This window comes from Neoarius graeffei, chromosome 18, assembly GCF_027579695.1.
Source record: "Neoarius graeffei isolate fNeoGra1 chromosome 18, fNeoGra1.pri, whole genome shotgun sequence".
Lineage (NCBI taxonomy): Eukaryota > Metazoa > Chordata > Actinopteri > Siluriformes > Ariidae > Neoarius > Neoarius graeffei.
Window position 1 is genome coordinate 14372820 of NC_083586.1, and position 72089 is coordinate 14444908.

At 43.4% G+C, this 72089-nt stretch overlaps 2 protein-coding genes across 2 annotated transcripts; both read right to left on the reverse strand.

Annotated features, from left to right (window-relative positions):
* Positions 1-19573: 19573 nt before the first annotated feature.
* LOC132865713 (macrophage mannose receptor 1-like) lies at positions 19574-20884 on the reverse strand. The gene is made up of 3 exons (XM_060898246.1): positions 20518-20884; positions 19793-20155; positions 19574-19700 (listed from the first exon to the last, which is right to left on the reverse strand). The coding sequence occupies exons 1-3, from the start codon at positions 20882-20884 to the stop codon at positions 19690-19692; spliced, it is 741 nt and encodes a 246-aa protein (XP_060754229.1). The 3' UTR covers positions 19574-19689.
* A 164-nt stretch (positions 20885-21048) lies between these two features.
* Positions 21049-45214, reverse strand: LOC132865714 (L-selectin-like). The gene is made up of 4 exons (XM_060898247.1): positions 45133-45214; positions 44744-44782; positions 21121-21433; positions 21049-21052 (listed from the first exon to the last, which is right to left on the reverse strand). Exons 1-4 carry the CDS (start codon positions 45191-45193, stop codon positions 21049-21051), a joined length of 417 nt encoding a protein of 138 aa, XP_060754230.1. The 5' UTR covers positions 45194-45214.
* Positions 45215-72089: the final 26875 nt, after the last annotated feature.

The following is a 72089-nucleotide window of genomic DNA, read 5'->3' on the forward strand; positions in this document are numbered from 1 at the left end:
CTGAGGACCCTCCAGATCTACTCCTTTACCTCATAAACACCATTAACAAAAGGCTTGACTAAACAGATATGTTTTCAGCCTAGACTTAAATGCTGAGACTGTGTCTGATTCCCGAACATTACTTGGAAGGCTGTTCCATAACAGTGGGGCTTTGTAAGAAAAGGCTCTGCCCCCTGATGTAGCCTTCACTATACGAGGTACCAGCAGATAGCCTGCACCTTTTGATCTAAGTAGGCGTGGCGGGTCATAGAGGAGCAGAAGTTCACTCAGGTACTGTGGTGCAAGACCATTTAGTGCTTTAAAGGTCAATAGTAGTATTTTATAATCAATACGAAATTTGATTGGGAGCCAATGCAGTGTGGATAAGACAGGCGTGATGTGGTCATATTTTCTAGTTCTAGTAAGGACTCTTGCTGCGGCATTTTGAACTAACTGGAGCTTGTTTATGCACTTATTGGAACATCCAGACAGTAAGGCATTACAATAATCCAACCTGGAGGTAACGAAAGCATGGACTAGTTTTTCTGCATCATGCAATGACATTAAATTTCTTATCTTTGCAATATTTCTGAGATGAAAGAAAGCTATCCGGGTGATGTTATCAATGTGAGTTTCGAATGAAAGACTGGGGTCAATAATCACTCCGAGGTCTTTTACTGCTGCACGTGAAGAAACAGAAAGGCCATCCAGAGTTACTGTGTAATCAGAAAACTTACTTCTAGCTGTATGTGGTCCTAGCACAAGTACTTCAGTCTTGTCAGAGTTAAGCAGAAGGAAATTTATAAGCATCCAGTGTCTAATGTCCTTAACACATTCCTCAATTTTATTAAGCTGGTGTCTCTCATCAGGTTTTGCAGAGACATACAACTGTGTGTCATCAGCATAACAGTGGAAACTAATACAATGTTTACGAATAATATCGCCCAGAGGTAACATATATAGAGAAAAAAGCAGTGGACCCAAGACAGAACCTTGTGGAACACCAAACTTTACCTCGGTACGTCTAGAAATATCACCATTTATATCAACATACTGATAACGATCAGTTAGATAAGACCTGAGCCAGGAGAGGACCATTCCCTTAACTCCCACAACATTTTCTAGTCTATCCAGAAGAATGGAATGATCAATGGTATCAAATTTTTATCCTGTTTTATCCTGTCTTTATCCTGTTCTACAGGGTCGCAGGCAAGCTGGAGCCTATCCCAGCTGACTACGGGCGAAATGGGCATGCATGTTTGAAAAAATAAATGGTGGATGCTAAGAGAATTCTCAGAGTAATGGAAAAAATATCTGATACACGACGTAATTTTCCTGTATGAAAATTAGTGTACGCCGTATTGGCCAAAAAATTGCATTTTCCCGTACAAAATACAGGGAAACTGTATAAATTGACATGTATGTTGTTAGATTTAAAGCCATGATTTAAGTTAGTTTTATAGCTACACATGATTTAGGATTGTTAAGACTTTATGATTTAATATTTCAGAGCTTTTTAAGATCCTTTATTATAACAGTGATTTTAAACTATCCCTGTGTAACCTGACCTTCCTCCAGTGGAGAAGACACACACTTCTTTGCTAAGACTAAACATAGTAGAATTGTCGTAAAAACATTTCGCGCTTTGACGTGCATAAATGCTGAAATTGCTGAATCGCTGATATGAATATTATTTTGCTTATGACTGAAGGTTTCATTCACACACACATATTGTAAGGTTTTATTCCTTTGTAAGGATAAATAATTGTAAATATTTATTCTTGACCAAGAAGACAGTAATTCTTAATACTTATTCTTAATATTGTAGTTAGAATGCCAGCTAGAAGGCATTGAATTCTGTGTAACTTGTAAGTTACTGTGTGACCTTCTGTCTAAGCTAGACACATTGCTCGAGACGTGTTTTGGAACATTCTATCAGAACATGAGGTAAATGTTGATATCTGTTAGAACATCTGAAATGTATACAGGATATATTTTCACTTACACACATACATATTAATGGAATTAAGGAATTGGAATTATGATGTGATTTGCTGACTTAGCACAAGATATCCACACACACACACACACACACACACACACATCTTACACCCACCCCTCTCTGAGGTCTCACACACACACACACACACACACACACACACATATTCGATAGACAATACATAAACACAGCTGCCGTTTAGAGAGATTATAATTTATTATAAAAGGTTGTCTGTAAAATTTCATCTTTGGCGAGAAAACGCCAAACGCTTGGTTGGTAGTATCAGAAAAACCCAGTTATCTATTCATAAGATTTTGTTTGGTTATCCTCGTAATTGGTTTACGGGAAGATTTTTGTTTGGTTATCCTCGTAATTGGTTTACGGGAAGATTTTCTGGTTATCCTTGTAATTTGTTTACGGGAAGGTTATCCTCGTGAAGTGAATGAGCTGTCACGGGAAGAGCGCGCTTTATGAGTTAAACCCATTCAGGGATGTGATTTTTCCGCGAATTCGCGGAATTCCGCTTTTTTCACCTTAAAATTTGAAAAAAAAAAATTTTTCCGATTTTTTGCTCAAAAATCCGCATTCATATCCTATTCGTTCCCACTTTCAGTAATTCCGTCATTGAGATGAAACGAGGTACGTGATTGGCCCATCGCTCTGTAACAACCAATGAACGCACTTGTTAGATAGCTGTACGTAAGCTCGCTTCAAACAAAGAGTTGAAAGATGGCAGCCTCCGTGATCGAGCATAAAGATGCACCTGATCATCAGTTTGGTGTGTGTGTGTTTTTAAAGTAAATAAACATGGGGAAGAAGAAAAAAACAACCCAGCTCATTTCTTTCCCCATAATAAGCCTGTGAGTGGGTGGCACAGTGGTGTAGTGGTTAGCGCTGTCGCCTCACAGCAAGAAGGTCCTGGGTTCGAGCCCCGGGGCCGGCGAGGGCCTTTCTGTGTGGAGTTTGCATGTTCTCCCCATGTCCGCGTGGGTTTCCTCCGGGTGCTCCGGTTTCCCCCACAGTCCAAAGACATGGAGGTTAGGTTAACTGGTGACTCTAAATTGACCGTAGGTGTGAATGTGAGTGTGAATGGTTGTCTGTGTCAGCCCTGTGATGACCTGGCGACTTGTCCAGGGTGTACCCCGCCTTTCGCCCGTAGTCAGCTGGGATAGGCTCCAGCTTGCCCGCGACCCTGTAGAAGGATAAAGCGGCTAGAGATGATGAGATGAGATGAAGCCTGTGAGTGGTGATGGTGTCACTGCACGTGCGACAGTTGGATATGTTTTTGCGGGGTGACGAAGGTTGCTATGGCAACGGGGCCTCGCTTCATCTGTTGCTTCCTGGATGCGCATGCGCACGCTATGAAAGCTGTGGTGAAAAAGTTAGCATCGGAGGCTAAACCTTCTGAGGAGAAAAGAAGGGGCAGTTTTTATTTCAGTTTGTTTTAGTTACGTCCGAAGAAACAGCAGTTTAAATCACGGCTCTAGTTTACAAATCAAAATGGTTACTCAGTGAAAACAAAACAAAAGCTAGAGAGAGGGGGAGTGGTGGGAGTTTAACCCGGGAAAGTGAGTCTGTGAGGCGGCAGTGATGCTTGACCCCTCCCGCCTCCTCTCACTTTACCTCAGAGTCTCTGCCAACTTCATCACAGATTATTTCACCTTTTTCACTCGAAGTTAGTTTTAATTTTCGCTCAAAACTTTTCCCACAGCGTGGATGTAAGGTAATTATACACAATTTTGATTTGTTTATTCAATATTAAAATGTTAGTGCAAATAATACATACTTGCCAACCAGTGGCGGTTCTAGACCAAAATTACTAGGGGGGCCGAGGTGGGGCCAGTGTTTTTTCAGGGGGGCACATAAGGAAAAAACATGGCAATATTTAAGCGTTCAAAATGTTTTGTTTAGTTTATTTAAAACCAAAACAAAATACATTGAGCATAAATACAATGAGATAAACATTCTGTCTCAATAGCCTAAACATAAATTGTGCTCAATAAATCTTAAAACCATGTTTCTCTTTTTTGTAAAATAAGATTTCTATTTTTGCATACAATGAACCTTTTATCTGTCCAATGACACTTTTTAAATTCACAGCATGAATGAATTTTCTTTTTCACAGCATGAGACTTGAATGTACAATCACTATCTTTATCTAAATCACACTGTCATCATCTCACTCTTTATGTACAGCAGGGGGGAAAATAGAAAGAAAAAATAAATTCACATACAGTGGTCTCAGAATCACCCTATAGCATTCACAGCAGGCTGAAACACTACAACAACAAGATTCTGCGATTGTGACTCCTTGAGAAACGATCTACAAATGCATCAAGGTTCAAAGCCTTGGACCTTCTGGATTCAATGCTGAGCACACCAAGATTGCTTAGACGCTCCTCACTAATGGTGGATCGGAGGGAGGTCTTCACCAGTTTCAAAGTGGAGAAACTCCGCTCACAAGAGGCAGATCTCACTGGGAGTGCCACAGCTATTTTGCATAGTCTAAAGAGCTCAAAAAATACTTCTTTATATGGCTCAGTGAAACGTGTCAACGCTACTGTATCTGATGGCTTTTCAATCAAAAAACTTCGGACGTGACAGCTGTTATCACTCACGTCCGAAGTTTACAATTCGCGCTGCTGCTGGTCTTTCTGCTGCAGGTAACAGTGTGCGTGTAGCGCTTTAAGGAGTCCGTGTAGAACACTCCGTCATGTCAGTTCCGATCTTCGAGCCAGCGCACGTCAAAATTAATAAATCTTATTATCTGTTCAGCACAGGGGCCACAACAGGGGCCAGGAGCAATTTTACAGGGGCACTGGCCCCCTCTGGCCCCCGTTTAAAACCGCCTATGTTGCCAACTTTTCAAAATTCTCATGAGGGAGAAAAGTGCATTAGACATTTTCAATTGGCCGAGGGTCTGATGCGCGGTTGAAATGATAAAAACAGTGGATCCCAATTAATTGCAAACACATTTTTTGTGAATGTTGTTTAGTGAAAAAGTGATTTCTATTCTTGCATATGAAAATCCTCAAGTGAGTGAACACTGTACAGTTCTGTATTTGAGTCAATTTCACAGAAAACTTATTTTTTTTTGTCCGGACGTGTTTTGTTTACATTTTGAGATTTCTAAAACCTTTTTATGGTCTCATATGATAAAGCATTATCAGTTCTACCTTGCATTTCAAAATTTGACTACTTTGGTTCATAAATGTGTATTTTGTAGCAAATTTTAGGGTCGAAAATGAGCAAAAATGGCTGTCCCTGTTAGGGTTTTGCTGGGATTCGAACCTGGTTCGTTGGTGTGATAATCCAGCAAACCCCCACTAGGCCACCAGGGGGATGACTCAAATGCAGAGGCGTGAGGCGGAAGTAGAAAAAGAATCAAAAGGTTTATTTAAACTATATACACTATATACAGGGCAAAACAAAAGACAAAAAAAAAAACCAAAGAGTATAATCCAAAAGAAAAGCAAAGTGCAAAAATACAAAAGCTAAGAAGATCAAAAAACACAGTACAAAGGAAACTGGAGATAAACATAACAGCACAAAGACTCCGTGACAAGAGGACTGAACTCAGGGGTATAAATAGACAAACTAATTAAGGACACAGGTGAAGATAATTAGGCAATTAACACAAACACAAGACACAGGAACAGTGGCGGCCTCTAGAGGCCAAAATAAACACGACATGAAAAGGAAATAACAGCGGCCTCTAGAGGCCAAAACAGTCCTAGTCCTAACAGGACCCCCCCCTCTAGGAGCGTCTCCTGACGTTCCCAGGGCGATCCGGATGGGCCGAATGGAAGTCCCGACATAGTTCTTTATCAAGGACATCCCGAGCAGGAACCCAGCAGCGCTCCTCAGGACCATAGCCCTCCCAGTCCACCAGATATTGCAACCCGCCGCGGACCCGGCGGGAGTCAAGCAGGCGATTCACAGTGAACACAGTCTGCCCCTGGAAGATGCGGGGGGGTGGGGGGTTCCTAGGGGCAGGGGCATACGTAGACGTCAGTACGGGCCGTAACAGGGAAACATGGAAAGTGGGGTTGATCCTCAGAGTCCGGGGCAACTGGAGCCGGTAGGAGACAGGGTTCACCCTGCGCACCACCTTGAAGGGGCCAATGTAGCGAGGAGCAAGCTTGCGGTTCTCCACCCGCAGTGGAAGGTCCTTAGTGGACAGCCAAACACGCTGCCCAGGGCGGAAAGCGTGTGCAGGTCTTCTATGGCGGTTGGCCTGAGTCTGGTTGGTTCTGGAGGTCTGTATGAGGGTCTTCCTGACCTTGCTCCAGGTCTTGCGACACCGTCTCACATATTGGTTGACCGAGGGCACCCCCGCGTCCTCCTCCTGGTCCGGGAACAGAGGTGGCTGGAACCCGAATTGGCACTGGAATGGCGACAGCTTGGTGGCCGATGACTGCAGGGTGTTGTGGGCGTACTCCGCCCATGGCAGCCAGGTGCTCCACGATGTCGGGTTATCCATAGCCAGGCCTCGCAGGGTGGTTTCCAGGTCCTGGTTGAGCCTCTCCGTCTGACCATTGGACTGTGGGTGAAACCCAGAGGAGAGGCTGGCAGTGGCTCCGATGACCTTGCAGAACCCGTGCCACACTCGGGAGGAGAACTGGGGCCCTCGGTCTGAGACGATGTCCTGTGGAAGACCAAAGACTCGGAAGACATGATTAAACAAAAGTTTCGCAGTTTCAAGAGCAGAGGGGAGTTTGCACAGTGGTATGAAGCGGCAGGCCTTGGAGAATCTGTCAACTAAGACCAAAATGACCGTGTTACCTTGTGACTCAGGGAGACCCGTGATAAAGTCGACTGCCACGTGGGACCAGGGACGCCGGGGAATGGTCAGAGGATGCAGGAGACCCTGGGGACGCTGTCGTGGGTTCTTGGTTCTGGTGCAAACCTCACAGGACAGGACAAATGACCTTACTTCCTTCTCCATGTTAGGCCACCAGAAGCGTCTTTTCAGGAAGTCCAGGGTCCTCCGAGCTCCCGGGTGGGCGGTGAGAGGGGAAGAGTGACCCCACTGGAGAACCTTGGCCCGGGCTTGATGTGGGACGTACAAGAGGCCTGGTGGCCCCGTCCCAGGACCGGGGTCCTGGCGTTGGGCTCGTCGGACAGCCTCCTCAATACCCCAGCGGACAGGGGCCACAATCCGGGACACAGGGATAATAGGCCCGACTTCATTCTCCCTGTTAGTGGCAGAGAACAGTCTGGACAGTGCGTCAGGTTTGGTGTTCTTGGAGCCGGGGCGGTATGAGAGGGTGAAGTCAAACCGACTGAAAAACAGGGCCCACCTAGCCTGTCGAGGGTTCAGTCTCTTGGCTTGCTGGAGGTACTCCAGGTTCTTGTGGTCAGTCCAAACCAGGAATGGATGTTGTGCTCCCTCCAGCCAGTGCCTCCACTCCTCAAGGGCCAGTTTGACCGCTAGCAGTTCTCGATCCCCCACATCGTACCGGGACTCAGCAGGACTCAGGCGGTGGGAGAAGTAAGCGCAGGGGTGCAGCTTTCCTTCCGAACGTTGAGAGAGCACTGCGCCGACACCACTGTCCGAGGCGTCCACCTCCACGATGAATGGTTGGGAGGTGTCCGGGAGAACCAGAATGGGTGCCGTGCAGAAGCGGTCCTTGAGGTCTTTGAACGCCTTTTCTGCCTGAGGAGACCAGCCATAAGATCCACCTGTCCCTTTGGTGAGGTCAGACATGGGTGCTGCCACAGAACTGAAGTTCCTGATGAACTTGCGGTAGAAGTTAGCGAATCCTAAGAACCGCTGAACCTCCTTAACGGACTTGGGAGTAGGCCAATCCCGGACGGCCAGGGTCTTGGCAGGGTCCATTTGGAGTTGGCCTGTCCGTACAATAAATCCCAGAAAGGAGACCTCGGGAACATGAAATTCGCATTTCTGGGCCTTGGCGAACAGATTGTTCTGTAGCAGCCTCTGGAGAACCTGGCGGACATGGTGGCGGTGCTCCTGCACGGTCTTGGAAAAGATAAGGATGTCGTCGAGGTAGACAAAAACGTATAGGTTAATCATGTCCCTTAAGACGTCGTTGATTAGGGCCTGAAAAACAGCTGGTGCGTTGGTGAGTCCGAAGGGCATCACCTGGTATTCGTAGTGCCCAGACGGGGTGTTAAAGGCAGTCTTCCACTCGTCTCCCTGTCGGATACGGATGAGGTGGTATGCGTTCCGTAGGTCCAACTTGGTGAAGACGGTGGCGCCTTGGAGCAGGTCGAAAGCTGTGGACATCAGCGGAAGGGGATATCGGTTGCGCACAGTGATCTTATTCAGGCCCCTGTAATCAATACATGGTCGGAGCCCCCCATCCTTCTTGCCGACAAAGAAGAAGCCGGCTCCGGCAGGTGAAGTGGAGGGTCGAATAAACCCAGAGACCAGGGCATCTTTGAGGTATTCCTCCATGGCCTTGCGTTCTGGCTGAGAGAGTGAAAACAGTCTGCCACGAGGAGGGGTAGTCCCAGGGAGCAAGTCGATGGCACAGTCGTAGGCCCGGTGCGGAGGAAGAACGGCGGCCCTGCTCTTGCTGAATACCTCCTTGAGATCCCAGTACTCTGTGGGAACTTGAGATAACTCGGTGAGATCAGGGGGCTCGGCAGGAGACACAGGATAGCTAGAGAGCAGACAAGAGGCATGGCATGCAGGGCCCCATTCCACAACCTGGCTTGTTACCCAGTCTATGCGAGGGTTGTGGCGAGTAAGCCAAGGAAGGCCTAGAATAACTGGGAACTCAGGTGAAGGAATCAGGTGCAGGGATATTTCTTCCTTGTGACCTTGAGACTGGAGGAAAACTGGAGAAGTAACTTGGGTGACTCTTCCATCACCTAACGCTTGGCCATCGAGGGCAGACACAGACAGTGGGACTTCAAGAGGTGCAGTCGGAATATTGATGCTTTGGGCGAAGTGAATATCCATAAAGTTCCCAGCCGCCCCTGAGTCTATCAAAGCTTGACAAGAGTGGACAGACTCACCCCAGGAGATGGAGACCGGGATGTAGATTCCTTGGCCAGGGAGTCCGGGAGAGAGGGTAGGCCCCGTCACAACCCTCCCTCGGCTGGACGGGGCGGTCCTTTTCCCAAGAGTTCGGGACATGATGCTCGGAAGTGACCAGGCTTGCCACAGTAGATGCAGCACTTGTCCCTCCTTCTGCGCTCCCTCTCAGATGCGGAGAGGCGAGTACGACCCACTTGCATGGGTTCTGGACAGTCACTGAAGGAGGTAGACGGTCTCCAGGTAGAGGTAGGGAGGCTGGGGGGGCTCAAGGCTTGGTGGCGTTCTCTCATCCTGTTGTCCAGATGAATAGCATGTGAGATGAGGGTTTCGAGGTCACTTGGGCATCCAATAGAGGCCAGACCGTCCTTGATGGGGTCAGACAGACCATGGTGGAAGGCTGACACCAGGGCAGTCTCGTTCCATCCACTTACTGCTGCGAGTGTTCGGAACGAGATGGCGTAATCTGCGACGCTTCCTCCTTGCCGGATGGACATGAGCTTTCGGGCTGCGTCGGTACTGATGTCTGCCTGATCGAAGACCCGAAGCATCTCTTCAGAAAACAGCTGGAAATCAAAGCACTCAGGTCCCTGTCTTTGCCAGATAGCAGTAGCCCAGGCTCGCGCCTTACCAGCTAATAAGGTGATCACAAAGGCAATCTTGCGGCGATCCGTAGTGTAGGTGGTAGGCTGAAGCTCAAAGGTGAGTTGACACTGGGTAAGGAACTCTCGGCACTCACTGTGCTTGCCGTCATACCTCTGTGGTTCAGGAAGGCTGGGTTCGCGAGGTGAAGAAGGCAGCATTGCAGGAGGCACTGGAGCAGGAGTGGGAGCTGGATCAGGAGCAGGAACTGGATCAGGAGATGCAGGCAGAGATGTCAGCTGTGCCAGGGTTTTCCCAATTTGCTGAAGCAGTGCCTCGTGGCGAGCAAGGGCCTCACGTTGGCTGGTGAGCGTACGTCCATGAGCGTCCATGGTCGCTCCGAAGCGTGTCAAAGCTGCCATAATTCCCTGAAGGTTGGCCGGGTAGACAGTTGAAGCAGCCTCTGCTGAGTCGGTCATGACGGAGTCTTTCTGTTAGGGTTTTGCTGGGATTCGAACCTGGTTCGTTGGTGTGATAATCCAGCAAACCCCCACTAGGCCACCAGGGGGATGACTCAAATGCAGAGGCGTGAGGCGGAAGTAGAAAAAGAATCAAAAGGTTTATTTAAACTATATACACTATATACAGGGCAAAACAAAAGACAAAAAAAAAACCAAAGAGTATAATCCAAAAGAAAAGCAAAGTGCAAAAATACAAAAGCTAAGAAGATCAAAAAACACAGTACAAAGGAAACTGGAGATAAACATAACAGCACAAAGACTCCGTGACAAGAGGACTGAACTCAGGGGTATAAATAGACAAACTAATTAAGGACACAGGTGAAGATAATTAGGCAATTAACACAAACACAAGACACAGGAACAGTGGCGGCCTCTAGAGGCCAAAATAAACACGACATGAAAAGGAAATAACAGCGGCCTCTAGAGGCCAAAACAGTCCTAGTCCTAACAGTCCCACTGAAAAGAGACTTTTTTTCAGACATTCTTAATGTTAGACAAAGGTGGAATTGAAACTTTTTCATGTTCAACGACAAGACTGTGGAAACCACAATGGACATATGATGTCACAAATTGAAAATGCCATTAAGAAAATATATTTTTTCGATGTTTTGTTAATTTTTGTACCTGTCCCAGAGGTTTGTGTCAGTTCTGTTACCATGATTAATCACATAAAAATAAATGCTCCCAAAAGCTATTATTGAAATTATTTGTTGCCAAGGATCTACATATTCTCACCTTTTATATGGATGGCAGAATGAACTGAATCTGAGAATATTTACTTAAAAATTTCAGTTTTGGTAAGTAGTCTATGCATGACTAATTTTTTGTGTCAATCCTGTTACCCTGTCTAAACGGGGTGTGCAGTAACTTAATCAAATATTAGAAGTTGCCATACATAAGAAGCAAACCGGGAGACTACCAGGAGCAATAGAGTTTAATAAATAATGGTGGATGAATTCTTATGTTGCATCATGTTTGTTTGAAAAGGCACATTTAGGTATGTTCAACTTCTACAGTAATTGAAAGTATAAATTTTGTTTTTCCTTATACAATTTTCTATTTATTCTAATGCAGATGATTTAATTTAGAATGACATTTTTAGGTTTCATGTTTTGGGTTTTTGTCAGTTAAGAATCATTGAATTTACTATAGGGGCTCAGAGTTGCATGTTGACCATTAAATTGGCTTGAATTTGTTAATCATGACAAGTTTTTTTCTTGTGTGTTTGCTTTCCATTTTAGTACAATTTTTAAGTCAGAAAACCCCAGAACCCAGGAGCTTCGGGGGGCTTTGCCCCCCCTTGTCCCCCCACCAGGGCGCTGCCCTGGACCAGCTGGGGGCCTGTGGCCCCCAGACCCCCGGCTAAAATTTTCAGATAATTTCACCAGCCCCAAATCACATCCCTGCATAATAATTACCCTAATTAATCTCGGGACTGATTTCGTCGTGCCACCATGGGGGGAAAATTGTATTAAGGTACCCGGACCCCGAGAAAACCCCACGAGATTGGATGAATTGCTGTGGTTTAGCATTCTAGACAATTTGGCAGTTAAAATCCTTATAAGATGCAAATTAAAATAATTTACCTAAAATTTGAATGATAATTAACAATGATATATCCCAGTTACTTTTTCAGAATGAATACAAAGCTCCAATGTTTGACAAAACACAAAGTGTAAATGTTATGCACTCTTTTATCATCGTGGGAATTGATTATAGCTCTAAATAAATATTGAAGGGTTTTTTTAGAATCCGTATAACTTTTTTATAACGCCCATATACTACGTTTATTTAATCAAATCCATATAAAATACAGACATTCTGTATATTCATTTTAATCTCAACGAAAGCTTCACTGAATCGATTCTTTAGAACAAACTCGCATGCGTGTGAATCAATTTACTTGATTCACTCTTCACTCTTGACTCAGAATCTACGGAAACCTTATTTGTATTCCTGTTTTCAAATTGTAAACAATAATCACACTTTCATGCTGTATGAAATTAAAGTATGAACTTTCCTCAAACCATTACGTGTGCATGAACTCAAACAAATGCAGTCCATGCGTCTGTATCGATTCGCTCGATCGAGTCATTTTTATGTTTCGTCTCGAAAAAGATTCGAATCGTTTGTGAATCTCATCACTGTTACGGAAGGAGAGAAGAGATCCTCTTCCCTCAACACAAAATGGCTGCTTCTTAATCAATTAGTTTCAGCGTTTTATTTTATTTTATATTCATTGTGTGTCGATAGTCCGAAACTTGTAACTGGAATCTCTGAACAGGACCCCTGAGTAGTCTATAAGACTATTAATGTGTTTTAATAATTAATAGTGCAGCTATTAATGCAGTTTCATGTCTAGATCCTATAAATGATGAATACGAAGTAGTTACCCTAAAACTAATACAGAAGTATGTGATGGCAAAATTGTGATGTTATGTGTTAATAACATTAGAACTCCAGTTCCCATGATGCTTGTGAGCTGGGCATGTGCACTGGATAAAAGAAAAAGCAGCTCTTTAGGACAAAACGCTCGTCTTATCAGATTTGGGCAGTAATTCTATACGTTCAGACCTTAAATAATGAAATAACTGTACAAGCAAATACAACACAAAAACCATTTTTAAAACATTCACTTAAATTAAACAGACATGGTAAAAACAGAAGAAATTTATTTAAGGCTTAGAGTTTGATTAATTCAGCCAAATCAAATATCACTTTCAGATTTGAAGATATTTATCAGGAATCATTTTTAAAATATTGAGTAGTATACCATTTCCTGTTTAAAGGCATAATAAAAGGCATCAAATATATTTACCCTACTTGTGAATGGAAATGCCGAAAAGTTTCTGATGCATTTTAGCGAGACGTGGACTTGTCTGGGAAATTAGATCAACAGCGAGCTAACCCGCTTTTTACTTCATTTTTGACATTTTTTGAATAATTGTCGTCCTATTATAAATATAATATTTTGAATAATTGTTCCGTAGCAATATGCTCTGTCTCTTTTCTCAGTCAACATTGAGATAAGACTGACCCAGATAGATAGCAATAATATAAACAAACAACCATCCATGCAAGCATGGCAGACAAGGACACACAGATATCTGCACTTGGCACTTTCTCACAATAATACATTTAATATAATTAAATCTCTTTATATTACTAGGTAAATTCCATATACATAAAGTCAAAATGTCCAAGACAACCAATTCTCATTCCCATTAATACTGCTAATTGAATTAAAAATGTATTTTAAGTCTCTGTCACATAGCGAATCCAACAAAAGGTGCTTATCAGCTATTCAATTTTATTCAAATTACATTCAGTGAAATTGTTTGTCATTTCAGTTTGCCCTGTTTTATATCTCCTTTTCTTTTTTTAAACTTATTGCTCCTTATGAGGCTAAGCTTAAACATGTTCCTCCTATCCACAGAGGATATGGAATAGATAGGCCTTTAATGTATTTAGTTAACCATAATTTTTTTTCAGCAAGAAACAGAGTTAACAAACGTTTACTTGAATAACTTTTTGTCTTTCCAGTGGTGTTTATAAATCGGAGACATTAAGAAAAAACGTCATAAATTATCATGATTATGATACATTGGCTTGTATAAGTATTCACTGTCCTTGAACCTTTCCGCATTTTGTTGCACTGCAACCTGGAACTTAAATGGAATTAAATGGACATGAAACTACACAAAATATGATTCAATATTCATGTGCTTCCTGTTTATGTTAAGCAGTACCTCCTTCTCTGGATCGATGTCATCCTACAGTGTCATCCTACCTAAACCTGATGGTACCTGGCATTTTACGCAGGATTTACATAAGATTAATGAATTGATCGTCCCTGTTCCACCCATTGTACCTGATATTTCTCATCATTGCTGTTTTTCCATTATTGATCTCTATATTAATCAATATGGATTAATATATTAATCTATTGATCTCTGTTCTGCCTTTTTCACGCACATGGGGAAACAGTATGCTTTGACACGTTTTCATTGTTTCAAGGTTTCATTGACTCTCCTGCTGTTTTTTCAGCCATAATTCAAATTCATAACGCACTCTGTGACCTCTCCCTCCCTCAGGACTCTGTGGTCCTGCAGTATGCAGATGCAGACACAGACTGGTATCTGCTGAGTCACCAGAAATCTGCCAAGACACTTCCTTGCGCCTGCTCCAACATCTGGCGCACAAGGGCTTTAAGGTTTCCAGGACCAAGTCGTAATATTGCATGGACACTTAAGTATTTGAACTTTTGAAGTTTTGAACTTTCTCAAGCTGTCATTCTAGACACAAAACGCCAAAACGCCCTGCAACTAAACATGCACTGATGTCTTTTCTGGGTCTTATCAATTACTGCAGACAATGGATACAAGCTTCTCCGTTTTGCAATCTCTCATCATGGTCCACTGCAACAGCCTTTGACCTGGACTGATACTATGATGGACGCTCATCACTCCCTCAAAAGCGCTCTTTGTTCCGCCTCTGGGGTTACCTGATTACTCCAAGCCCTTCCAGCTCTATGCCTGTGAACACCAAGGCACAGCCTCTGTGGAGCATGAGGGGGGATGCGTCCTTGTGCGGGTTTTTTTATCCAAAACATTAGACATTGTTTCTCAAGGCTTACCTGCGTGTCTAGGGGCTGTCTCTGCATGTGCTCTGATGGTTTTAGATGCGGAAAAATTGGTTTTGTCTCACTCATTGATCTTGCACTCATCACATCAAGTTAAACAGGTTTTGCAAAATTTACAGACCCATTAAATTAATTTATCAGTAATTTAATTGATAATTAAATTAACATATGACTGTTTATTCTCTGTTCTACTAACAATCTTGAAATTCGTGTCACATCCTCTTTTGATAATGTAGGTCACGCTCTCGCACGCCTCCTTAATTCTCGGGATGACACTTGGGATGACATTGATATTGGCTGTCTAAAAATCATACCTGTACATACTACTAGTATCAGGTCTGATCTCTCTCCTCCAGCCCTCTATGGATCTTTGTTGATGGTTCTTGTTCTAAACCCTCAGACGGTGTATAATATTTATAATTTATCATATTTATAATACCTCTGTGGTTACTCTGTGTGTTCACTGCCTGATATTGTGCATGAGGCATACGCTCTTCCTTTCTCATTTGATTTTTGTCATCATGATTGTGGACAAATTCTCTGAATGGGTAGAAGCTTTTCCCTGTTCTCGAGAGAACACGAAGGTAGTTACTCGTATTCTGGCAAAAGAAATAATACCTAGTTATAATATAATAATAATAATAATAATAATAATACATTTTATTTACAAGCGCCTTGCAAGGTACCCAAGGACACTGAACAGTAAAACAAACAAACAATAAAAGCAGAACAATAAAATAACAACAATAAAATAATAAGAAATCAATAATAATAATTACCTCAAAAGTCACACATATTGTAAGTATCTCTCACTAAACTGGTGTTTTCACATTCCATACCACCCTCAATCCTCCGGTATCGTAGAACGTACTAATCAAACATTGAAAGACAAACTAACTAAGGCCATGCAGGCCACAGGTTCGAAAAATTGGGTAGACTTATTGCCAGCCACTCTGGCTGAAATTCGTCTGACACTAAAAAATTATTTTGGAAGACTTTTCCCTCTCCCCTGGAAGAAGGGAACTCCGGCTCTGGGTACCTCTGATTTGAAAACACATATAGACGAGTATTCTGCAGCCCTTATAAGTTGCATAAAATTTGTGTCGGCGGCACGGTGGTGTAGTGGTTAGCGCTGTCGCCTCACAGCAAGAAGGTCCTGGGTTCGAGCCCCGGGGCCGGCGAGGGCCTTTCTGTGTGGAGTTTGCATGTTCTCCCCGTGTCCGCGTGGGTTTCCTCCGGGTGCTCCGGTTTCCCCCACAATCCAAAGACATGCAGGTTAGGTTAACTGGTGACTCTAAATTGACCGTAGGTGTGAATGTGAGTGTGAATGGTTGTCTGTGTCTATGTGTCAGCCCTGTGATGACCTGGCGACTTGTCCAGGGTGTACCCCGCCTTTCGCCCGTAGTCAGCTGGGATAGGCTCCAGCTTGCCTGCGACCCTGTAGAAGGATAAAGCGGCTTGAGATAATGAGATGAGATGAAAATTTGTGTCAATATTATCTCCACCATCAGCACCCACACACCCCTTTCACGTGGGAGACAAGGTGCTGGTGCGACTTTTTAAACGATTTGGACAATTGGGAGAACCTATATATAGTGGGCCTGCAGACATAGTCGCCATTACTTTTATTGCTGTTTTCACTAATCTTTTTCCACAGTGGATCCATGCCACGCGATTGAAGAAGGCTCCATAACAAAGCTGTGTTACAATGACGAGTTTGCTATTAACGTTTTTTCTATGTCCCTATCCAGTCTCTGTTTTCTCTTTCTCTCTCTCTCTGAGCTCTACACCGATTTGACGTGACCTTGTGTGCAGCCCTGGCCGACTGAGAATCCTCAGATTACCTGCAAGACATGGTGAACAAAGACACCCCGTTTGGGACCAATCATCCTCACTACAACCATGACAGTCCTCATCACGAGTTTCGTGACTACTCTACTGCTGCTCGGAGCAGGGTTACCCGCTCGAGCTGGACCTCAAGACAACATCTTCTGGCAATTCACTAACTGGACTGCATGAACACACACAAATGAAAGTTGTTATATCTGTCATCTGATGCCGTTTTCTACTATTATTACACGTCTCTATGCTCTGAAGCTCTGTATTCTTACAGGACTCTGTTCTCACTATAGGTCGATATGCCCTATAATTCCATTTTCCCCTCACTGTTTTAGAACAAATTACTCTGAAGGAAGTAGCGTGTATTTGGGACAAATTAAGAGGTTTCTCTAAGCTCCGGTGAGGTGGGACGAGGGCTGATAGGGCATGCCCGCCCTCTGAGTACCAATACCCATCAAGAAGAGCAAGGATTAACTCAAGCATATGAGTTGTATGTATGATCAGAATATTGGGGTGTGATACTAGATTACAATCTAGTATCGGGGGGGGGGGGGGGGGGGGGGGGGGGATTGTTAGATTTAAAGCCATGATTTAAGTTAGTTTTATAGCTACACATGATTTAGGATTGTTAAGACTTTATGATTTAATATTTTAGAGCTTTTTAAGATCCTTTATTATAACAGTGATTTTAAACTATCCCTGTGTAACCTGACCTTCCTCCAGTGGAGAAGACACACACTTCTTTGCTAAGACTAAACATAGTAGAATTGTCGTAAAAACATTTCGCGCTTTGACGTGCATAAATGCTGAAATTGCTGAATCGCTGATATGAATATTATTTTGCTTATGATTGAAGGTTTCATTCACACACACATATTGTAAGGTTTCATTCCTTTGTAAGGATAAATAATTGTAAATATTTATTCTTGACCAAGAAGGCAGTAATTCTTAATACTTATTCTTAATATTGTAGTTAGAATGCCAGCTAGAAGGCATTGAATTCTGTGTAACTTGTAAGTTACTGTGTGACCTTCTGTCTAAGCTAGACACATTGCTCGAGACGTGTTTTGGAACATTCTATCAGAACATGAGGTAAATGTTGATATCTGTTAGAACATCTGAAATGTATACAGGATATATTTTCACTTACACACATATTAATGGAATTAAGGAATTGGAATTAAGATGTGATTTGCTGACTTAGCACAAGATATCCACACACACACACATCTTACACCCACCCCTCTCTGAGGTCTCACACACACACACACATTTTACACACACACACATATTCGATAGACAATACATAAACACAGCTGCCATTTAGAGAGATTATAATTTGTTATAAAAGGTTGTCTGTAAAATTTCATCTTTGGTGAGAAAACTGTGAATAAACAGCAGTGAAACCGATCTCTGGTTCTCTGTTTTTTTGCAGTGTTTTTTCGCCCCAGAATTCTGCAGGTGGCACGAGGGCATTGGTCTCGAGAAGTTGACCGTTCCAGCTCATTTGTCCAGATACACAAAAAATGCACAAAAAAAACAATAAAATGTATCACATGACACCTGTTGGGTTCACCCAGAAAGAGACCCCGATTCCTTCATGAGCCCCCTCAGATCTGAGGACGAGAATGATCAGGTCGAGAGAAACAGACAAGGGAACACCAGAGAGTTCACATGCCAGTTTATTCGCACAGTCACTTCGTCAAAATGAAAACATTTTTGAAAACGTCTTATAGTGTCTCTGTGTTTATGTTTTGTCTTCGTGTGTGTGTGTGTGTGTGTGTGTGTGATGGATGTGCATCTATGTGGAAGTGTGTAATGATCTTGAATCAATCATAATATAATAACATATTTTTGCTGACAGTAAGGTACAGATAGATATCAGAGTCTTGGCTAATAAGTATGGAATGTTAAACATAGATAATGTCTAGTCTACGGAGAAGGTCAAAGACACTAGTTTGCACAGAAAGGATCTTAAAAATTAACATGAATAATTCTTAACACATGAATGTGTGTTCAGTCAGTAAATTACATCTTGATTCCATCAACATAAGTAAAATAACAAATAACAATATGTCTTTAATAATGCTAAAACAAGGAATGTTATAAGAAAATAAACATAAAAAATAAGAACAACTTAACCACAAGAACAATGAGAATATGTCTGAAAGAAAGAGAACAATTAAACAACTAACAGGTTAATTAACTAAATTAGGTTAATGCTTTTAAACTAAAAACCCTTAGAATCATAAGATCTTAATTATAATTATAATGTCATTATGAAACTAATCTAGAACTATAAAACTAACATTAATCACGGAATGCATTCATTAATTACGGGATCACTACCATAGTATATTTCAATATATTTCAGTATATTTCATAGCTTTTATGAAGCTATGACCCAAGTTTCAACTGAAACATGAACTTTAATTCTACCATTTCAGAGTGTGTGTGAGTCGATTTAACACTAAAACAGACCTTGGTGGGTCCTTCAGACACTTCTCTGTTCAAAATACACTCTCATATCAAAGAATAAACAAAATGTTCCCAAACAATGTCCAGCCGAGACATAAGGTCAACTAATATAATTTTGACACAGAATAATTCGCTGAATTCTTAACTAAACTTACATATGTCTACATATATCTTGATTTAACCTACATATAATAAAATTTAACCTAACACCTGTATACCCATCACCAATAATGAACATTTTAACATCACTGTATGCAGGGCGAGGTGTTCCAAACTTCCTGCATGGGTGTAAATGATCTGAATGTGGGATGTTTCCCAGATGAAAAAAATTAAAATGTCCAGAACAAACACACTGAAGAATAAAAATCCAAAGAGATTTCACCTTACTTGCCCATAAACCCTCTATTCGTAAGAAAAGCAAGCATATTATAGATAACGTTCTCTGATAATATGAAAAGATCATGCAGTATGGAGAGAGTGGAACTGACTGAGCATATTAAAAAGAAATTGGTGAAACATCTGGATAAAGAGGATACATTTATATCAATAATGTATATAAGAGTATAAAATGAGACAGTACTGTAGATCTGATGTTGATACAGATGGTGGACCACAGCTTGTCTTCAGTCTTCATGTTCACTCAAAACATTTCTTCATCAATCATACAAAGAAAAGACAAATATTTTAATTATAATATAGAAAAAGCTTATGAGATCACATTCCTAAAAAACATTGTGACTGACCATCATAGGTAGAGCAGATGAAGTTGAGTTTGTAGTTCTGAGGCAGGTCGATCCACTGCTGCTGTCCTCCAGACTGAACTGCTCCACTTCTCTTCTCATGGCTGCAGTCTTCATTCCATGTCCCAGTCCCCGGGGCCCAGTCCTGATAGCAGACCATGGTTCCAAAAACCCAGAACCAGATCCGCTGGGCGCAGTCGTGACGCAGGCCGAGCCACACGTGTTCAGTGGAGGCATCTTGAACCACCTCCTTCACCCAGAGCTGCATCTCCTCAGTGCGCACTGAGACCAGGTCATAATGATGATTCCTGCAGTAATTCAGAGCTTCCCGCCAGGTCAGATTCTGTTTGATCAAGATCAGTCTGTCTGAAAAAAGCAAACATTCAAGAAAAGATAAAGTGAATTTTTACAGCGCAAGATAAAGTTTCACTGTTTTTTTTTCCTCTCTGTTTTTAGCAGAGGAAAATTAAACCAACAAATATATCTGGATATAAGAGCTTAAACGAAGGTTAATGGTATTTTTTTTCATATCTCTGTTTTTATACAAACATTTTCATTGTTTTGTTTCTTGTAAGTTTTATCCACAGATTAATTTGCTATTGTATTTATAAAACATAGAGTATTGAATACAGTTTATAACAATCCAATACAGCATTAACCATCATTAAAAAAACCCAAATAAAACGAAACAAAAAAGCTCTTTGTTGAAACACCATCGTGTAACTCACTCTCATGACAGATGAATGGGAGTTTTTCTGTGCAGTTCACATCACTCCAATAGTGTAGCTCAGACACAGACACTGCAGCACAGTTCAAACCTCCACTGGGTTTGTTCGAGCTCCAGTATCTGAATGAGGAATTACTCTGATCTGACCACTTCCAGGAGTCATAAAACAGACCAATCCAAGCAGGCTCATTTCTTGAACTTTGAATCTTTCCCCAGATCTCCTCATTCTCAATTTGGTTCCTCACACTGACCAGGTCGGTGTGATTCTCTCGGCAGTAGGTCTGAGCATCACACCAGGTCTTTGTCTCATTAATCAATATGTATCTATCAGTGTTTGTGTTCCTTTCTGAAAGACATGTAATTGACATCATGAATAATTCGTTCATGACTCAATCAGATTTCTGTCTTTTCTGCCATCAGATGAAAAATATCAAGGACAGTAAATAATACACACAGATCCTGTTTTTTTTTTAATGTAAAGCCATAGATTGGCAATAAATAAATAAATGTATTAACATCTATTTGCAAGTTCTTACCTTCATAACAAAAAAAAGGGTATGAGAAGTTACAGGGGTAATCATGCCACTTGCCATTAGATTTGTACATTAGAACACAGAACTCAGTTCCCCCAGGTTGTCCACTATCCCAGTTTCTATACGTGTCTCTGTCTCTGTAGAAAGTTTGGTCTGCCAGAGACCACTGCCATTTCCCAGTGCCCCCTCTCTGTAGACCGATCCAAGCTTGCTTTGCAGTTTCCTTCTTCAGTGTGTGATCCAGCTTTATCATCTCTTCCATGTTGTTGATGGAGGCCAAATCAGTATATTTCTCTCTGCAGTAAGTCTGAGCTTCACTCCAGGTTTTATTCTCATTCACAAAGTGATAGCGGTGAGGAACATCTGCCCTGATACCACACACTACTGTGAGACACAAGAGAGAGAGACATATTATGTGGCGCTGTGCTTTTGAGGAAATTAAATATTTACGTCTGAACAATGTAATATATAATGCAAAATAAATGAGTAAATAAATAAAAATGGTATTTGCTTTTTGATAAAATTTTATGGTATCTCTTTACTCATGATGAAAATATTTGCAAATAAAACATTTTTGTTTCTTTCAAAATGTGTGAAATTGTCAGTTTCAATTTGCAACATGATTTTCACTTTCTCAAATTTTATTTATTTATTTTTTTCTCCTAGAAGAAGGGACCAACCTTCACTTTCTCTCTCGGCTCATACTTTCGACATTGGTAAATTTGCTCGGTAAAAATTCCACCACGAAACACTGTAAACTTGGCTATTGACATTTTTTTCCCCTTTGCTATTGAAACAAACTAGTTTTTAAAACCAAGATAATTCATTTGCACCTGCTCATTTTTATATTTTGAGGAACCAGAAACAGCATGTGTCATTAAAAACTATTTACTGTAATACAACATGAACTAACCAGTGAGCAACCTTTAAACGTCTTGAAGAACGACTGTTGTTCAACTCCATGCCACCATGCTAATTTAACCCATAAAACTGAATAAACACATATGTGATTCTTTATGTTGTTGTGTAATTGAATAATTAAATGACCCTTTCCACCTGGTGCATTGTGCTGCCATATTAAAGAACACAACATAGCACTTGACCTGCTTATATTTCATGCAGCTTGGAATAAATCCTAAATGAGTTCATGAGAAATATTGCAGTGTGTGTCATGTAAAGGTGGACGGCAGACGGATGTAATCGTTGGAAATGTGTTCATTATAAAAACAACAAGCAGGCATGTAAGTTGAAAATGTAAAGCAGAATCAAAAACCAGAAGACAGGCAAAGGTCATGCGAGGCACAAACAGACTAGACGAGGCAGAGACAAAAGGCAGAATCCAAAATACAAATGCGAGCCGGAAACCAGAATAACAATGGAAAAGAAAGGCTTGGTAAGGTCAGACAAAAGAGTACATTACTTCACAAAGTCTGTGAGAGTTTAGTGTCATTAGGCCTATTTATAAAAAAAAAAAAAGAGTTTCCTGCATTGCAAATGATGGAAAACATTTACCACTGCTCAGAAATGATCGCGGCTACGTGGCAGCCATATTTGATGTACCACGTGACTACAGCGATAACATGCAGGACTTCAACATGATTCTCGCAGAAAACCAACTTGGTAAAATGGCAGCAAACGTAACAAAAACACATGCAATATTTAACCTCTACTACTTCACCTGCATGAAAAGTTGTCAGTCAAAGCCAATATAAAAATCCCTCAAAAAAAAAATCAGAATTGTCCCACACTCATCTCTCCATACAAAACCCCTCTCAAAAATCACACATCAGCAGACATCCCAATCTGTAAAACATCATTTCAGGGAGGGAGCCCCAAGCCCTCCATACAAAAGGATGAACAGGACACGTCACAATAGAAAATTATTTAAATTAGATACTGAAATAAACATGAATAGAACAAAATGCTTTTTTTTCAAGAGACTATTTGTATGAACAATAATACATCAAAAAGCTTTTCTGAAACTAGTATTACAAACACAATTACTAGCTTTTCTATTTCTTTTGCAAACATTCCTTGTATTGTGATGTGGCTTGCTTTACAGATTTGAGCAATCTGCCAGAAACCTGAACCCTGTGACAGTCTGTCTCAATGAACTCGTTCATGTTGCAAGACATCAGATTTACAAGGTGTTTGGTGAGACAGTGGACTCCTAAATTCATGTGATGCACCATGCTGAATGCTCTTTCTACATCACAGTTAGAAATGGGCAGCACCAAGTTAGACAGGCCTATGTGTAGAAAATGTGACAAAATATGTAGACTACCTCTATTATTTATGTAAACTACTTATTATTGTTATTATTAATATATTTTTTTAATATTCTATTGAAACTTTAAGCAAATCTTCAAGGAGTTTGTGTTTATCATGTAGCCTGGGCACCTTGCCAGCTAGTATAATCAATCTACACATTCGCCCCTTTACCATATCCCACAATCCACTGTGCAGTTGGGAACGTCTGGGGGCCAGGCCCAGGCTGCTGATAACGGTACAAAAACCAATATTGAGCTATATAATCAGTTTCAATGTTCAAATATTATGATGTTAAAATATGTTCAAATATCAGATGCTCAAATATTATTACAGGTTTACATGGTCTCACAGATTTTTTTTAAGATTAATACTGCTCAAAATGATTGTCCATTTGCAATTTGTCATCAGTGTAAATGTACACTGTTAATGTTGTTGGCCAGAGTTATATTCCTGAGTAGTTGGAACATGTATTTTGTGTAAACAATGCATAGAGGGAAAGTGAAAGGGCTGTATGGGCGATAATATAAGGATGACCACTTAAAAGCTTCTATGCTGACAAAAAAATACCATGGAACCAGTAACCAGACATGTAAAAGCAATCTAATAACATCACAGTTCAGCTTACATCCAATATTTGAACATCCAAACTGATGACAAATTTACATTGATGACAAATTGTAAATATGCACTCATTTTGAGCAGTATTAATCTTGAAAGACCACATAAATCTGTAATAATGCTCCTGGATACACTGAACCGATGGACTGTCGGTCTGGGAGAGAGAGACGTAAAGTCCCGTCCACACAGAACACTGATTGGTCTCCTGAACATGACAGAACATTCAGAATGCAATCGGAAGAGTTGGGATGTCTACATCAGCACCACTGATCTCTACATAAAATATTTGGAGAGCTCATTGTCCAATCCACGCTGTAGAGACAAGTGAAGCCATCTGGCCACCATATTACTACACCCATCATGTGTATTTGGTTTGTGTGTTAAACCATAATATCAGATCAAATTTGCCCCAAGAAAAGTATCTCCTGACTTTTTTTCTTTCATTAGACTTAGACAACCTTTGTCATTCAGTATACAACAAGTGTACACAGAACGAAATTTTGTTGCAATTTGGCTCAGCACAGAATTAAATATGAAGTGTATTAAATTTAATTATGCAGCAACAAAAATATTATAAAGTGCAATAGTATAAAGTGACCTGTGGAATTAGGAAATGTTCAAGTTATAAATAGAAGTTTAGAGTTTGGATTTGAGCAGTCTGGTGACCTGGGGGAAAAAGCTGTTACAGAACCTGGTGGTCCTGCACCGAATGCTGCAAAACCTCTTTCCAGAGGCCAGAGGGGAGAACAGTCCATCGTGAGGGTGTGAGGGGTCACTGACGATGTTTCTGGCTCGAGACATGCAGTGCCTTGGTGCAATGTCCTGAATGTGGGGGGGGGAGAAGTCCCAATGATTTTCTCTGCTGTCCTCACCATTCTCCTCACATTCTTCCAGTCAGAGGCACTGCAGCCTCCACACCACACAGAGATGCAGCTGGTTAGAATGCTCTCTATGGTGCTTCTGTAGAATGTAGTGAGGATGGGCAGGAGAAGGTGGGCTCTCCTCATCCTATGCAGGAAGTGCAGACGCTGCTGTGCCTTCTTGACCAGTATTGTGGTGTTCACAGACCAGGTGAAGTTGTCTGTGATGTGTACCCCCAGGAACTTGGTGCTATTGACCACCTCCACAGCCATGTTGTTGATGAGAAGTGGAACATGGCTGGGCTGGTTTTTCCTGAAGTTAACGATGATCTCTTTAGTTTTGTCCACATTCAGGATCAGATTGTTTTCCCTGCACCAGCCCACTAGCTGCTCCACCTCCTCTCTATAGGCCAGGTCATTGTCATCCCTGATGAGGCCCACCACTGTTGTGTCATTTACAAACTTCACAATGTGGTTGCTGGCAGCCCTGGGGACGCAGTCGTGTGTCAGAGTGAACAGCAGCGGGCTCAGGACACAGCCCTGAGGGGAGCCTGTGCTAAGGGTGATGACACTGGAGGTGTTCTATCCGACCCGCACTGACTGTGATCTTTCAGTGAGGAAGTCTAGCAGCCAGTTGCACGGAGGGGTGCTGAAGCCCAGGGGACCCAGTTTGTTCACCAGATGCTGTGGAATGATAGTATTAAATGCTGAACTGAAGTCCAGGAACAGCATCCGCACATGAGTGTTCTTCTCCTCCACGTGTGTAAGGCTCAGGTGAAGAGCGGAGGAGATGGCGTCTTCAGTGGAGCGGTCTGGCCGGTAGGCAAACTGGAAGGGGTCGAATGTGGGAGGGAGCCTGGAGGTGATGCACTCCTTTACCAGCCTCTCAAAGCACTTCATCATAATAGGAGTGAGTGCAACGGGCGGTAGTCATTGAGTGATGTGATTTGAGGTTTTTTTGGCACTGGGATAATGGTGGCAGTCTTGAAACATGATGGGACTTTGGCTTGATCCAGTGAGGTGTTGAAAATGTCCGTTAGAACATGAGCCAGTTGGTCTGCACATTCCTTGAGCACCTGACCAGGAATATTATCGGGGCCTGGGGCCTTCTGTGTGTTGACTCTCCTCAGAGTCTTCCACACCTTAGCTCTATCAAGACAGAGTGCCTTTTCATCCTGATGGGGAACAGCTTTCACTGCAGGAGTGTTATTTAGTGCCTCAAACCTCCCAAAGAAGTTATGGAGTTCATTGAGGAAGTCCGTGTCATCATCACACTTGGGAGGGGCTATCCTGTAGTTTGTGATAGCCCATATGCCTTTCCACATATCCCTGGTGTTGGTGGTGTCATGGAAAAAGTCCTGGATTTTTTGACCGTGAGCACGCTTTGCATGGGCGGCATGGTGGTGTAGTGGTTAGCGCTGTCGCCTCACAGCAAGAAGGTCCTGGGTTCGAGCCCTGGGGGCGGCGAGGGCCTTTCTGTGTGGAGTTTGCATGTTCTCCCCATGTCCGCGTGGGTTTCCTCCGGGTGCTCCGGTTTCCCCCACAGTCCAAAGACATGCAGGTTAGGTTGACTGGTGACTCTAAATTGACCGTAGGTGTGAATGTGAGTGTGAATGGTTGTCTGTGTCTATGTGTCAGCCCTGTGATGACCTGGCGACTTGTCCAGGGTGTACCCCGCCTTTCGCCCATAGTCAGCTGGGATAGGCTCCAGCTTGCCTGCGACCCTGTAGAAGGATAAAGTGGCTAGAGATAATGAGATGAGATAATGAGCACGCTTTGCTAATCTGATGGCACGGTTCTTATTTTCTCAACTTTACCCCACATTCCTTATATGTTTTTAAAGTGCTCCCATTCATTACCTTGCCCAGGATGGAGTTCATCAAGGGGCGAGGTATTGTTTGTGTTGTTTTTTTTTTTGTAAACCATGTTACGAGAAAATGGCTGGATAAATCTTCATGAAACTTTCAGGATAGATGGGCATTGGTCTCAAATAGAACCTCCAACATTTTGGGGGTCATCTGGTTAAGGTCAAGGTTTTTGTAGCTACCGCTTCATATAGAGGCGGCAGCCACTATGTCATCATGCTGTAAGAATGTAAGAGTGTAACAATCCCGCAGTATGGTTTGAGAGCAGTATGGTGTGTTCTGATTGGCTGAGAGCAGCAGAGAATCAGAACCATGTTTATTGGCCAAGTATGTTCACACACAAGGTCAAAGTCACCAAAAAGGTCAAAATTGTTTTTTCGCGATATCTTCTTTCATATTCATCATAAGTGCTATGAGGTGCATTTTGCCTGGCAACACTTGTTATTGTTTTTCCCTTTTCCAGTTCAGTCTCTGATAATTTTTAATGGCTCTTTTACTACTATAATTATTTTTATGGAGATTATTTGAGTTTCTCTCTTATACAGTGTATATCTTTCTCTTTTGTATATTTCTTCTTCCTTTCTACTTAGGACAGTTGTTGAAACAGGATTATTTTCTCATGTTATTTGCACTTCATTAATCAGTCATGTCTGAACAGTATTTATTGGTCACATAATTCACATCACACATGAATCAATCCTGATAGGAGTTCAATAACTTACAGATTATTCCTCAGTGCTCACACTAATCTCTCACATCTCATTTTCTTTAACACACATTGGCTTTTTGATACAACTGAATTGATATATTGATCTTATTTTTGTTTGATATAGTTATAAATAGATATTACCTGATGGTATTTTGGTTTTCTTGAAGTTTATGTTAAAACTTTTTTAATGTTTGGGAAATATTAATTTGTATGGAAGTATTTTCCAATAAATGGAGGATTAGAATAATTAATTATTTTCTTATAATTATGCAGTAAATTGTAATTTAGGGCTTGGTTAATTTTATTATTCTTAGATGGTTGATTAAACATAATTTGTAACTATAGCTATGGATGGTTTATTCAGCTTTGGATATTAATTTGTAATACAGACGTGATTGCTTAATTGCATAAGCTTGGTGCAAGATCATTTTATGCAATTAAGTGATCTATGCAATTAAGAGATCAGGCTACTTCGAGGATAGTTTAAGCCCAGTTGTGTGATTTGCATTGTCGTGTAATGTGTTTTGCTTGATACATTTCTGCATGGTATACAGTAAATGTTTGTGTAACATTATAAATTTACTTAAAATAATCATTAATTGTCTTCTGTTTAACATTGTTTATCATGTCCTTAGGCGGCACGGTGGTGTAGTGGTTAGCGCTGTCGCCTCACAGCAAGAAGGTCCTGGGTTCGAGCCCCGGGGCCGGCGAGGGCCTTTCTGTGTGGAGTTTGCATGTTCTCCCCGTGTCCGCGTGGGTTTCCTCCGGGTGCTCCGGTTTCCCCCACAGTCCAAAGACATGCAGGTTAGGCTAATTGGTGACTCTAAATTGACCGTAGGTGTGAATGTGAGTGTGAATGATTGTCTGTGTCTATGTGTCAGCCCTGTGATGACCTGGCGACTTGTCCAGGGTGTACCCCGCCTTTCGCCCGTAGTCAGCTGGGATAGGCTCCAGCTTGCCTGCGACCCTGTAGAAGGATAAAGCGGCTAGAGATAATGAGATGAGATGAGATCATGTCCTTATTGATTATCTTTTCAGTTTCTTGAAAAGCCTCAGTTGAGAGTCCATGGTGATATAACCTCCTTCTAATGATATCCAGGGCTTGAACAACTTCAACATTAGAAGGAGGTTGTTGTGGTGGAGACTTGTCCTCCTCCTCATCATCATCCTCCTGCACTTGCTCCTTTTGTCAGAGACCATCACAGAGATCCGCATCACTCAATGCTCCTTCAGTTTCTACTTCCTCATCAATGTCAATGTACAGTAGTCCTCATATTGTTCCCTGTTTAGCATCTGAGGAATTTCATCAGGAGAAAATCCTACAAAGTCATCTTCTACATCCTCCGTCAGGCCGGACATGAAACAGTTTGCTATGGTCTCTGGTTTCACTTTTTTCCATGCATTATCCAGCATGTGTACTGCATCCAGTAATGTCACTCATTTCGATACTTTGAGGGCATTATCCAGTGCACCCGAGTCAATTGCTGCCACTGTCCTCTGTAGCAACTCCGATCTATAATAATGTTTCATTGTTCTAATTATCCCCTGATCCAAAGGTTGAACGCTCGATGTTGTGTTTGGGGGTAAGAGGACAATTTCTACATTGTTCAAGTGTACATCAACATTGTGAGCCGTACAATTATCCAGCAGGAGACATACTTTTCTATTTTTGCTCCCCATGTCTCTATTGAATTCCTGGAGCCATTCCTTAAATAAAAAACAGACGTCATCCAGGAATTCTTGTTTGCTGCATATTTTACGGGAAGCTTCCGAACACCACGGAAACATCGAGGAGACGAGGACTTTCCAATAACAAACAGTTTCCTTTTATCTGACCCAGTGTAATTGCAGCAAACCAATGCAGTAATTCGCTCTTTACTGATTTTATTTCCAGCAGGTTTTTCATGTTTATAAACCATTCCACTACTGGGGAGTGCTCGAAAAAAGACCCCAGTTTCGTCACAGTTATAAATGTCCTCAGCACTATAACGTTGAAAGATTTCAGGCCACACGCTCTTCACCCAGTGGTCAGCTGCCTCCTGGTCATGGCTTTGTTTCTCACCATGTGCCTTTTTGAACTGAATTTTATGCTGTCTACACCATCTCTAGACCCATGACCTAACAATTTCTCCTTCCAGCTGGAGTTCTTTTGCAAGACTCTGCGCTTTACTGAGCAGAAGAGGTCCAGACACAGGCACATTCATGGCTCTGGCTTGAGTGTACCATCGCATAAGAGCCGCATCCAAATTATCACATGTCGAAACTCTATTCCGTTTTTGTGATGTATTGTCGTTCGATTTGAATTTCGCAATAACATCATTTCGTTTTGCTTTTATCCGTGAGACTTGTGACTGAGATATCCCGAATTTTTCAGCCACTTTGCTTTGTGAAATACCCTTGTCCAACTCACTGATAACTTCATATTGTTTGGCAATATCCAAGTTAGTCCTACTATGTTGTTTCGACATCGTTACTACTTAAAACTAAAGTGATTTTCCCATCTTGCTTCGCGCACCTGCTTCCGGGTAAACAATGCACTGATTCGTTGGACATTAGGTTGTCCACTCCATAGACATATAAACATAGACACCGCATTGAGTTGGTGGCCCGTTGCTGGGATACGTCAGAGCGTCCGCCATATTGGATGTGGCAAATCTTCCCTGTAAACCAATGCAAGTAAATGGACTGAACTTCATAAAGCCCCTTTCTACAATAATATTTAACTCGATGCCTTTTATTCACCCATTAAGACACACACGTATATATTTGGGAAACAAACAGGCATCAAAACAACACATAACTTTTAATGTGATGTTATAAATAGTGTGCGAAATACCCTGTACACTGCAAACTAGCGACAGATACGCGATAGATAGCTCAGGTAAGCTAATCAGTCAGCATACCGTAGCAAGCTACCAAAACCTGAGGCCACAATAACCAACCTACAAGACTGAATATGATAAATGATGGAAATAGTGGAAAAACTGGAAATAGTGAATGAAAATAAAAATTTACTGTTTTATTTATTGAGTCACCACACAGACCTACTCTCGTTGAATAAAGTGAGCTGAATGACCGCCAAACTGAGTTCGGCCAGGTTCTAACGTCATACCAAAACAAAATACATCACTGATTCCTTCACATTCAGAAAGGTTAAAAACATTCATCATACGTTCAAAAACGTTCATCATAGTGTGGCACTGTATTCTCTAATTCTCACTGCTTATAACTATACACCTACCCGGTGGAGATGAGCTGGGAAACTGAAGGAACAGTATTGAAAAGTATCTTTCCAGTCTCACCTGTGAAAGGTAATCCCATGTGATCTCGTTTGGACGGTAAACCTGTCGGTACAGTTAAACGCAGCACATGAATGAGGCATCTTTATTCTCGGCTACTGTCTAGATGCTATAGAGGGCTTTCGCGTGACGTCACCGCACCACAAGATTTTGTTAGGGCGCCATATTGGAAGACCAAGTACACATCTATGCCAGTACATACATACATAAAACAAACTACACCTGAAATGTAGCAGCAAATTTTCTTTTATTAACATGTTAACAGTGTTTTCTTTACTACATTAACAGTTGTTCCATTCTATGAAAGACCTGTTCAGAATTTGTTCATTTATATTTTATATAATAAATCAGTGCAGATTAAATGAAATTCTCCACTATCATGTTAAAAAAATTATAGCACTTGACCACTATTGCAATCTGTATTCATGCTGTTATGGATTTTTTTTATTTCATAATTTATTTTTAATTTACTACTTATCTCTTTTTATTTATATATATTTGAATTATTTGGACATGGGGAAAACTATATTTAAAATCCAAAAAGAGGGATGGAGGGAGAAAAATTAAAACAAAAGAAAGAAATGAAATACATAACATAAATGTGATAAAATTAAGGATGTTTTCATTCAGTAAACATTTTAAAAAATGTTCTACAACACTCTAGCCTAGTGACTTACCAGTAACAAAATGATCTGAACATATTCTGTATACTGTTGTAGACGAGAAGTATTCAGATCCGCTCTGCATAAAGCAGCTAAATACTCTCTCTGTCTCCTGGCAGAAAGCTCCTTGGTTTGCTTGTGTCTCAATCACAGCTGGTATTCTGTAGAAAGACTTCTTTTCACCTTTCCCATCAGCTTTGTTAGAACACCCTAACACAGCACAAAAGTTTACCATTGTAGGTTTTTGATGATCCAAGTGCTTCGTGGGTTCAAATACCGCGCGCTGCCGTTATTTCCCCCTAATCACGAGTTTGTTGGTCTTCCAATATGGCACAGGGTTTATTTACTTCCGGTTTCGGGTGACGTCAGTGAAAGGGGTCTATACCAGAGACGGCTGAAGAAGCCTATTGAATAATGATTATAAGATTTTAGCCATTGTATTTGCCAAAAGACTAAAATCCACCTTGCCTGATATCATAGATGAGACTCAGTCAGGTTTTATGGAAAATAGACACATTTCAAATAACATTCGCCTAGTGCTACTAGACTATCCTGAGTACATTCAGAATGACAGTTTCATTCTATTTCTGGATTTTTACAAAGCTTTCGATTCAATTGAGCACGAATTTATTTTTAAAACACTTAAATTTGGCTTTGGTGATTTTTTTCTGTAGAACTATAAGAACTCTATATTGTAATGGTAATAGCTTGATTAAATTAAAGAATGGCTCATCCTCCATGTTTGAATTAAAACGTGGCATTCGTCAAGGTTGTCCCATTTCCCCGTATTTATTTTTGCTGTGTACCCAATTATTGGCTAATCATATGTTGCCCCCTTGACATCACATGGACACGGCAGGCCTTCTTTTCATGGGCAACTTTATTTGCCACGGCGTTTTAGAGTTAGTCAAACAAAACAAACAACTTCACTTCACAAGAAAAAAAAAAAAAAACGATGTCAACTCTTCACTTCACTTCACTAGCTCGAGCCCCCCGACTCGTCTCCACGGCAACCACTATATCTCTCGCCCTGCTGGTGACGTCACCACATTAACCCCTTGTTAAACCCCAAAACTGAAAACATTTAGGTTACCCATTTACTGCAACTGATTACCTTACAAATAATAATAAACACATACTTAGGTCTCAACACCCTCCCCCACTAAAAAAAATGTTGGCAGAACATTTTAACATAACATTCTGGAAGAAGGTAAACAAAGCTATTGGACACATTCACACACACAATTTCAAACTGCAAGGTAGTTAGGCTGTTTTAATGTCTCTGTCATTCTTCTGTTCATCTCCTGTGGCAAAAGTCAAATCTTTCATGGCAAAACACAGTCTCTCATTCTCTCAAAGTCTCTCATGGCAAAGCCAAGACTCTTATTGCAACACACACTAAGTGTTCATAGTTCCTTGTGTGTTATCAGGTGAGTAGTCCATTGAGGTGTTGGCGGGTCCCCCGATCTTCACAATGGGACAAGGAAATTACCATCTACACCCAACTTTATGCATCTTAAACTGTATTACACTGCTGTAACTACTTCAATACTATACTGCACTAATAATGACAAGCCCTTCACTCTGTTAATTACTGAAGTAACTGTTCAGAATTCCTGTTGTGTTTGGTGATGTGTGTTAATATGTGTGAACTGTGATGTCTGTAATATACTATCAAGAATGTGCAATATCTACAAAATAAACATTGAACTGATTTAAGTGTGTCTTCTAAGTCTACTTAGAACTGAAAAGGATACATAAATGATGGTCTGGCAGGGACGTCATAGCCTCGGCTGCTCACTCTGGGCCTGGCACCTGAGCTGCTCACGCTGACGGGGATGGCATTCAACTGCCGGGTGGTTGGCTCGCCTAGCCGGTCATACGTGTAAAAACGCCTGGGCTGCCTGGTCCTCCTTGGCCTGTCCCCCCACGCCTCAGCATCACTTCGCTCACTGTCGGGTTCCGCAGCTGGGCCTTCAGTCTCCCTCTCCGTGCCATGTCTCTCCTCCATCTGCTCCACTTGGGGTTGCTCCTCGGGCATGAACGCCACGCTGGGTTCCTCTCTCAGCATTTCCTTCCTCGGCTGGAATTCTTCTGCTTCTGCATTGAGGGGTAGATTGACATGTCTGTCTGCTGTCCACAGGTGGTACTCTTCTTCACTGGAACTTTCTGTCTCTGTTCGGTAAGTGTCAGGTTTTGTTTGATGTCTTCTTGTTCTATGTCTTGGTTTGTCTTTACTGTTTTTCTGTTGCAGGTTATGTTCGCACACTTCAGGACCCTCGACAAGGTAAGGACATGGTAGGAATAGGTTACGATGTAGCACTCATCTTCTTCCCGTTCCTTGCAGTGGTTCGACTACATACACTGGACTCTCAGGGCCTTTTCTTTCCTTGACAACATGAACAGCATTTTCCCAGTAGCTGCGGAGTTTCCCAGGGTCCCCTCTTTGTGTGAAGTTTCTCACCAGTACATGGTCACCTGGTTGAAGGGTAGAACTCCATGTACGTCGGTTGTAATTCTCCTGACCTCTTCTTGCACTTTTCTGCATGTTCTGCATCGCAATGGCGTAAGCCTCTTGCATGACCTCTCTCCACTTCTCTGCATAGCCTGTGTGTGACTGGGTCATTCCGTCTCCTCCCTGTGGGAACATCAGGTCAACAGGTAAGGTTGGTTCGCGCCCAAAGAGCAGGAAGTATGGGGAAAACCCTGTCGCATCATGCACAGTCGAGTTGTATGCATGCACCACTTTGTTCAGATGTTCCTTCCACCTTGACTTCTGGGACTCTTCAAGCGTGCACAACATACTCAGCAGAGTTCTGTTGAAACACTCTGCAGGGTTGGCTTGTGGGTGGTATGGGGATGTGCGAGAATGGCTCATACCACAGTAGTCTTGCAGCTTACGAAACAGTGCATTTTCGAACTCTCTTCCTTGGTCGTGATGGATCTTCGACGGGAAGCCGAATCGCATGATGAAGTCGTCGAACAGTTTTCTCGCTGCCGTCTTCCCAGACTTATCCCTTGTTGCATAGGCCTGTGCGTACTTTGTGAAGTGGTCCACTACTACGAGTATGTACTCTTCACCTCCTTTACACTTGTCAAGGTGCAGGTAGTCAATGGAGATCATTTCAAAAGGTGCAGATGTCTCAATGCTTTGTATAGGCGTTCTCGTTATTCGGTTTGGTTTCTTCCTTTTTATACAGCGACATGCCTGTGTGACATACAGTTCCATTTCCTGTCTCATTTTAGGCCAGAAGAAGCGTTCTCTTGCAAGAGCAACCATTCGATCTGTGCCTAATGCCGCTTTTCCACTACAAACGCGGCTGAGCCGTGCCGTGCTGAGTCGAGCTGAGCGGGGCTGTTGGAGTTGCATTTCGACTACAACCGTGCTGAACCGTGCTGGCTGGAAGTGGGTGGACACATTGGGTGGAGTTAGCGAAAGTGGGTGGACGTCACGTGATGTCGTTAAGCAGCGCAAACAGTGACATCAGTGACAGTGGCGGAACAAGTCAGAGCCGGGCCGGGGGTGGGGCAAATGACCGGGCCCTTTATTAAAGCTTATCATAACATCATTTTAGGCTACAAAAACGAAGTCCTTCAAACGAACATGTAACTCAGAAACAAAAAACATTAGGATACTGTACATGGCTCATAATAAAACATCAATAGCCTATACTGCGCACATTATTTGAAGGGCATATGAATGAGCGCTCAGAGGTTGCAACGGTGACAGGAAGAGTCAGAAATAAAAGGAGGGCGGTGCAAACCTCACTGAATGCACTGTGTTTACCAATTTCAACACTACAGGGTGCAACTATGTTATTTTGTACATTAAGTCCTTCAAACGAACATGTAACTCAAACAAAAAAACATTAGGCGACATACTGTACATGGCTCATAATAAAACATCAATAGCCTACTGCGCGCATTATTTGAAGGGCATACGACGAGCCTTGCGCTCCGCGAACTCATCCACGATGCTCTGTATGTCACTGTACTAGGCTACAAAAACGAAGTCCTTCAAACGAACATGTAACTCAGAAACAAAAAACATTAGGATACTGTACATGGCTCATAATAAAACATCAATAGCCTATACTGCGCACATTATTTGAAGGGCATACGAATGAGCGCTCAGAGGTTGCAACGGTGACAGGAAGAGCCATGTACAGTATCCTAGTGGTCTTTTCAGCGGTAGTCTTACGACCCGAATAGTAAACAATAAACATGGAGGACATGGAGTCGTTAGTGTTGCTGGTCTTGGTGCTGTGGCTTGTTGTCACCGACAACGCCAACAGATACTGGCAAGAGCGTATAGATGAGGCGAGGCGCATAAGGCTTCAGAAATTCTCGTAATTCATAATTATTCTCCTTCCAGGTTTGCGGTGTTTACAGATCCCAGCGTGCTCGCGGGGCGTGTGTGGGCATGTGAGGACACTCCTCCTCACCAATCAGTGCACAGGGGAGTGTCTGCTCACGCCCCCAGCCTCACTCGGCATGGCTTGGCTTGCTTCAGCCCCACTCCAAAACGGTGCGAGTTTTAGGGGCTAAGCAGGGCTGAAACGAGCTGAGTCGTGCTGGTTTTTGGTAGTCGAAACGCGAGCCGTGTCGGGCTGAAGTGAGCTGAAGCGAGCTGAAGTGAGCTGAAAAAGGGTAGTGGAAAAGGGCCATAAGTGTCCCATGTCCTCGTGCAGGTGTTTGTAGACCATGGCCTTTAGGGAATCAGGAACAACCAGCTGTTTTCTTCTTGTTGTCTCCCTCCTGAGGATTCCATCTCCATCCACCTGCAGGCGGGGCCACTCTCTGAGAAGGTGTCTGATGGTCTCACTTTCTGCCGTCTTTTCTCTGTGTCTTAAATGGGCATGTGTTCTTTTCAGCGCCAACACTCTGCTGATGACTGGGTCTGCCTGCTGGGCCTCTCTGATGTCTTTAATTGCCAGGGGCTGGATGGACTTTGAGATATTACACACTTCTGACAGCACATCTTCATTACAGGTGACAGCCGAGATCCAGGTAACTCCCCCTGTTTCCTCTCGCTCCGCAGCTTCTCCTACACACTCGATGGCATCCTGTTGGCATTCCTCTGTACATTCTCGCATGACTTCTTCAATGGGCTTTACTCTTCTGGACAGGAAATCAGCGTCTCGATTCACTGACCCGGGCCTGTACTTGATGGTGAATCTGTAGTCTGCCAACTCTGCCACCCAGCGGTGTCCAGCTGCCTTGAGTTTCACTGACTTTGTGACATATGTCAAGGGGTTGTTGTCACTGTACACTGTGAAGTGGGGGGCATGAAACAGGTAGTCACGAAAGCGCTCAGTTATAGCCCATTTGAGTGCCAGAAACTCCAGCTTGCCAGAATGTAAGTTGTAGTTGCTCTCTGCAGTTGACAATGTTTGTGACCCATATCCTATGACTCTCAGAACACCCTCCTGACGCTGGTACAGCACTGCACCTAGGCCGTCTTCTGACGCATTGACATGCAGCACGAAGGGCTTCTCTAGATCTGGATATGCCATTACTGGTGGGTTGGTCAGCTGATCTACAAGTCTGTTCATGATCTCTCTGTGAACTGGTAACCACTGTACTGGGTGGGACAGTGACAGCTGTGCTGGCTTGCGGCTGCCCCCCTTACTCTTTGGGCCCTGCTTCTGTTCTGACTTGGGCTTAGCTAGCAGGTCATAGAGGGGTTTGGCTATGCGTGAAAAGTCTTTGATATAGGCTCTGTAGTAACTCAGAAAACCCATCAGCTTTCTCACCTCTCTCACAGTAGCTGGTGTCTCATGCTTCAGCGCCTGCACTGCCTCCACCTCTTTGGGGTTCATCTGGTATCCCTCTGCAGAGATGACTCGGCCCACATAACAGACCTCATGCTTGAAGAAGTCACATTTCTTCGGTCTCAGCTTTATGCCACATTCTCTTTGCCTCTGCAGAACTTTTTGGACATTTTGGACGTGTTGTTCAAAGCTTGAGCTGAAGACCAATACATCATCCAAATATGGCACACAAACTTTGTCTCTGAGGTCACCTAGGCATCCCTCCATGTAGCGTTGGAAAGCTGCTGGTGCATTGGTGAGGCCGAGAGGGATTCTCAGCCATTCATAGAGCCCCCATGGTGTCATGAATGCTGTACATGGTCTGCTCTTCTCGCTCATGAAGCCCTGATGATATGCCTTCCCCTGGTCCAACACCGTGAACCAAGAATTTCCTCCCAGGTTCTCCAGGATCTCCTGTATTCTTGGGATTGGGTGCCTGTCAGGTAACGTCTTCCCTTTCAGCAACCTGTAGTCGACACACAGCCGAAGACCACCATCTTTCTTCCTGACACATATCACAGGAAAGGAGTATGAGGAACACGATTTCTGGATCCATCCCCTGGTAAGTAGGTCTTGTATGTGTGTTTTCACTTCCTGGTATAGATGTTTAGGGATTGCATTGTATGTTCTTTGCACAGGCACATTGTCTTTAAGCTGTATCACCATTTCAAGGTCTTTTATGCATCCTGTATCCCATTCATCTTTTGCAAACACATTACATTCCTCCCTGAGCATTTGCTTCACTTGCCGCTGTTGGTCAGCCGTCAGGTGACTCAGGTCCACTGGTGGGTCCCAGCACTCTGCTCGTGTCGTCTGATTGAACTGTGGGCCAGGTGAAGAGGCACTACAGTGTGTTGGCTGAGGGGTGACATCGACAACAGACTTTGTCTGCAGTGGGTAGACGGCATCGACGCTGTGTAACCAGCCCAATGTAGTGCGACTGTGGAGTGTGATGTCATGGTTAGTTGTATTCTCAACTGTCACTGCAACTTTGCCATAATCTTCAGGAGTCAGCTGGATTAACTGATCTTTGATGGTGAGGCCTGCTGGCCTTGGTGTTTCGTGGTGTGGCTCCAACACTACCTGGTGTCTGCCTGATGCACTCTGACCCAACCAGCTACAATGCACTGTGATTGCTGTGTTTTTGGGGATGGTCGCTGGATTCCTGCCTACTTTGGCTATGTGAGGCTGAATGTCTGGCTTCTGTTTCTTTAACACAGTCAACACAGCTCTGGCCGTTTTGTGGCCTACCTCTAGCGCTGAGCACAAGTTCTTAACCATGTGGGCTGGTGGAATGCTGTCTTCACGGGAGTCATTTCTCAGTGCTAGTTCTTCAATCACATTAAAGCTGATGATGGGGCGTTCAAGGTCACCACTGGCAACTAGGATTGGGACACGGACAGGCTGTTCACTCATTCCAGCAACAGCGTTCTTCGACAGCGTGAATTCAGCTTCCATCCATCCTTCGTAGGGAATGCTTGTGCCATTGGCAGCTGAGAGGTGCAACGCTCCTTCCTCCAGAAGCTCCGTCACTGGTCTCACCACAGCATTGGGCAGGTGTATCTTCCTCCAGTTCGTTCCCACTATTGACACTTGAGAGACGGTGTCCCACAGTACGGTAGTGTTCACGCCCCCTACGGACGCACGAACCAGGCATCGCTTTCCTACCAGCTTAGCTGTTTGTCTCTGCTTACCAGTGAGGGGTGCTTCAAGGCTAAACAGGTCTACCTGGCTTGGCTGAGACTGGATTTCGATCTTGCTAGTGTTCGCTGTCACATTTCTCTGACGGCAACCTGGTGCCCAGTGTTCTGTGCTGCCACACTTGAAACAGTGATTACACCGCCCATCTGGATTAGACACTTGACATTGTTGACATCGTCTACTGTTTGTATTTCTAGCCTGTGGTGGATACCTTTGACTTGGCTGTTCACTCACTCTCACTTGCTGGGACCTGGGGGTCTGCTGAAGACTGGCAATTTGAGTGGTGAGATTCTGTATAGCTTCACATATAGCCTTATTCCCTTGGTCAACTTTTTCCATTAGTGTATCTCATTTCACCATTCTACATTGCTTGCTCTTACTGTGTGAACTGTGTGCACAGCTTTCTCCGTCTATGTCATCATTCTCCTCACTTATAGCAGTAACTCTAATTGGTTTTGATTTTGACATTACTGACAGCTTATTTTTCCGTTCGCTTTCTAGGTTGAAGGCAGCAGTAATTTTCTCCAGTAGTGACTCATCTGTAACATTTGGGTCTTGTAAGTATGGTTTCATGTCGGTTCGGATGGTGTCATCATGAAAGCCAGTGAGAACTGTTTGGAGGAACTTATTTTGAATTAGTTCTGGGCTGTATTTCAAACCAGATCGGACTCTCTCGGAGGCAAAGACAGTTTGTTGTCTCAGGTCCATAGCACGCATTAAAAACTGAATGGGTGTTTCTCTTGGCTCCTGCGCAGCGCGTGTGAGGGAGTGATATAACTCGGTGGCGTCTTTCTCAATGTAATGGGTTCGTAGGATTTGTCTTAATGCTTCTAATGTCAAATCAATTCTGCTTTCAAGATAACTTTTTAGTCGCGTTCCTGGGACAATCGCTTGAATGACGGCTTCAACAACTTCACCTTCGTCATAGCCTTTTCTCAGTGCCCTCTGAATTTGCCTTTCCAGACTGCTGTATGTTAATTTATCACTCTGGTTTGGTTCTCCTATCTGTCCGATTATTTTTAAGTCCCTCCGGTACATGGGATGGGCGAATGAGACACTTTGAGCGGGTATTTCAGTGGCTTTCGGTACAACTGCGCTCGAAAGAGTGTTGTTATTCTTAGCAGTTCTGACGTTAGCATCGCCTGCCGCTTGTGTTTCCCGCTGAACAGCTACTTGTTCATTCGCATGACTATTTATTCCTGTGAGATCGCCAATTTTGTCATTTAAGTCCAATAACACAGACATGCCTTCATCTTCTCGAGAAACAACATCATCTCCTTCTAAATACTGGAGAATAAATCTCCTCAGTTTACGAGGTAGCTCCTTGTCATTCTCATCCACTGTCAAACCGAGTGCTGTGCAGATGTCATTCAAATCCGATGCTGACAGTGTTAACAACTTTTCTTCAATATCCCTAACAACCTTCTCCCACTCGGGTGACATTCGTTGTGCTTTGGACATGATAGAAAACGTTTACCTTCACTGTCGCATTCACTTCGGGCACTGCAGTGGGTTACCGCTGGATAGCCGGTGACAGTTGGTTCGTAGGTTAGAATTCTACCGTTGCTTGCTTGCTTCACAAACTCCAAACCGGGCAGGAACACCAGTTTTATGTTGCCCCCTTGACATCACATGGACACGGCAGGCCTTCTTTTCATGGGCAACTTTATTTGCCACGGCGTTTTAGAGTTAGTCAAACAAAACAAACAACTTCACTTCACAAGAAAAAAAAAAAAAACAATGTCAACTCTTCACTTCACTTCACTAGCTCGAGCCCCCCGACTCATCTCCATGGCAACCACTATATCTCTCGCCCCGCTGGTGACGTCACCACATTAACCCCTTGTTAAACCCCAAAACTGAAAACATTTAGGTTACCCATTTACTGCAACTGATTACCTTACAAATGATAATAAACACATACTTAGGTCTCAACACATATTAAGAGCAGTGATCTAAAGGGAATGTCTGTGTTAGACAGAGAGATCATTATTAGTCAACTGGCTGATGACACTACACTCTTCTTAAAAGATTCAGCTCAGATCTCAGTTGCGTTAGACGTTATTCAGGTTTTTTCTTTAGCATCAGGTCTTTATTTGAATGTGAACAAATGTGAACTGATGGCAGTAAAAGATTGTAATGCTGTTGCTATTTCTAATATACCAGTAAAGGAACAAGTTACCTATTTGGGCATAGTCATAACTAAGGATCAGAATCTAAGGTGTAGCATTAACTTTAACCCCATAATTGATAAGACCAAAAAAAAAACTTAATATGTGGCTTCAGAGAGATTTGTCTTTGAAGGGTAGGATACTCTCAAAAGCAGAAGGCATATCCAGATTGACATATGCAGCAATAGCGTTGGGTGTGGACAGCAAAATTTGTAAACATATTGACCAGTTACTCTATAATTTTGTTTGGAAAAACAAAACACATTATATTAAAAAATCTGTTATGATGAATGACTGCAACAAGGGTGGCCTCAACTTCATCGACTTTAGTATACTGAATAACACCTTTAAAGTTAATTGGATTAAAAAACACTTAAAAGAACCTGCGTCCATATGGAATTTTATCTCTTGTCATGTGTTTTCTCAATTGGGTGGCTTAAAGTTTATTTTACGTTGCAATTACAACATTGATAGGCTTCCTGTATCGTTGTCAAACTTTCACAAGCAAGCTCTTTTGTCTTGGTCTCTTATTTACAAGCACAATTTCTCTCCAAATACTTACTTTCTTTGGAATAATAGGGATATATGTTATAAAAAGAAATCTATATTTTTTGATAACTGGTTTAGGAATGGAATTGTTTTAGTAAACCAACTTATTAATGAGCAGGGTAATCTTTTCAGCTATCAAGAATTTCTTCAGTGTGTAAAAATACTGTAACTCCTAAACAATTTGCCATTGTTTTTGATGCAATTCCAGTGGGGGTGGTCATGCTCTTGAAAGGATATTCTTCTTCTTTTGTGACTACTCAACTTGATCCTCTTAAAACATATGTTGGTGAAATATGCTTTAGGTCCACTAACTGTAATAATAACCGATGTGTGCGCAATCTATTTCTAAAAGACTTTATTTCAGTACCATGTGCTATCTCAGCTTGGAGTGGATATGCCCAAGATATATGTTGGGCCAAGACTTGGACGCTACCCAGCAGATTCCTACTAGTTAATAAAGTAAAAGAAGTTTCTTTTAAAATTATGCATCGTTGTTACCCGGTGAAATCCTACTTAGCTAAGTTCAGAAAAGATATTAATACCAATTGTACCTTTTGTAATACACATTCAGAATCACTCATTCATCTCTTTTGGTTTTGTGACTTCTCAAAAGATTTTTGACGTAAAATCTGTCATTTTATAATTGTCCATATCTGTGATACTTTTCAGTTACATTTACACAATGTTTTATTCGGTTTTACCACTTATAGCAAGGAGTTGGAGGAGGAATATTTTCTTTGTAATTTAATTATTTTAGCTAAATTCCATATTCATAAGTGCAAGGTCATAAAAATTAAGCCATCCTTTACTTATTTTTTTTAAAGATCTAGAGATTTATATTAATACCATTTCTGCCTCACTTAACACAAAAGCTATCAAGACTGTGAAACTGTGTATGAAGTTTAATATTGTATTGTAAATGTGTGTTTTTGCTTTGTCTATGTATGTATACTGTATAACCCCTGGCGTGTAGTTATTGTATCTTTCTTTCATTCATACAATTCTATACTTGTTTGTTATCTGTAATAAAAAAAAAAAAAACGGCTCAAGAATCTCCACTTTGCCACATCCAATATGGCGGCGAGGATGACGTATGATTCTACGCAGAATGCGGTGTCTATGTTTGTATGTCTATGGTCCACTCAGTATTCACGAAAGTAGGTGATGATGCTACACTGATGTCATAACTGGAGATTCCATGGACTCTCGTGTGCTCTGCACATGTGCAGAAGATGATTGATGGGAAAATACCCTGTATTGTTATGCGATAAACCGATCAGTTGGAAGGTTTTTGCCATGAATTTTTATGCATATAAGCGATATATGCGATTCACCGATATGCAAGTAACCGATCAAATTTGTATATGAATAATGGGGAATGGTTTGTGGTTTTCTACTTCTTATGCAAATAAGCGATTTATGCGATTAACCGATATGCAATTAAGTGATATGATCTGTATCTACATGTAACTCTCTGTTCCGGCCATTATTCACATGATTAGTTTCATTTTGTTTTTCATTCTGTGCAATGTAAGGTTATTTATTTATTTTTAAATTGCTAATCTGGAACAGCATATGAGGGTTCACATGCCTCCGGGCAACAGGAAATGATGTTACTTTTGTGGATGCTGACACACATGTCTCCATCTCTGTGGAAACCAGAATTGTTCTGGCATGCTGTAATGTACACTTTGTTTTCTTCCTGTAATGTATGTATTGTCTACATGTTTTCTATTTGGTCAAATTAATAATACTAATAATAAAATATGCAGTAATGTTCCTGAATGTATCCATGATGGTGAAATGTATTGAATACAGTAAATTATGATGAAAACACAAACACCCCCACAAAAATCAACCATTCACACACTGACACACACATGCACGCGTGTACAAATAATCTGTCCAATTTGGGTTTTTTCCTCAACAATTAGATGAATAACATCTCCAGTTTTGTGTAGTTTCCTAGGCAGAGATATAACCATACCGATCCAATGTGCATGGTAATATGGTGGCCAGATCGCTTCACTCTGACTGGCCAATGATCTCTCCAGATAATTTATTTAGAGATCAGTGAGATGTCTGCATCAGCACTCGTGTCTGCCTGCAGTTACAAACCCAGTTACTGTTTGTCACAATAAAACAATAATTTGCATCTTTAAAGTGGTAGGCATGTTGTAGAAATCAAATGGTGCCAACCCTCCAAAAATCGATTTTAATTTCATCTTGTGATGTGACAAAATAGGACAAGCATCAAGGGGGAGGAATATTTTTGCAAGACACTGTATACTGCAACTAAAAAATGCACTCAAGTCAGTGCAGACATCTGACCTGAAGATCTGCTGGAAAGGTTTGTACATTGATTCAATTAAACTGTCATGTAAGTGGCGGTAGATGGATGTAATCGTTGGAAGAGTGTGTTTATTATAAAAACAATAAGCAGGCATACAAGTCCAAAACATGAGGCAGACTCAAACTTGGAAGACAAGCAAGGGTCATGTGATGTACAGAGAGGTGAGCAGAAGGAGAGACAAAAGCCAGAATCCAACTGTTAGTCAAAACCCAGAGGAATAACACAAACAAAGGCTCGGTAAGGTCAGACGCGAGTGAACAGAGCGGTTACTTCACAAAGTCTCGTTGTGTTCAGTATCCTTATAAGCGTGCGCTGATTGCACTCTAATCTGGGACAGGTGCATGGAATTAGTCCTTGAGACACGTGTGTGGGCAGGGGAGATATTTCGAGGTGCATCAAGGGTGGAACGCGCACACGTGACAGTCTGATGTTTGTAGATTTATCTGAATTATTTATGAAGCCAGGGGAATATTAATTATATTATGGATGTAATGGAATATGAACAGGTACATTATTTGAAATGAACAGATTATATATTCTAAACAGATACAGACACCAACAAGAGGTGCACACACACACACACACACACACACACTCTTCTGGAAGTCAAGTAAAAATTATAGAGCAAGATGGGTTTGAAAACACTGCTGTATCAGTGGATTCTGAATTTTACACCCGATTTAAAGCGGATCAGTAGTTTTACAAAAATAGCAACAGATCACAAAGAGAAAAAAGATATTGTCCAAACTAGTTACATGTTAAAATGAAACAGTAAATTCATGCATTGCCATATAAAATAGAACACACACACACACACACTGACCTGAGAAGAGCAGGGTCACTGATATAAGATGGACCATATCTGTAGGAGAAAAACAAATACTGAAAAATATTTCCAATATTATTTTTTATGAATTAACAATATGACTCTCTCTCTCTCTCTCTCTCTCTCTCTCTCTCTCTCTCAAAAAAAATACAACTTCACAATTTTACCAAGAAACTGGAAAGAGTAAACTCCTCTGCCTAAAGCACCATTAATAACACGTATTAATATGAACCTATTGTCCAGGTTACAGCCAGAGCTACTGCCTGAGCCGTGCTGTTATACAGAAAAACATACACCTTTTGACCAATCATATTCAAGAATTCAACCGTGCGGTCCTATAAATATGTCCATATACACATACATACAGAATAAGTAGACATCCCTACCTGATGTATGTCCTGTACTCCACACAGGGTGTGTGTTGCGAGTTTGTGGTAATGCATTCATCTGTTCACCTTTGCACCTTATGCACCTGAACATAACAAACCTCTTATTATACAGTATCACTGTCCTCTTTTAACTCCTGCCATCCCTTTACTGTCAGCGTCAGAGCTGCTGGTTCTGATAAACAGGTAAATTTCAGGGTTTGATTTTGATTGAGTTTCCAGGCAACCTGTCACTGACAACATAAACAAAATACAACTTCACCCCCTTTTACTTTTTCACATGTTGCACTGTCACAACCTTGGATTTGAAGTGATTTGTGATTTTAGCATCTGATTTACTCAATGAATGTGACAAATGAAGACCACCGATGAACAGCAAATTTCAATTCTTGCTGCAAACCTGACGACTTTCCAACCCCTGCTGATGACAAGGATCCCCACAACCACAACATGACACTTGGCCTTTTGCTTGCTTCTCTGACTGACATCATCCTTATCCATCTTTTGGTATACAGCCTCCTCTCTCTATTCTTTCTTTGCATATTGCCCTAGAAACAGATGTTATCTCAGTATCTGCTGTTTATCAGTGTTTTGGTTTGGCAGTGATGTCATTCTTTCCAGGAAATAAAAGGTGACCGATTAAAAGGGGTGTTTTAAATATATGTTAACCTTGAACTTATTTGAATAAAGGACACGTGTGTGTGTGTGTGTGTGTGTGTGAGAGAGAGAGAGCTGTTTGTGTTTACAGACTAGAGACTGCATTTTTTCATGAATTTGCATAAACTAGAAACAGTTGAAGAGAAACAGTTATTGATGGCCTAGTTCAAGTTTCTGAGTATTTCCAGTGAAGCTTACATTCATCAGGAAAGCAATAGGAGACTATTCAAGGTAAATGCAGTTTTTCCCACTTAAAGGTTACAGGTACAGCATTTAAACATGATCAATATCAATAGTACAAGCCCTGATTGTAATAATGCACACAAGTACAGCCACCTGATTAGTTATCATGAACTTAAAAGTCCAAAAGCACATCAAGTTTCATTGCACATGGGCAACTAATATAGTGTACAGGATGTGACGGCAAGCTGTTGATAGCCAGGGACTGGAAGTTAAGTGTAGCTGAAGTAAACATGCTTGTTAGCCTGGATTTAGTCAGATGAAAAAGAGTTATCTTCAAGTCAGTATGGACAGTAGAGAAACCAGATATCTGTATGAACCTCAGAAAAAGGACAATCTGCATCTGGGAAATGATTTGAGCAGCAAATCATCAGATGATTCTAATGATGAAATCAGTGGAGCTTTGCAAGTGCAAAGTCGGGAAGGTAGTTCAAAGGATTCAGCAGCTATCTGGTGTGCCATACTAGCTATAAAGCACATTTATTTATTTATACATGCAGTGTGCCACTATAGTGTATATGGTCTAAATATAAGCTAGCAACAGCTCAAACCAGAGTGTAAATTTATAGCAGAGCGGAGTGAAGCACAGAGCACCGGACAATGAAATTTGTATCTTTATTTGCATCAGATAGATGGGTTTTTATCCAACACTTATTTTTAATTTGCTTCTTAAAGAATGTGTGATTATTTAATAAAACACTTTAGACTCATCCGGAGCTCCGCTTTTAGGCAGTGCCTTGTATTGGTTTGCATGGCCTGAATCCTTTTTCCATGTAAGGTGTTGGAATGTTGTTGACACAACATCAAGTTTGAGTCTAATGTGACCTGCGTAGCCCAAGAGCTCAGCCTGTAGATTCCTTTCAAAGCAATCAAACTCAAAATGGTCCTCGCAAAGAACAGAATTTCTCCCAAAGGAGTGTGTTTCTAAAGTATGACCTGTTCCCAAGTTGTGTAGCCACTGTTTAGCAAGTCGTTTACATTGCTCGGTTGTCTGCAATGGAACACAGAAAAAATGCTGTCCCTTACCTCATCTCATTATCTCTAGCCGCTTTATCCTGTTCTACAGGGTCGCAGGCAAGCTGGAGCCTATCCCAGCTGACTACGGGTGAAAGGCGGGGTACACCCTGGACAAGTCACCAGGTCATCACAGTACTGACACAGACACAGTAAACCATTCACACTCCCATTCACACCTACAGTCAATTTAGAGTCACCAGTTAACCTAACTTGCATGTCTTTGGACTGTGGGGGAAACCGGAGCACCTGGAGGAAACCCACGCAGACAGAACATGCAAACTCCACACAGAAAGGCCCTTGCCGGCCACAGGGCTCGAACCCAGGACCTTCTTGCTGTGAGGCGACAGTGCTAACCACTACATCACCGTGCCGCCTGCTGTCCCTTATTATGAGGTAATTATTTTTGCAATCACAGGCTTTGATCTCTGCTATTTTTCAATAATGTTTTGTACATCCAGCTACATCACAGTGTCAGGAGCAGCAAGCCAATCAAGATACAGGGAACCTGCCAATGATTCCACATCATGCTAACCTTTGACACCAGCCACAAAATGGCAATATGGCTACACCCTTCAGTGAGCAAGAATACAAAAGAATTTTAAAGCACTAGGGTGGTTCCCCACGATAGTTGCAAATTGGGATATGGACCTTGAGCAAACTGATAAGTTCATAAGGCAGAATTCTGGTAGCCAATTTTGGAGTTTTATCAAAGTATCTTCTTATTGCTCGATATGGCAAAATTCAAGGTCAAAGGTCAAGGTCATTTCAAGGTCAAGGTTGCCCTTGTCTCTGTCAGTACACAAACAGGTCTCTGAAATGCCTAATAAATCCATAATCTCTGACCAAAATCAAAATGTAATTGACCCCAATTACAAATCTGGGCCTTATTATAAATAATTCTATTTGAAAATGTATATTTATCACAATAGAACAATAAATATATGTATTAAAAGGGTGCAGCGTTTGTGTACTGACAGCATGTTTGTGTACTGACATGTTCAAAAATAAGACAACGAAGTTGATTATTTGAGCAGAACAGTAAAGATCAATCATTCAACCAGGTAGTAAGTAGGGGAAGCTGGAAGTAAAATTAACAGTTTGTAAAAGGTGAGTACGGGGGGGGGGGCAAATTCAAATTTTTAAGTCAGTACACAGACACTCTCAGAAATTGACTAGGCCTAATCAGAAAACCTTTAAAGATATCCTGGTAGGATACATGTACTAGGTATAGGCCTATATACTAGTAGGTTGACAAAAGGGATCGAGAGACATCAAACTGTCATCCTATCATATTGGTCAATACACGAACACAATAGTCAGTACACAAACAGACCCCAGTGTTAGTGTATGGACTGTTAGTGTATGGACAAATAGTTCATCATCTGGTCACCAGGGTGCAGATGTGTATATGATGCCTGTGCATTGTAGTCTAGTTGAAAGGTCTTCTAACTCACATTCATGGCACAAACATGTTTTCATGACAAAGCTGGGCCTACATCATTCTAGAAGTGTTAGTGTATTGACTGCTATTATAAATTCTGTTAAAAATTGCCATACAAACCTGAACAATGCTGGAAAACTACCACAATATGAAATTCAATGTTTCCCTCCCTTGAACTTGTGGGATTCCCACAATGCACTGCAGTCATCTCATTAGAATAGTTCTGTCCATTTTCCCCAGGTGTCTCTAGTTAGTACTATTAGTGTACTGACTTAATTACTTGGGACACCAAAAATCAATTTCTTGGCGGGAAAATTTCTGACTAGTATTTGAAATGTTTTCAAAATGTGCTTTTCTTCATGCTGCATGGACAATATTGATCATATTTAAATGGGTGACACAAAATAATAACACCAATAAATATTTTTCAGCAAGGGTTTATTTTCCTTCTGGGATGTATGAGACACGCATTTTGGACCCCCTTGGGTACTTCCAATGAAAAATTCTACCAACACTATTATATTTGAGTGGATAAAATTTAATATCAATTAATTTTTATAATCAATAGGAAGGCATATGAACACAGACACCTTGATTTTATTTAAAGGCCTGGTCTCAGAATACTTGTTAAGTGAGGTGACACCAATTTGCAACTATAGTGGAGAACCACCCACTAACACTTTCTTTAGGGGTGGTGGGACACTGAAGGTTGGGGACAGGTGGGTTAATTGCTTGGGGGCAATGTTTATTTCAGCTTTTCAAGTCAAGTCATTTTATTTGTATAGTGCTTTTAACAACAAACATTGTTGCAAAGCAGCTTCACAAAAAAAAAAGACTTGAAACATATGAGCTAATTTTATCCCTAATAAATTTATTTATTTACTACTTCTCAGCTCACTTCACACACGATTCCGCAGAGAGCTCTCTCCCTCTGTGCTTCCTCCCTCATTATTATCCCTCCACGGTCACTGCAAGACACACACACACACACCATTAATTAGGCACAAATGTGATCATTTTGCCACTCACCTTCCCTGGCCTCACCCTCCATTCACAAATTAACACTCAATCATGCCCCCACTGCCACATACCCCCAGCGCCCAACTCAGGCCAGGGAGCCGTCTAGCCTGCAGCTGACTCCCCCCAGTGGTAGAGGTAATCCTCCACCACCATTTGCGCCCCCGGCCTGTGAACCACCTCAAACTTAAAGGGTTGCAGAGACAGGTACCAACAGATGAGCCACACACTGGCATCCTTTGTGTGACGGAGCCACCAGAGCGGGACATGGTCCAAACAGAGGGTGAAAGAGCACCCCAGCAGGTAGTACCAGAGAGTGAGGACCACCCACTTGATGGCCAGACACTCTCTCAAATGGTACTGTGGTTAGTCTTGTCAATTTGGGGACACACCTGCCCATGACCCAAGTGGAAGCCCAGATACCATACTTCCACACACCCAATTGCACACTTCTTTGGGTTAGCTATGAGCCTCGCACACCAACAACCCCAGAACCATTCAAAGGTGTTTTACGTGCCACGGCCAATTGTTGCTATATATAATAATGTCATCAAGATACAGTGTCTTGCAAAAGTATTCATTCCCCTTCATGTTTGTTCTGTTTTGTCACATTACAAGATGGAATTAAAATGGATTTTTTGGGGGTTAGCACCATCTGATTTACACAATATGCCTACCACTTTAAAGGTGAAAATTGTTTTATTGGGACACAAACAATAAGATGAAAAAAAAAAGAAATCTGGAGTGTGCATAGGTATTCACCCCCCAAGTCAATACTTGGTAGAGCCACCTTTTGCTGCATGTCTCTATTAGCTTAGCACATCTAGCCACTGGGATTTTTGCCCATTCCTCAATGCAAAACTGCTCTAAATCCTTCAAGTCCTGCCATGGCCTCTGATTCTCCCTCTCCCATAGAAGTTTCTCATACTCGCCTGAAACGCTCCAAATGAGATAGGAGAAAGAAGGAGGGCTTGTGCTTCTATTGGAGGAGTTCCAGTCACCTTATCATCCAGTGTCCAGTCCACCCACCATGCACCAGCTCCGAGGAGACCAAGGCTGATTCGGTGAGTCCCATGAAATTACTAGGAGCTCGATCTTTCAAGCTTCCAGTATTAGTGAAACTGTCTTCCTCTACCCACGTGCTGTCTGTGTTTATCGACTCGGGGCAGAGGGAAAGTTTGTCAGCAACTTAGTTGTCCAGAGGTTCAATCCGCCCACAAACTTGCTGCAGAGCCCACTCAGAAGCCGGTCCATCAATGGAGGCCCCATAGGGGAGGGCCTCGTCACCTCCCGGACCACTCCTGTTCATATTCAAATGGGAGTTCTTCACTCTGAACAAATCTCACTCCTTGTCACAGCTACCAAGCATCACGACATCATCCTGGGCTATCCATGGCTACAACTTCATGACCCACTCATCTCCTGGCAGAACAAGGAGATTCTTCAGTGGTCCCTGACATGTTTCCAGAGCTGCCTCCAACATCCTCAGTTAAATCTTTCCTCCACCTCCATAGAGAGTCCTCACCCTGACTCCCTGGAAGGGATCCCCGTGTGCTACCCGGACCCAGGGGAGGTCTTCAGCAAGGGCAAAGCATGTGGCCTACCCCCACATCGTCCATCTGATTGTGCCATCGACCTCCTGCTTGGTACTTCTCCCCCACACAGCCACATTTACCCTCTATGCCAGAATGAACAAGCTGCTATGGAAGAATACATCCAGGAGGCCCTCAAGCAGAAGTACATATGCCAATGCACTTCACCAGTGTCAGCGAGATTCTTTATTTTTTTGTGGAGAAGAAAGGGGGTGTACTTCATCCCTGTATAGCCTTTTGAGGACTCAATCAGATATCAGTGAAATACTCGTATCCACTTCCACTTGTGCCCTCTGCATTGGAATACCTCCACAGAACCACAACTTTCTCCAAACTTGACTTACATAGTGCTGACAACCTGGTTCACATCCACGAGGGTGACGAATGGAAGACTACCTTCAATACCAGTGCCGGCCATTTTGAGTACCGGAGCATGCCTTATGGCCTCTCTTCAGTGCCAGGCATGTTCCAGTGCCTACTCCCATGATGAAGAGAGTCATCTTAACCATGTTTGATCAGTACTCAAACACCTGTCAAAGAACCATCTCTATGTTAAGGCTGAGAAAAAGTGTGAATTTCACTTGCATAAGATCTCCTTCCTGGGGTACATCATCAGTGCTGAGGGGGTCAGCATGGACCCCTCCAAGGTAACTGCAGTCACATCCTGGCCCATACCCACCTCGGTGAAGGAGCTCCAAAGTTTCCTAGGCTTTGCAAACTTTTATTTTATTTCACTCAAGGGTTCAGCACCCTCACAGTGCCCCTGACCTCCCTCCTGAAGAAGAGACCCAAATGCCTCCACTGGAACCCTACAGCCAAAGAGACCTTCAACAGGCTCAACATGGCTTTCACCACAGCCCCATCCTTCAGCATCCGAACCCAACCCAACCTTTCATGGTCAAAGTGGACACCTCTGAGATTGGTGTAGGAGGGGTTCTCTCCCAGCACTTCAGCAAAAGGCTCAAGCTCCACCAGGTAGCGTTCTTCTCCAAAAAGCTCACTCCAGCAGAGAGAAACTATGATGTTGGGAACCAAGGGCAAGCTCGCCTTAGAGGAATGGAGGCACTGGTTGGAGGGGACCACACACCCCTTTGCCATTTTTACTGATCATAAAAACCTTGAGTATCTCAAGAAAGCAAAGAGACTGAACTCACACCAAGCCCGATGAGCACTAGTCTTCACCCATTTCAACTTCACAATATCCTGGCACTAAAAACATCAAGGCTGATGCCCTGTCACACATCTTCAGCCCATCTCTTCATGACCAGGAACCTCATCCCATCCTGACACCTGAATGTTTCATCCAGGCAATCACCTGGGACCTCGACAAGGAGATAAGGGACTCACAACCACAGACTCCTCCAGTCAACTGCCCACTGAGCCACCTGTATGTCCCTAATCATTCTCAGGAGCAGACTCCTCACATGGGCACACACTTCTCCTGTCACTGGCCATCCCAGCAGCCAACGCACCCACCAACTGCTGAGAAACAAGTACTGGTGGTAGAACATGCTGACTGAGATCATTCGTTTCATCTCTTCATGCACTGAGTGTGCTCAAGCCAAGGTCCCTCAAATTCCTCTGGCTGGCAAACTATGCCCTCTTCCTGTGCCCCAGAGACCATGGTCCCAACTGGCAATTGACTTCATCACTGACCTGCCGCCATCCCAAGGCAACTCCACAATTTTGGTCATCATTGACCGCTTCTCCAAGGTGCTAAGAATCATCCCGTTATCCAGCCTACCCACAGCATTTCAGACCGCCGAATTATTGTTCCAGCATGTGTTCCGATACTTCAGCATCCCAGAAAACATACTCGGTGACCATGGCCCTCAATTCATCTCTTGTCTGTGGGCCAGCTTCATGGAGTGGCTAGGGGTCTCAGTGAGCCTCACTTCGGAATATCATCCCCAGTCAAATGGCCAGGTAGAGAGAGCCAACCAAGAAATAGGATGTTTCCTCAGAATCTTCAGCATGTGAAACCAAGGGGACTGGGCCTGATTCATCCCATGGGCCCAATACATGCAAAACTCTCTCAAGCACTCAGCCACACAACTTACACCCTTCCAGTGTATGCTCGGCTACAAACCTCCCCTGTTTCCTTGGGATGACTCTCCAGCATGGATACAGGCTATGGAAGAGTGGTTCACCCACAGCCAGTCAATTTGGGAGGAAGTTCACCAATGCATCACGTCAGTTAATGCCAAGTACAAGGAATACGCCAATAAGCACTGGAGCAACAACCCTGGGTACTCTCCTGGCAATCGGGTAGGGTTGTCCACCAGAGACCTTAGGGAACCCAATACATGCCAAAAATTACAGGCATGCTACAGCAGACTGTACAAGGTGCTCCGGCACATCAACAAGGTTTCCTATAGACTTGAGCTCCCACCTCACCATCTTCTGTCACCCACCTTCCACGTCTCCTACCTCAAACCCTCCATCCAGGGTCCTCTGTCTGAGAACATGCCCACCCCCGACCACCCGTCTCCTGGCCCAGAAGGAGAACCCATCTACCAGGTAAATCAGATCCTAGACTTTAGATGTAGAAGCGGTCAGCTAGAGTACCTGGTAGATTGGGAGGGCTACGGACCAGAGGAACGAGGCTGGGTGGGAGCTAAGGACATCCTAGACCCTCTCGTTACTCAAGAATTTCACAACTAACACCCTGACAAGCCCAGACCCAAAAGAAGGGGGCATCCTAGGAAGAATGTAGATTGGGGGGGGGGGGGGGGGGGGCTCTGTCAGTAACGCGATAGAGAGCGCCACTTCCAGTCAGACTACAAACATGGCCGATCTGAACTACAACACCCAAGAACCACAGCATCCTCTATTGCCTGCCTATTAATTACACCTGTCACTAATTTCCTGGTTAATCAGCCCACACTATACAGTATAAACACCTCTCCCACACTGACCCGATGCAAAGTATCGTTCAGTGTCTTATCTGTCATACCAAGCCTTGTTATTCTGCCTGCCTTATCGTGTTCTCAACCCTCATTATTGTCTCATTCTCGTTACTCTAGCCCTTATTATTCTGTCTGCCAATCGATCGACCCCTGCCTATCCCTTGATTTCATCTAGCGTTTTGAATTTGTTTGCGAGTCTACGTTCCCCGCTCTTCCCTGCACATACATCTATAAGTGCCTGTATCCTGACACTAACTCATGACGAGCTTGCTGATTTCCTCCCTTATTGTATGTGCAGGTCATTATTTTTGCACTGCTTATTTCAGCAGTCCCCACCGTTTTTTGCACCATGGACTGGTTTCATGCAAGATAATTTTTCCACGGATGGGTGGGATCATGCACATAACAAAACACAATAAAGTGCATAATATATAATTTCATTATTACATATACAGTGGTGCTTGAAAGTTTGTGGACCCTTTAGAATTTTCTATATTTCTGCATAAATATGACCTAAAACATCATCAGATTTTCACACAAGTCCTAAAAGTAGATAAAGAGAACCCAGTTAAACAAATGAGACAAAAATATTATACTTGGTCATTTATTTATTGAGGAAAATTATCCAATATTACATATCTGTGAGTGGCAAAAGTATGTGAACCTCTAGGATTAGTAGTTAATTTGAAGGTGAAATTAGAGTCAGGTGTTTTCAAATCAATGGGATGAGAATCAGGTGTGAGTGGGCACCCTGTTTTAAAGAACAGAGATCTATCAAAATCTGATCTTCACAACACATATTTGTGGAAGTGTATCATGGCACGAACAAAGGAGATTTCTGAGGACCTCAGAAAAAGCACTGTTGATGCTCATCAGTCTGGAAAAGGTTACAAAACCATCTCTAAAGAGTTTGGACTCCACCAGTCCACTGTCAGACAGATTGTGTATGAATGGAGGAAATTCAAGACCATTGTTACCCTCCCCAGAAGTGGTTGACCAACAAAGATCACTCCAAGAGCAAGGCGTGTACAGTAATAGTCGGTGAGGTCACAAAGGACCCCAGGGTAACTTCTAAGCAACTGAAGGCCTCTCTCACATTGGCTAATGTTCATGAGTCCACCATCAGGAGAACACTGAACAACAATGGTGTGCATGGCAGGGTTGCAAGGACAAAGCCACTGCTCTCAAAAAAGAACATTGCTGCTCGTCTGCAGTTTGCTAAAGATCACATGGACAAGCCAGAAGGCTATTGGAAAAATGTTTTGGGATGGATGAGACCAAAATAGAACTTTTTGGTTGAAATGAGAAGCAATGTTTGGAGAAAGGAAAACATTCCAACATAAAAACCTTATCCCACCTGTGGTGATGGTAGTATAATAGTTTGAGCCTGTTTTGCTGCATCTGGGTCAGGACAGCTTGCCATCACTGATGGAACAATGAATTCTGAATTATACCAGCAAATTCTAAAGGAAAATGTCAGGACATCTGTCCATGAACTGAATCTCAAGAGAAGGTGGGTCATGCAGCAAGACAACGACCCTAAGCACACAAGTTGTTTTACCAAAGAATGGTTAAAGAAGAATAAAGTTAATGTTTTGGAATGGCCAAGTCAAAGTCCTGACCTTAACCCAATCAAAATGTTGTGGAAGGACCTGAAGCGAGCAGTTCATTTGAGGAAACCCACGAACATCCCAGAATTGAAGCTGTTCTGTCCGCAGGAATGGGCTAAAATTCCTCCAAGCCGGTGTGCAGGACTGATCAACAGTTACCGGAAATGTTAAGTTGCAGTTATTTCTGCACAAGGGGGTCACACCAGATACTAAAAGCAAAGGTTCACATACTTTTGCCACTCACAGATATATAATATTGGATAATTTTCCTCAATAAATAAATGGCCAAGTATAATATTTTTGTCTCATTTGTTTAACTGGGTTCTCTTTATCTACTTTTAGGACTTGTGTGAAAATCTGATGATGTTTTAGGTCATATTTATGCAGAAATACAGAAAATTCTAAAGGGTTCACAAACTTTCAAGCACCACTGTATAATGTAAATGTAATCATTATATTTTATATTCTGCACTTTATTTCTATTATTACGACATTGTGTTATATACACACATACAACTCACCATAAAGCAGATTCAGTGGGATCCCTGAGCTTGTTTTCCTGCAACTAGACAGTCCCATCTGGTGATGAGAGACAGTGACACCCGAAGTGTGTTCCTTCTGTCCAGTCTACTCCATAATCTCATTTTAGTTGCTGTCACTGCAGAAAACCCCACTTCACAAAATCTATGTGAAATCACCAGAGGCCTCGCCACTGACCATCTCAGATTTGCTTCATACTTTCTGGAAATATTGTCAGTGTGCCCAATAAATAGTGTACAAAAGTTTAGGCTTGTACCTTCATTAGTTTCTGAGATATAGGGGCTTAAAAAAGGGCGTGGCCCCAATTTCACTGTTGAAACGCATGCTACAGAAAACGGACCTAACTTCCATTAGTCATTACATTTAAACTATTCATGGAAGATACATGAAATTTTCAAGGATTGTTCTTCAATGCCAGATGCCTTTAAATACTAAAATAGAAAGTTCACAGTTCAATATTTGCCAAGTTATGGCTTGCTGAAAATCATTAAAAAAAACGTGCTTTGGAGCAACTTTGACGCCCCATATCTCCACATTAAAGCAAACCAGATCTTTCAAATTTTCTTATTTATTACTCATGTTATAGTACTCTTTAGGCAACTAGGTATGTGTTCAAAAGAAATCAAACTTTCTGATTTATTAGGCATTAAAAAAAAACAAAAAAACATTTTGCGCCTATAATTCAAATGCATATTACAAATGTATGACAAGGTCTACCATAAAAACAATTATACCACTGGAAAAAGCTTGTTTTGATTAGGAAATGCACAAAATATGAAGTTGGTACCCTAAACCAAACTATAAATATTAAGGTATCAGGTACGACATGTTTTACGATAGACGGAAATGCTGTTTCCAGAAAGTATGAAGCAAATCTGAGATGGTCAGTGGCGAACATTTTTCTAAATCTGGTGATTTGGGGCGGAATTTCCCAAAGATATGATGTTGGAAATTGAAGCAGAGTTTTCAGTGCTTTTGTGGAGCTCTCAGGATAATACATCTTGACTTGAATCCAGAACATAGGGAGATTTGAAGTTGTCTCAAACATACTTTCAAGGCCAACATCATTTGCGATCTCAAGCAGTTGATCTTCTTCTAGCATGGACAAAGTCGATTCACCTGGCTTCTTCATAAATAGGTCGCGGTTCCATTCCTTCCCAGTTCGGGGGTCTTTTGTGGTTGGGAAATAATGCTCAAACTCATTTAAAAACCGAGACAGGTGATCATGCACCAGCTGGGAAAATGAAGGCCCAGGCATGTCAAAAATCGCTATGTTCACTCGCCATCCCCATAATTCCAGTTTGGCTTTGAATGCAGTCACTTTATCTGCTGACTTGAAGACAGTTGTTGTTCTCCCCAAAAGTGACAGATTGAGTTCATTGAGCAGGTTGAATATGTCACACAAGTAAGCAAGTTTTGCGACCCATATTGTGCTCCTGAAATGTGCTGCCAGTGGTGATGGTTTTTCTAAAAGAAACCTCTGGAGCGGCTCTTGTAACTCAAGAACTCTGGCTAGCGATCTATCTTTAGAAAGCCATCTCACTTCTGTGAATAACAGAAGATGTTTATATGCTGTGTCCATCTCCTCACAGAGCTGCTCGAACAGATGCAAGTTAAGGACATGTACTTTGATGTGGTTAATAACTTTAATCACATTATGCAAAACGGTGTTAAGTTCTGGTGACATATTTCGCCAAGTCAGCATTTCTCTATGGATGACACAATGCGTAGACTCACATTCAGAAGCGACCTCCTTGACCCAAGTATTGAAACCAGAAAGCCATGCAGTCACGGCAGCCGCTCCGTCCGTGCATACAGAGACATTAAATGACCAATTTGTGACCGCTCACCGAATCCAGGGACACATGTCGGCCGAAACGAATCCGAGATAATCGCAAAAGAAGCTTTTTTTTTTTTCGAAATTTGTGATTTTTGTTTTTTTCCATCATGTGCAAGTTGAGATCTTGAAGAATGCAATCAGTATTTCAGATAATAGATTGTTTTGTTGGAAAAGCATACATTTTTTGTTGCAAATTGTCTCGTTTTTGTCAGGACTGTAGCCTGCTAGGGGGTGTGGGTAAATTACCATATGGGCCATTCACATGATGATTTAAAGTCATTTGTTTTTTTTCCGCGAATCAGCTGTATGATCCGAGTTGAGCGCATGGCTACTTAACCTGCATACAGGCATGTGATTTCACTATGGAATGAGTTACTAAACAGAGCGCAGAGGAGCAAACACCGTGAAGCAAACAGACACACGGTATTTACATCGGAGATCACCATTTCTAGCAAAAATAAACGCAACCTCGTTTTCCAGATTGAATGGAATACTTGAATGATGGGATGATACACGGACCGTTCTAGGATTACATTCCATCGGAGGCATTGGTGTGTGCAAGGCGCCGTTTCTCTTTCTGATGGGGTAAGTTTATTAATCTAAGGCTGTGTGGTTATTTTTGCATGTAACGGAGAGTGTTGTGGTTTGGTTAAGCCTAGGTCACAACCGGACGTATGATTTTTTGGCCGTGTGATTTTTGGCGTTTCCCAAATCGCTGCGTTTTTTTTTTTGTTGTTCACGGAGAAAGACGCGCGTTGGCCGTAAGTTTGTCTTGCACCCTGAAAAAAACGTAAGCGCCCGTAGAGTTTGTTTGACATGACAAAGAACCTCTGCGGCCGGTCTGCGGCTCGAAAATCAGCACATCACACGCGCGCTCTCGTGCTTTTCCCACGCGCGCTCTCGTGCGTTTCATGCGCGCTCTCCATGTGTTTCTTGCGTTTTTTGCGTGTAGACCGGCTGTAGGAGCGCGTACTGTACGGCCGGTTGTGACCGAGGCTTTACATGAAACTAGTGTTGTGTTAGTTGTGTCATCATCGTGCTATCTTTCTTTCTTACGGTATGAGTAATTTTTCAACCACAAAACGTTAAAGTATACTTTAGGACTTATTTTTGTACTTCATAGTTGTGTTGGGCATACTTTGCATGGAAGGAAAATTGACGTGGTGATCTTTGTTTACATTAAAGTAGTATTGTGCTAGCTCGTAGGGGGTAGGGCTTTCCTTAATGTCATGCAAATGAGCACCATTATGTCCCCGCCCTACACCCAGAGTAGCTGAGATGGAAAACTTTGAGGGCGATTTTCTCCCTTTTTTGTTTTAAGAAGTATACACTTTCAAAAGGCCACATATTCTTCAAATATTGTCAGATCTCCACATGGAAGGCATCATTGGAAAGCTTAGAAACTGTACTTTCTGAATCTGTCAATAACTCAAAATGCCCCCGGGCAGACATGTGTCCCTGGATTCTGTGATCTGCCACATTTGGTTTTCCTGATATGTACTCATTCAAAGACTTGAATAGGTCTGTTTAGCGGTTCAGTATTGGTGGGTGGAGCACAGAGGATGGCAGGACAGAGATCAGGTTCAAAATAGCATTTATTGCTAGACTTTTCAGTTTGACAACTTCACTCACTCAAACAGACACACACACACAACTGGCGTCTTGTTCAGGGCTGAGCTCCTTCCGCTCTCGCTCTCCCTCCTGATATAGGGCGCGGTCACTGGGAAGACACACAAACACAGGTTAATTGCTCTCAGGTGTAGTGATTCTGCCACTTACCTTCCCTGACTCCGCCCTCCAGTCACAGACCGGCGCTTGACCATGCCCCCGCTGTCACATATCCCCACCGCCCGACTCAGGCCGGGCGGCCGTCCGGCCTGCAGCCGACTCCCCCCCCCCTTGACGGGAGAGGAAGTCCGCCACGACCATCTGTGTCCCCAGCCTGTGGACCACCTTGAAATTAAAGGGTTGGAGCACCAGATACCAACGGGTGATCCGCGCGTTGGCATCTTTCATGCGGTGGAGCCACTGGAGGGGTGCGTGGTCCGAACAGAGGGTGAAAGGGTGCCCCAGCAGGTAGTACCGGAGGGCGAGAACCGCCCACTTGATGGCCAAACACTCTTTCTCTATGGTGCTGTAGCGCCCCTCACGCACTGACAGCTTCCTGCTGATATACAGGACAGGGCGGTCCTCCCCCTCCACCTCCTGGGACAAAACCGCCCCCAGCCCTCTGTCCGACGCATCGGTCTGCAACATAAAGAGGAGAGAAAAGTCAAGGGAGTGTAGAAGTGGCCCCCCACACAGTGCAGCCTTTACCTCTGAGAAAGCCCACTGGCACTGCTCCATCCACTGGACCGGATCTGGTGCCCCCTTTTTAGTGAGATCAGTCAGCGGGCTGGTGACGTCCGAATAATTAGGTATAAACCTACGATAATAGCCAGCCAGCCCCAGGAACTGTCTCACCCCCTTTTTGGTCTTGGGCCTCGGGCAGGCCGCAATTGCTGCCGTCTTATTAATTTGGGGACGCACCTGCCCATTGCCCAAGTGGAAGCCCAGATACTGTACTTCCACCCGCCCAATCGCACACTTCTTTGGGTTGGCTGTGAGCCCCGCTCGCCTCAGCGACCTAAGGACGGCCCTCAGATGTTCGAGGTGCTGCTGCCAGTCATTACTATAGATGATGATGTCATCTAAATACGCGGCCGCATAAGTGGCATGAGGGCGGAGGACTCTGTCCATCAGCCGCTGAAACGTAGTGGGCACCCCAAACAGCCCAAACGGAAGGGTGACGAATTGGTGTAAACCAAACGGTGTGGAAAAGGCCGTTTTTTCTCGGGATAGTGGAGTCAAGAGGATCTGCCAATATCCTTTCATCAAATCCAGTGTCGAATAAAAGCGAGCAGTGCCAAGTCGATCGAGCAACTCATCAATACGAGGCATTGGGTACGCATCGAATTTAGACACCGCGTTGACTTTTCTATAGTCCACACAGAACCGGACCGACCCGTCGGCCTTGGGTACCAAGACCACCGGGCTGCTCCAGTCACTGTGGGACTCCTCGACGATGCCCATTTCGAGCATGGTCTCAAGTTCTTCCCGAACCACCTTTTTTTTTGTGTTCGGGTAGCCTGTAAGGGCGGCTACGCACTACCACCCCCCAGGGCCGTCTCTATGTGGTGCTCTATGAGGTTAGTGCGACCGGGCATGGGCGAGAACACATCCGAAAACTCGGTCTGCAACTGGGCGACCTCCGTGAGTTGGGTCGGGGAGAGGTGGTCTCCACAGGGGACTGGAGAGGTACGTGATGCCAATGTCCCTTTTTGAACCTCCGGCCCCAACTCCGCCTTCTCCGGAACCACCGACACCAACGCCACGGGGACCTCCTCGTTCCAGAGTTTAAGCAGATTGAGGTGGTAAATCTGTAGCGCCCCACCCCTGTCCGTTCGCCTCACCTCATAGTCGACGTCCCCGACTCGCTGTGTGACCTCAAAGGGTCCTTGCCACTTGCCGATCAATTTGGAGCTCGACGTGGGCAACAGTACGAATACCTTATCTCCCGGTGTGAACTCTCTAAGGCACGTACCCTTGTTGTACAGGCAGGCTTGCCGTTCCTGGGCCTGCCGCAAATCCTCCTGAGTTAGGTGGAGTGTGGAGTTTTGCGCGCAGGTCCATAACGTACTGAATTTCATTCTTACTTTGTGAAGGTCCCTCCTCCCAATTTTCCCGCAGCACGTCCAGGATGCCGCGCGGCTTACGCCCATATAATAATTCGAACGGGGAGAACCCCGTGGAGACTTGGGGGACCTCTCACACTGAGAACAGCAAGGGTTCGAGCCACTTATCCCAATTACGTGCATCCTCACTTACGAATTTCTTAATAATATTTTTGAGGGTGCGGTTGAACCATTCCACTAAACCGTCCGTTTGTGGGTGATACACGCTGGTGCGGATCGGCTTAATCCCCAATAACCCATACAGTTCACGCAGTGTTCATGACATAAACGTAGTGCCTTGATCAGTCAGAATCTCTTTCCGGATTCCATCTCGGGAGATGACGCGGAAGAGTGCCTCTGCAATACTGCGTGCTGAGATATTGCGCAGAGGCACTGCTTCCAGGTATCGCGTTGCATAGTCCACCAGAACTAATATAAAGCAGTACCCTCGTGCTGACCGATCTAATGGCCCGACGAGATCCATCCCAATTCTCTCAAACGGGGTCTCGATTAACGGTAGAGGGCACAAAGGCGCTTTTGGAATGGCCACTGGGTTTACTAACTAGCATTCGCGGCATGCCCTACACCACCTACGGACATCGCCGCGAATCCCCGGCCAATAGAATCGGGCCATTATTTGGGCTAGTGTTTTATCCTGCCCCAAGTGTCCAGCCATGGGATTAAAGTGAGCCGCCTGGAATACCAATTCCCGGCGGCTCTTCGGAATTAAAAGCTGCGTGATTCGCTCTTTAGTTTGAGTGTCCTGTGTCACTCGGTATAATCTATCCTTCATAATCGCGAAGTAGGGGAAGGACGGGGTGGCGTTCGGCTGGAGCGTTTGACCATCGATTACTCTCACTTGGTCAAACGCATGCCGCAGAGTCTCGTCTCGCGACTGCTCTAATGGGAAATCCGCAAGGGATTCCCCAAGAGAGAGAGGAGGAGCCGGCGGCTCCTCACTCTGACGCGGAGATGACGTAGACGGCTCTGTGACAGTTGCTCCCACCAAAGCGACACCAGGACCTCCCCCTGTCAAATGGCAGGACCCACTCTCTACTAGGCGCGTCATTAAACCCCGAAATCCTGGCCAATCAGTCCCCAAAATTAAAGAGTGGGTAAGGCGAGGATTAACCGCGGCCTTCACTATAAATTTTTCCCCTCTGAAAATAATGTGGACCGACACCAAAGGGTAGCGGTGAACATCCCCGTGCACACACAACACCTTCACCCCTTGTGCTCCCCCCAATGCCTCGTTTTGAACCAGGCTTTGGCGAATTGAGGTCTGATTACAACCAGAATCCACCAACGCCTGATATGTAGCCCCTTGGATACTCACCGGTATGCGATACGCTCCGGCCCGATCGAGGGCGGCCTCTGGCGCATCGGGGATCTGAACCACCGGGCCCACTTCCATTGCTGTGCACTGCTGTTGAAGGTGGCCCGGCTCCCCGCAGCGCCAGCAAACCGGCCCGGGCTTTCCCTCTGCACCGGTGATCTGGGGTTCACTCACCTGAGGTGGGGGAGAGACAGACACAGAAGGGAGAAACGGGAGGGCACCATGGGTGCGGTGGGCCGGCTGGGGTGGTGCTGGCCCCCGCCTCCGCGGTGGGGGAATGGGGTGAGGACGGGACACAGGAGGAGGGGAAGAGAGAGAGAGAGAAGAGGAGAGAAGAGAAGATGCCATCTGCTGTCCTGCCACTGGGACAGCCACCAGATGTTCCTCCGCCAGCTCGACTGCCTGATCCAGCGACACCAGGCGGTGGCACTGGACCCACTCCACGGTTCCTGCTGGTAAGCGGGCGATGAACTGTTCCAGTACCACCTGGTCGACGATTCCCTTGGCATCGCGATCATTGGCCCTCAACCACCACCAGCAGGTGTCCTGGAGCTGCTGGCCGAATGCGAACAGCCAGCCGACTTCCTCCAATCGCAGCACGCGGAAGCGCTGGCGCTGTTGTTCCGGTGTGCGCCCCACGCGCTGGAGGATGGCCCGGCAGCGGTCCGCGTAGGCCAGCCGGCGGTCGGCGGGGAGCTGTAGCGCGGCCAGCTGTGCCTCTCCCGTTAGCAGGAGGAGGAGGCGTGCTGCGCGCTGCTCCATCGGCCACCCCGAGGCTTCGGTGACCTGTTCAAACAATGTGAGGAATGCCTCGGGGTCATCCTGCGGGCCCATCTTGGTGACAGTGAGGGGAGACGGGCCCGTGGCCGGAGCGCTGGTGGACCCCGCCAACGTGAGGAGATGCTGGAATGCCTCGCGATCTTCCTGCTGGGCCAGCACCAGGGCTTCGAAGTGCCGCTCTTGTTCCTTTCGGAGTATGACGAGCGCCTGGTGCTAGCTTTGCTGAGCCGTGGCGAGGGCGTGGACCAGGTCGGCGAACGGGGAGGATTCCATGGGGCTGCTGGGTTGGTGCTCCACTTTTCCGGGTTTCGGCACCACTGTAGCGGTTCAGTATTGGTGGGTGGAGCACAGAGGACGGCAGGACAGAGATCAGGTTCAAAATAGCGTTTATTGCTAGACTTTTCAGTTTAACAACTTCACTCACTCAAACAGACACACACACACACAACTGGCGTCTTGTTCAGGGCTGAGCTCCTTCCGCTCTCGCTCTCCCTCCTGATATAGGGCGCGGTCACTGGGAAGACACACAAACACAGGTTAATTGCTCTCAGGTGTAGTGATTCTGCCACTTACCTTCCCTGACTCCGCCCTCCTGTCACAGACCGGCGCTTGACCACGCACCCGCTGCCACAGTCTGCAGCTGTGGTGTTGGACTGCAACAACAAGGCACATAACATACATTCCTGCACATCCTCCTGAAAAATATATCACATAACAGGCATTATTTCCTTATGGCCAACAGCGGTAGACTCATCAACCTGGGTACCACTGTGACTCATTAATCGTCTCGAACAATTGTGCCTTAATGTCCTCTGCTATTCGTCAATTCGTCAAGTTATGGTACGGGCCAAAAGAGGAACATGCCACCTTTTTAACTGCAGCCTCTCCTAAAAGTTCAAGGCAAATGCCCTTAGCAGCAGGCAGGATCAACTCTTAACCAATAGCAAGGGGCTTCTTAGCTTTCGCAATGTGGTTAGCCACTAAGAATGATGCTCTCAGTGCAGACACATTTGATGAAGTGGTGGCCTTCAATAATTGCTTCTGTCCTTCATGTTCACATTTTGTTTTTTCTTTAAAAAAAACTCCAAAGGCTTGTCTTTTAACATAGGGTGCTTGGTTTCGATGTGGCGAAGCAGTGTGGCTTCGTTGGATAGCCAGTCGCCACATATTATACAGAGCAGGCTTGGAGCATGTGAATCACCTGTTGCGATGAACCTGTAATTTCAGTAGGACTCGGGATTTTCTTTTAAATGCACCTTTCTTTTTGTTGGCAGTCTTGGAGTCTTCTGTTGTCTCATCATTGGGTCTTTTCCACTTTTCCAAGAAGTTCTCCAGTGACATTTGTTTTTTACTCATTTTTGCTTAGGTTAGCTTGGGGGCTTACTGGTGCATGAGATAAGTGTGGGAAAAAGGCGCAGACAGAAGTGGTCATTTTTGAAAATAATATATCCTGCAGACTAATGTAAATAAAATAAATGTTCTTGTTCTTTCTGTGCAGCCTGGGACCAAATGATCCACAGCCCGGTACGGGTCCTGGATGGGGGATCAGTGGTTGGGGACCTCTTGCTTATTTCTTTTCTGAGTCATGTGTTAATTTGTTTCCCAAGGAGCCAATCTCAGCAGCTTGCTGTATGTGCAGATGTGTGTGAATTCTGCACAGACAGTGCAGCGAGAGCAGCCAGAGTGAGACATGTCAGTAGGAGCCTCCACTCACTTGAATTCATTACATCCTTCAGGCATGAGTTCAGCATTTACTCACACACAGGGTGTCATTATGTATAGTGCAATAATAATATTGGAGCGTTTGCCTGTGAAGAGAGAAGCTGATCTCTCAGTTGTGTGTGTTGTGAGATGACGCTGTCTGTCAGTTATTCTCCTGATGGTTTTTCATGGCATACATTATCACAGTATAGTATGCGAGCGGGTGGGTGGAGCACAGAAGTAGGACAGGCCAGAACTGAGTTCCAAAAAACTATTTTCCACTTTTCAGTGTAATGTTATTCTCACAGGCACACACACACACACACACACACACACACACACAGAGACAAAAGTCGCCTGGTTGGGGAGAGCTCCCTTCCTCTGTTCTCTCTCTCCTTATATAAGGCGCGGTCACTGGGGAAGACACACAAACACATTAACAGACATCAGGTGCAGTGATTCTGCCACTTACCTTCCCTGACACCGCCCTCCGGTCACAGACCGACGCTTGACCATGCCCCCACTGCCACATACCCCCACCGCCCGACTCAGGCCGGGCAGCCATCCGGCCTGCAGCCGACAACCCCCCCTCTTGATGGGAGAGGAAGTCCGCCACGACCATCTGTGCCCCGGCCTGTGGATCACCTTGAAATTAAAGGGCTGGAGTGCCAGATATCAACGGGTGATCCACGCGTTGGCATCCTTCATGCGGTGGAGCCACTGGAGGGGCGCATGGTCTGAACAGAGGGTGAAAATGCACCCCAGGAAGTAGTAGCAGAGGGTGAGGACTGCCCACTTGATTGCCAGGCACTCCTTCTCTATGGTGCTGTAGCGCCCCTCATGCACCTACAGCTTCTTGCTGATGTAGAGCACGGGGCGATCCTCCCCCTCCACCTCCTGGGACAGAACGCCCCCAGCCCTCTGTCCGAGGCGTCCGTCTGCAACGTAAAGGGGAGAGAAAAGTCAGGGGATTGTAACAGTGGCCCCCCGCACAGTGCAGCCTTCACCTCAGAGAAAGCCCGCTGGCATTGCTCTGTCCACTGGACCGGATCTGGTGCCCCCTTTTTAGTGAGATCAGTCAGTGGGCTGGTGACGTCCGAATAATTAGGTATAAACCTACGATAGTAGCCAGCCAGCCCCAGGAACTGTCTCACCCCCTTTTTGGTCTTGGGTCTCGGGCAGGCCGCAATCACTGCTGTCTTATTAATTTGGGGACGCACCTGCCCATTCCCCAAGTGGAAGCCCAGATACCGTACTTCTACTCGCCCAATCGCACACTTCTTCGGGTTGGCTGTGAGACCCGCTCACCTCAGCGACCCAAGGACGGCACTCAGGTGTTGCAGGTGCCGCGGCCAGTCATTACTATAGATTATGATGTTGTCTAAGTATGCGGCTGCATAGGTGGCGTGGGGGCGGAGGACCCTGTCCATAAGCCGCTGGAACGTAACGGGTGCCCCAAACAACCCAAAAGGAAGTGTGACAAATTGGTGAAAGCCAAACGGTGTGGAAAAGGCCGTTTTTTCTCAGGATAGGAAACTTAGGAACATTCATTAAACTCCATGTTCTTACACATTAAGAAGTAAGTGCTCAGAAATTACAGGGAGAGAAACCAACAATATGTAATGGAGACATCTTCATAATAAACTTATACATGTCAACCTTTAGTTACCTATGCCCTTACAAAATCTGTACTTTTCCCTTACATACACCCATGAGCCCATATACACGGGAAAAAAATTCCAATATATAATCCAAAGCATCGATTGTTTTATTCCACATTATACACTCCTTTTGTAATTGGCATATTTATCACACTGCATGAAGTTAAAGGGATCAAATAAGCATGTACTGAATAAAAAGAAATTTTAGATCCCAGAGAAAACAACTGAATTAAAAAGCACTACATGTACAGTCAAGTAAACAATTATCTACTAAAGAGAATGACTGAACTAGAAACTTAATTATTTAATATACATTGTATCAGTAATACCAGAATTATTGATGTAAATTTTGCAAATAAAATGTATTAATATTAAAGAGTTTATAAAAATTGCACAAAGTTATATTTGACAAGTGTTGACATCACCTACATTTCACCAAAGAAAATTACTTGAACTATAACAGCAGTACGAAGTAGGTATGTGTGGCAGCGGGGGCGTGGTCAAGCATCGGTCTGTGAATGGAGGGCGGAGTCAGGGAAGGTAAGTGGCAGAATCACTGCATCTGATGTGAATTAACCTGTGTTTGTGTCTCCCCCAGTGATCGCGCCCTTTAAAATGAGAGAGAGAGAGCAGAGAAAGGGAGCTCTCCCTAACCAGAACACTTGTGTGTGTGTGCATGTGTGGCTGGGAGAGTGTGGAAAGCTGAAAAGCTATTAATAAAAAGAGTTTTTGTAACACTCAGTTCTGGCCTGCCGTGCTTCTGTACTCCACCCACCTCCAACAATCCTTACAGTATATGAATTAAAATAGTAAGTTACATGTAATAAATTATATATAATAATGTCAAACAGGGCGGCACGGTGGTGTAGTGGTTAGCGCTGTCGCCTCACAGCAAGAAGGTCCTGGGTTCGAGCCCCGGGGCCGGCGAGGGCCTTTCTGTGTGGAGTTTGCATGTTCTCTCCGTGTCCGCGTGGGTTTCCTCCGGGTGCTCCGGTTTCCCCCACAGTCCAAAGACATGCAGGTTAGGTTAACTGGTGACTCTAAATTGACCGTAGGTGTGAATGTGAGTGTGAATGGTTGTCTGTGTCAGCCCTGTGATGACCTGGCGACTTGTCCAGGGTGTACCCCGCCTTTCGCCCGTAGTCAGCTGGGATAGGCTCCAGCTTGCCTGCGACCCTGTAGAAGGATAAAGCGGCTAGAGATAATGAATGAATGAATGAATGTCAAACAGTAAATGAAGGTGAGTAAAAGTTCCATTTGAGAAAAAAAGTGACGACACCACAAGCAGTGTTAGATCCAACTAAAGATGACTGAACCACATCAACTATATTATGTAAACAAGGATAAATGAAAATATTTTAAAAATTATGAAGTTAAATTGAAAATCTTCCCAGTAATTTATAACAAGAATTTAAATCTTATTCCTTTTTGGACTGTTCTTTGTTGTACAAAGATGTTGCAGATTTGGCACTAGCGATAATACAACTGCTGCTTGGGCAGCAGTTGTAGCTCCTCATCACAGTTCATTTTAATTTGCAGATATGCAGTTAATATGTCTGCAGCCATATTTTTTTCTGTACTCTATGAATTTTCCTAACCAATGAAAAAGCTCTCTCACTATCTGCATTGCTATGTGCAGGGGCGGTTCTAGCCATTTTGGGGCCCTAGGCGAAATACAGACATGGGGCCCTCAAAAGTCAGTCTTGAAACACACATACAGAATAATGGTCATCCCTACTTGGCACATGCCATATCTCCTTGCTGTAAATTCAGAAAAAAAGATAGCAAACTGCCACTAACAATGTGACCCAAATAAGCTCCACAGTGGAACAGGTTTGAGATTACTCCAGCATTTGCCAAAATTCTGACAGTGTTTATTGCTCAGATCAAACCAGAAAGAGAGAGAGAGCGGCAAGGCAAACAGAAGAAGAGACAGTAGAGAGAGATAGCCAATTTTAAGAGTCAATCTCCATATTTTAATAAAACAAGGATATCTGAAATCCAATTATAGTTTTTACTCCACAGATACATATTACCAGATATAAAATGATATTATTCTTATCAGAAATAGAACACAAATGGATATATATTACCAGATACACATTACCAGAGATACAAAATGATCTTACTGTTATCAGAACTACAACACAAATGGATATTACTCTATCAAAACCTCTACATTTCAATGGGATAAGACTGATGCCAAGATAAATGTACGAGAGAGAGAGTTTGTGTGTGTGAGAGAGAGGGAGTGAGGGAGGGAGGGAGGGAGTAAGAGAGAGAGCCATTTAGTGACAGGCAATACAGTGGTTAAGAGACAGATACAGAGGGATTGTGAGTTTGTAAAGGATGCAGCCAGTACATTATTGAAATGTCCTTAATCTTCAAAATTCCATTGTTCATGTATTCCATCACCATTCCATAATGGAGTGTAGGTGGGTGGGTGAGTGCGTGTGTGTGTGTGTGTGAGAGAGAGAGGGGGGTAGAGAAAGAGAGAGGTATGAGTTTTTAAAAGGTTGCAGCCAGTACATTACTGAAAAGTCCTTAATCTCCAAATGTCCATTTTCATCATAATCATATGAGAAAGAAAGTCCTACCTGTTGCTGGCTTCTCCAAAGACTTTTGGAGCACAACATTCCTCAACAGAGTCAACAGCGGAGGTCGAGCCTGTAGCAGACTCAGGCGATTTGAAAAATGTAGTTAGTTTCAGAAGTGCAGCTGCATTCTTTTTGCTTTGTGCCCTTTTTTTTCATTTAGTGCAACCACTCTCATAACTGCGCTTCATCTTGTTTACAGTTCCCTCTGCTTTGGTTTGAATTTCCGTCGCGCACCTGTCTACATCGTCAGATCATGGACTAGTCCAATGTAAAACAACCGGGGTGTGTGTGTGTGCTGGGACAAATACTATATACACATGAATTCGATATTCTGATGCTATTTTGGTGTGTTTTTCCATTTATATCGTTGACTACTTAATATCAGAGACAAATTAAGATTATATATATATTGTTTGGTGTTCACTGTGACGGGGCTGACTGTTAGGGGCCCCCAAATTTTGGGGGCCCTAGGCAACCGCCTTGGTTTGCCTAATGGTAAGTCCGCCCCTGGCTATGTGGGAGGCACAGCAAAGCAGTAAAAAGTTGTTTCAGCACTGGAAACCTGGCAACATCCAGAGCAGTTTTTACATCGAAGACCTTTCCCCAATATACATCTATTGGTACTTTTTTGCCAATTGTCTATCAGAAATTAAAATGTTTAGGGAAGCGAAATCGCCGGGTAACTACAGTTGCCGTTGTATAAATGGCGACTCCCAGTATCACCTCCCTAAATTATCATGATAATGGAGGAAGCTTTCCTACACGCAAACAGTAAAAACTTAAAAAAAAAACCCACAAATGCTTACCTGTGCAGTCTTTGAATCGGGAAACATTTTTTTCGCTTGCTGCGAAAAATGGTCTGCCACAGTCGGGGGGATGTTGTGTTCCATGAGAAATTGGCAGAACGTAACTTCTGAAGCCATCACAGAAGTCTGGGCAGTCTGAGCCAATGTACTTGCGCCAAAATGCTGCTCCATAGACTTGAAGGTCCTGCATTTAACAATGCAGTCTTTATGTGCCTTGGTTTGGAAATGCAATTTCAGGTCATAAAAACCTGAAGCTGCCACTTTAATGTGCTTTCTGCACGGAACACAGAACGAATATTGGGGGCCATTCGAAGACGCCTGGATCCATCCTTTGTATTCTCCATCCAGAGTTTCCCCATTCCTTCAGATGTTTTCCAGTTCCAGCACATTTTCTCTTTGCCATTGCATTTCCAGATGCCATTTTTTAAAGATAAAGCTTGTCAAATTTGATGTGCACACGAGGACTGCTCAACTACAAATGACCGAGAAAACCACATGCAACTAGAAAACCACATGAATCAAAAATAGCTCCGTTTCATTGGGCATGCATCTCATCTCATTATCTCTAGCCGCTTTATCCTGTTCTACAGGGTCGCAGGCAAGCTGGAGCCTATCCCAGCTGACTACGGGCGAAATGGGCATGCATGTTTGAAAAAATAAATGGTGGATGCTAAGAGAATTCTCAGAGTAATGGAAAAAATATCTGATACACGACGTAATTTTCCTGTATGAAAATTAGTGTACGCCGTATTGGCCAAAAAATTGCATTTTCCCGTACAAAATACAGGGAAACTGTATAAATTGACATGTATGTTGTTAGATTTAAAGCCATGATTTAAGTTAGTTTTATAGCTACACATGATTTAGGATTGTTAAGACTTTATGATTTAATATTTCAGAGCTTTTTAAGATCCTTTATTATAACAATGATTTTAAACTATCCCTGTGTAACCTGACCTTCCTCCAGTGGAGAAGACACACACTTCTTTGCTAAGACTAAACATAGTAGAATTGTCATAAAAACATTTCGCGCTTTGACGTGCATAAATGCTGAAATTGCTGAATCGCTGATATGAATATTATTTTGCTTATGATTGAAGGTTTCATTCACACACACATATTGTAAGGTTTTATTCCTTTGTAAGGATAAATAATTGTAAATATTTATTCTTGACCAAGAAGGCAGTAATTCTTAATACTTATTCTTAATATTGTAGTTAGAATGCCAGCTAGAAGGCATTGAATTCTGTGTAACTTGTAAGTTACTGTGTGACCTTCTGTCTAAGCTAGACACATTGCTCGAGACGTGTTTTGGAACATTCTGTCAGAACATGAGGTAAATGTTGATATCTGTTAGAACATCTGAAATGTATACAGGATATATTTTCACTTACACACATACATATTAATGGAATTAAGGAATTGGAATTAAGATGTGATTTGCTGACTTAGCACAAGATATACACACACACACACACACACACACACACACTCATCTTA

What these genes read in the sequence shown, in the direction of transcription:
- LOC132865713 (XM_060898246.1), bottom strand. Translation starts at nt 20,884, where the DNA reads ATGTCAATTACATGTCTTTCAGAAAGGAACACAAACACTGATAGATAC. An exon ending in CCCATTCATCTGTCATGAGA is followed by an intron (nt 20,156 to 20,517) that starts GTGAGTTACACG and finishes TGCTTTTTTCAG; the next exon opens with ACAGACTGATCTTGATCAAA.
- LOC132865714 (XM_060898247.1), bottom strand. Translation starts at nt 45,193, where the DNA reads ATGAATGCATTACCACAAACTCGCAACACACACCCTGTGTGGAGTACA. An exon ending in GAGTACAGGACATACATCAG is followed by an intron (nt 44,783 to 45,132) that starts GTAGGGATGTCT and finishes TTTCTCCTACAG; the next exon opens with ATATGGTCCATCTTATATCA. An exon ending in AGTGACCCTGCTCTTCTCAG is followed by an intron (nt 21,434 to 44,743) that starts GTCAGTGTGTGT and finishes TGTGTCTCACAG; the next exon opens with TAGTGTGTGGTATCAGGGCA.